Below are 72,089 nucleotides of genomic sequence, written 5' to 3'. Positions count from 1 at the left end.
CAGAAGGGACTTATGCAACTCAAAAGCAAAAAACAATCTGATTTAAAATGGGTAGAGGACTTGAGTTGACATGTTTCCCAAAGAAGATATAGAAATAGGTACATGAAAAAGTATTTGACATCACTAGTCATCAGGGAAATGCAAATCAAAACCTCATACCTATTAGAATGCTTATTATAGAAAGATGAGATAACAAGTATTGGTGAGGATATGGAGAAAAGGGGAACCTTTGCTCATTATTGGTAGCAATGTAAATTGTCATAGCTACTATGGAAAACACTAAAGCCACTAAAGAAAATGTGACACACACCCACACACACATACACACAGGACTATCATTTAGGCTAAAAATAAAGGAACTCCTGCCATCTGCAACAACTTTTATGGATCTTGAAGACATTATGCTAAATGAAATAAGCCAGACAGAGAAAGATAAATACCATATGATCTCACTTATATGTGAAATCTAAAACAAAAGAAAACCTAAGCTCATGCATAAAAAGAACACATTAGTGGTTACTTGGAGAGGGGATTGGGCAAACTGGGTGAGGGGGGGTCAAAAGGTACAAATAAAGGGGACTGAGTGTCTCAGTTGGTTAAGTGTCTGCCTTCTACTCAGGTCATGATCTCAGGGTCCTGCAATGGAGCCCCACATCAGGCTCCCTGCTCAGTGGGGAGTCTGCTTCTCCCTCTTCCTTCCTCTGCCCCTCTCCCTGCTTGTGTGCTCTTTCTTTCTCTCTCTCTTTCCCCCTCACTCTCTCCCTCTCTCAAATAAACAAAATCTTTTTTAAAAAAGGTACAAGTAAAAAGGTGTATTACTAGTTATAAAATGTGCAAAGGGGGTCAAAGGTACAAAAAATGTATATTTCCAGTTATAAAATGAATAAATCATGGAGATGTAATATACAGTATAGTGATTGTAATTAAGACCTCAATGTGAGACAGAAATCCATCAAAATCCTAGAGGAGAGCATAGGCAGCAATCTCTACGACATCTGCCACAGCAACCTTTTTCATAACACGTCTCCAAAGACAATAGAAACAAAAGATAAAATGAACTTGTGGGACTTCATCAAGATAAAAAGCTTCTGCACAGCCAAGGAAACAGTCAAAAAAACTAAGAGGCAGCCCACGGAATGGGAGAATATATTTGCAAATGATACTACAGATAAAAGACTGGTATCCAAGATCTACAAAGAACTTCTCAAACTCAATACATGAGAAACAAATAAATCATAAAATAGGCAGAAGATATAAACAGACACTTTTCCAATGATGATATACAAATGGCTAACAAACACATGAAAAAATGTTCAAAATCATTAGCCATCAGGGAAATTCAAATCAAAACCACACTAAGATACCACCTTATGCCAGTTAAAATGGCAAAAATTGACAAGGCAAGAAACAACAATTGTTGGAGAGGATGTGGAGAAAGGGGATCCCTCCTACATTGTTGGTGGGAATGCAAGTTAGTACAGCCACTCTGGAAAACAGTGTGGAGGTCCCTTAAAAAGTTAAAAATTGAGCTACCCTATGACCCAGCCATTGCGCTACTGGGTATTTACCCCAAAGATACAGACGTAGTGAAGAGAAGGGCCATATGCACCCCAATGTTCATGGCAGCATTGTCCACAATAGCTAAATCGTGGAAGGAGCCAAGATGCCCTTCAACAGATGACTGGATTAAGAAGATGTGGTCCATATATACAATGGAATATTACTCAGCTATCAAAAAGAACGAGTTCTCAACATTTGCTGCAACATGGACGGCACTGGAGGAGATAATTCTAAGTGAAATAAGTCAAGCAGAGAAAGACAATTATCATATGATTTCTCTCATCTATGGAACATAAGAACTAGGAAGATCAGTAGGAGAAGAAAGGAATAAAGAAAGGAGGGGTAATCAGAAGGGGGAATGAAGCATGAGAGACTGTGGACTCTGAGAAACAAACTGAGGGCTTCAGAGGGGAGGGGGATGGGGGAATGGGATAGGCTGGTGATGGGTAGTAAGGAGGGCACGTATTGCATGGTGCACTGGGTGTTATACGCAACTAATGAATCATTGAACTTTACATAAAAAAACCAGGGATGTACTGTATGGTGAATAATATAATAAAAATATTATTTTGAAAAAAATAATGCCATATTGCATATTTGAAAGTAGCTAGGAGAAGGAATCTTGAAAATTCTCATCCTGATCAAAAAAAATTTTCACTATGTATGGTGATGAATGTTAATGGGACTTATTGTAACATATACAAATATTGAGTCATTACAGTTCATACCTTTAACTTATATATATGTCAGCTATATATCGATAAAGCTGGGGTAAAAAAATATATATAGATTTGTCTAGTAATTGAACAAAATGCCATCTAAGTAAAAATAATGTCCCAACATTCTAGAAAGCCATGAGAGAAGCTATTCATTCACATTTGAAAAATGACTAGAATATTCAATATCTAAATGTAACAAAAGGTGCCACATGTTCAAGTACATCTGTTGTGATCATGTTCTTTGACCTGTAATAGTTGTATACATACAATTCCAAGACTTCAGTTTTGTCAAGACTATTATAATATCTAGCTAGCATTTGCTAGGTTCTTTCTATGTGGCAGATTCTGTATTAAATACAATAATTACTCTTAGAAATCTTCACAGCAAATCTCTACAGTCAATGATATTATTCTCCCCATCCCCCCCCCCCCCACTTACAAATGAGGAAACAGAGGCAAAGAGAGTTTGTGACTTCATCAGGGCCCTATGGATAGTAAGTGACAGTGCCAAACTTCAAAACCCAGGGTTCTAAATTTAGAGTTTATGCACTTCACCACTGCTTTGCCATCATTAATATTGAGTATACTGCTGCCCTGAATCAGGCCACTCTCCAATTTCTTATATATGAATAGTTCCTGGAGATTTGAGGGGGAATTGGAAATAGAGTTGATCCCTCAATAACATGGATTTTGAACTATGTGAGTCCACTTCTATGTGGATTTTTTAAATATAACTACAGTACAGTACTGTAAATGTATTTTCTTTCTCATGATTTTTAAAAAACATTTTATTTTGTCTAGCTTACTTTATTGATTTTATTGTAAGTATACAGTACATAAGACATACAACATATAAAATATATGTTAGTCAACTGTTTATGTTATCAGTAATGTTTTCAAAAGTCAACAGCAGGTTATTAGTAGTTACGTTTGGGGAATCAATTGTTAAATGTGGATTTTTCAACTGTGTGAGGTCTCAGTGCCCCTAATCTTCACATTTTTCAAGAGCCAATGTGCTAATGAACTCCTGATGCAGATTTCTGTTAATGTAACTGGGGTCAGCTTTTAATTCAGATTAGTAAAAAGAGACATCTCCTTTGGAGTAACTAGAACTCAGGACTACCAAATCTAAGGAATCCCCAGGAAGGTATGGAATGGAGAATGGAGTTAGATGTTAGAGGGAAAAAGAGTAAGTGCTGACAAGCAGAGAGGAGGGTTATAAGAAATTTCAGAAAGCAGTCATTACCATTAACATCTTGCTCTAACCTCAGCTTGATAACAGGTGAGGGGTAGGTGGATGTGCAGTCAGTTTGGCTTTAGGTCCAGAGCAAAGGAAAAAAAATCTCTGTCCTTAATGCCAAGATTGACTTTCGGGTTTTATCAATATTATGTAAACACATTGTACATATCAATATTAGATAAAATGAGGATTATGTTTTCTCATTTGGTGACAGCAATGTTACCTTCCCTAAGAAACCCCTATTGATTCCCTAATCATGTCCTCTGAGCATTGCACATAAATTACAGATACACATTTACAATTACAGAAGTTTCCCTAGTCCCAATCTCTAAGCATCAAACTTTTAATAGAGTCTCTAGAGAAGAGTCTCCGATTCACTAGTATATCTTTAATAGAGAATGTTAATTGTCTAAGTACGTCACCATGTAATAAGTGAATGAGATCATTAAGCAGAGTACTGTCCTCAATGGTCCTCAGTTGATGGATTATTTTCCAAAGACTAATGATAGTCTCAGAAAGGGAAATATGTTAGTCATTTACGTTCTGAGAAATAATTGAAGAAGCCCATCTGCACTCCTTCATAATAAAATGAGAGAAGAATCTCTGGGTCTTCTGTATAAGATTTGTTAAAGCTATTAACTTAGATTCATAAAACACAAAAAATCAGTATAAATATTGGAAACCAGTCTAGTAGTAAACTTTGAGATAATGAATAAAGAGGAATAAACTCCAGTTTCTTTTGGAAAGCCTTAATTTCATCCATTTTAGTAGCATGGATAATGGTAATGGGTCTAAAGCATTATGGAGTGACTTCTACATCTCTTTATTTCCCTTCTAAATCCTTTCTTCTTCCCCTTTACAAGCTCTAGCTCTACTTTTATCACTTACCCTGGCCTAATTATATCTCTTCTTTCCTCCATTTTCTCTCTTTCCATCTTTTTTTGTAGTTGCTTTTCATATAGTTCCTATTCTTATCCTTTATTCTCCTGACTTGTCTCCAGGTGTGAGAGTGTGTCTAGGAAGATTCTGCCTACAATCCTCATGTCTGTTCAACTCTTCAATCTATATATTGAGGTCTATGCTGGGTGTTTTATTATTTTTTTTCAAGGGTAGAGTTAGCTCTCTGGATTTGTCTTGGGTCAAATCAGATCATCTCCAGAGGGAAGTTGGTCTAGCTTAAGAGGGAGAAATAGAAAATTCATTTTCTTTTCAAAACAAAGATTTGTATCAAGGAATGCTAAAGCTAGTTCTTCACTTATAAACTGTCAAATTCATCATGTTGTATACCCATCTGCCTGCTTGACATCTCTATGTAAATGTGTAACAAGCATTTCAAATTTGTGATGGCCAAGCCGGAGCTTCTTTACTACTATCAATGCCCAATCCTATTTCTTGTGTGTCATCTCTTTTTTAGAAAATAGTGACCCTATTTTTTCAGCTACTCAGGCAAAAAATATGATCCAGTCATCAAATAAATGTCAGCATTGCTATCAAAATGTATTCAAAATCCAATCACTTTTACCATCATAATGCAAACCACCATTTCTTACCTGTTCATGCAAAAGGCATCTAATGAATTTCCCAGCTCCTACCCATGCATCTTATGGTCTTATCCTAATAGAGCAGCCAGAGTTCTAAATTATGTAATGTCACTGTTCAAAACACTTCAGTGGATCCCCATTTGATTTAGTGTAAAGGCCAATTGACTGCCCATTTTTCATGAAAGAATTTTTTTTCTAATTGTACTATAGTAGCTTTTTTTTAATATAATAATTATTTTGTTATGTTAGTCACCATACAGTATATCCTTAGTTTTTGATGTAATGTTCCATGATTCATTATTTGCATATAATACCCAGTGCACCGTGCAATATGTGCCCTCCTTAATACCCATCACCAGCCTATCCAAATCCCCCACTTCCCTCTCCTCTGAAGCCCTCAGTTTGTTCCCCAGACTGTGGACTCTGGGAAACAAACTGTAGTAGCTTTTTATATTTATTTTATTTTATTGTCTGTTGTCAGATACAGTTTTACAAATATTCCCTCCCAGTTTTTTCCTACCTATTCATTTCTTAATGGTATCTTTTGATGAACAGAAAATTTCATTTTGATGGTCTAATTTATCATTTTTAAGATGTTATTGCTCTCTATGTCTTGCTTAAGCACTGTTTGTCTACCCACAATGCTTAGAGATAATTTTATTTTCTTGTAGAAGCTTTATGGTTTAGCTTTTAGTTTTAGGTCTATGATTAATCTTGAATTAGTTATTGTGTATAATAAGAGGTAATGGTCAAGGTTTATTTTATTCTATAACAGTCAGCTAGTTTTTCATGCAAAATAGGTTGAAAAGACTTTCTTCCTTCACTGGAATGCTTTCAAGTCTTTGATAAAAAAAGTTTCTTCATATATGTGAGCCTATCTGCGCTCTGTCTTCCATGTATCTACTTTCGAACCTTATTGCCATATCACACTGTGTTATCTATGATAGCTTTATAGTTAGCATTGAAATCAATCTGTAAGTCCATTTTTTGTCAAAATTTGCTTTGGATATTCTAAATTTTTTACATTTTCATTTAAATTTTGGAATTAGTTTTTTAATTTCTATACAGGATTATAGTTTTTAAAAAAAATTTTGTTAATTAACATGCAGTGCAATGTTGGTTTCTGGATTGGAATTCAGTGATTTATCACTTACATACAGCACCCAGTGCTCATCACAACAAGCGCCCTCTTGGGACATAATACCTATCACCCATCTAGCCCATCCTCCACCTACTTTCCTCCATTAACCCTCAGTTTGTTCTCTACCATTAAGAGTCACTTATGGCTTCTTTCCCTCCCTCCTTTTTTTTTTCTTTTCCTCATTCCTATATGTTCATCTGTTTTCTTTCTTAAATTCCATATATGAGTGTGATCATATGGTTATTTGTCTTTCGTTGACTGACTTATTTCACTAAGTGTAATACACACTAGCTCCATCCATGTTGTTGCAAATGGCAAGATTTCATTCTTTCTGATAACTGAGTAATATTCATTGTGTATACATATCCCACTTCTTTATCTCTTCATCAGTTGATGGGCATTTGGGCTCTTCCCACAGTTTGGCTATTGTTGATAATGCTGCTATAAACATTGGGTGCATGTACCACTTTGAATCTGTATTTTTGTATCCTTTGGGTACATACCTAGTAATGCCATTGCTGGATCATAGGGTAGCTCTATTTTTAACTTTTTGAGGAACCTTTAATCTATTTTCCAGAGGGGCTGCACCACTTTGCATTCCCACCAACAGTGCAAGAGGGTTCCCCTTTCTACACATCCTCACTAACACCTTTGTTTCTTGTGTTGTTAATTTTAGCCATTCTGACAGATGTGAGGTGGTATCTCATCATGGTTTTTATTTGTATTCCCCTGATGATGAGTGATGTTGAGTATCTTTTCATGTGTCTGTTAGCCATTAGCCATCTGGATGTCTTCTTTCGAAAAGTGTCTATTCAAATCTTCTGCCCATTTCTTAATTGGATTATTTGTTTTCAGGTGTTGAGTTTGAGAAGTTCTTTATATGTTTTGGGTACTAACCCTTTATCTGATATGTCATTTGAAAATATCTTCTCCCATGCTGTAGGCTTCCTTTAAGCTTTGTTGACTGTTTCCTTTGCTGTGCAGAAGATTTTCTCTTGATGAGGTCCCAATAGTTCATTTTTTTCTTTTGGTTTCCCTTGTCTCAGGCAATGTGTCTAATAAGAAATTACTGCAGCCAAGGTCAAAGAGGTTTCTGCTTGCTTTGTCCTCTAGGATTTTGATGGTTTTTCTATCTCACATTTAGGTGTTTCATCCATTTTGAATCTGTTTTTGTGTATGGTGTAAGAAAGTGGTCCAGTTTCATTCTTCTGCATGTTGCTGTCCAGTTTTCCCAACACTATTTGTTGAAGGAATTGTGTTCCATTGGATATTCTTTCCTGCTTTGAAGATAATTAGTTGACCCCATTTACTGATATTTTTTGGGGAGATTTTTATTCATTTATTTGAGAGTGACAGAGAGAGAGAGAGCATGAGTTGGGGGAGGGAGAGAAGGGGAGGAGAAGCAGAATCTCTGCTGAGCAGGGAGACCAACGTAGGGCTCACTCCCAGGACCCTGAGATAATGACCTGAGCCAAAGACAGACACTTAACAGACTGAGCCACCCTGGTGCCCCAGATTTGCTGATATTTTCATAAGTGTTTTGTCTCTATGTTTAGAGGGATATTGAACTTTTCTTAAAAAAAATCATTTGTGTTGATATCAAGATTATGCTAGACTCATAAAGTGAGATGGGAAGATTTCCCTGCTCTTCTATTTATTGAAAGAGATTTGTAGATTAGTATTATTTATTCCCTAAATGTTTGATTACATTTACCAGTGATTTCATATGGTTTCATTTGAGCCAAAATTTTCTTGGTAAGAAAAATTAAGATATTATTATTTCTTTGGCAGCTGTTATTATTTTTTAAATTTTTAAAAAGTTTTTATTTAAATTTCATTTAGTTAACATGCAGTGTAATATTAGTTTCAGGTGTACAATATGTGATTCAACCCTTCCATACAACAGCTGGTGCTCATCACAAGTGCACTTCTTAATCCGCATTATATATTTTACCAATCCCTTACCAATCTCACCTCTGGTAACCATCAGTTTGTTCCCTATAGTTAAGAGTCTGTTTCTTGGTTTGCCTCCCTCTTTCTTTTTTCCCTTGTTTGTTTTATTTCTTAAATTCTACATGTGAGTGAAATCATTTGGTAATTATCTTTCTCTGCCTGATTTATTTTGCTTACCATAATATTCTCTAGCTCCATCCATTTCATTGAGAATGGCAAGATTTCATTCTTTTGCTGGCTGAGTAATAATCCATTGTGTACATATTGATAGGGTTGGACTTAGGTCTAACATTTTACTATTTGTTTTATGTTTCCAATATCTGCTTTTTTTTTATACCTCTCTGTTTTGTTTGTATGCATGTATGGTTGCTTTCAGGATTACAATATATATTGTTAGTTTTTTCAAAGTTTGCTTTAAGTTAATACTTTACCATTTCACACGAAACTGAACAATGTGTGTTCATATAAATCCATTTATATAGCTCCTGGCCTTTAAGGCATAGTTGTCATGCATATTACATCTACACATATATAGCCCCAATATAAATCATACTTTTTGCTTTAAACGCTTGTATATAATTTAAAGAGATTAATAGAAAAAAATACTCATTTCTCTTTATCTACAGAATTATTATCTTCAGAGTTAATTTCTTCCTGAAATGACTTTCCATATGCACTCATTTCCCTTCATTCTTAAGAAATTCCTTTATTACAGTGATACCAATGGTAGATTTCCTTAGTTTTTATTATCAAAAATATCTTTACTGTGCTTTTATTCTTGAAGTATATTTTCACCAGGTATGGAATTCTTAATTGACATATTTTCTTTTCTTTTATCACTTTATAGATGTTGTTCCTACTGTCTTTGTGGTTCTGAGAGTGAGTGATCTTTTTTTGTTGTTGTTACTGATCATTTGTGTCTTGGTTCCCTCATAGGTTCCATTGTCATCAAGTTTACTACATCTTCCAGAATCAACATACTTAAATTATCTAGTTATATATATATATATTTTTGGTAAATTTTGTTAATAGTTGATTAACATGTCTAATATTATAATAAACTTACCTAAATGTTTTAATACTACAAGCAATATAATACAGCAGATATTATAGTAAATACCACAGAAGAAATAATGTAAGCCATTAATGTCAAGGTGAAGAAAATTTATTTATAAAATATTCTTTATGTGTGTGATTAAAATGAAAGAAGTTTCTATTAAATGTGTTTCTATTATCATGAAATTTACTTGGGTATAATGAAACATACAGAATGTTTTTCTTTTGCTCATTTTGGTATATATTATTATGCAGTATTCTTTGGTGCAAAAAATAAGAGGGAGGAATTTATCCAAGTTTAGTATCTCACAAGAAGGTTCATACTTATATGCAACAGCTATCATCTTCCACTGATTGGCTATGCCAAACTCAGAATGAATGAACAGAAAAGAGCCATGGACTAAAGAGACCAGAACAGATCACTACACAGGAATTGTGAAATTGTGGGTTTAAAAAATATTGCTGAAGAATGACTAGAGGTAAAATGTAAAAGTGTAGACTATTTTTCCGTTTAAAAAGCACTTTCTCATATATTATCTCCTTTAAGCCTCACAGATGTTCTTGAAGGATACTGTTGTTTTCCCCATTAGCAGATGGGATAGATTGTTTAGATTTTCCCCAAATCATACAAATAATTCTTTCTAGGTATTGAGATTCTAAATCTATCATTTTATAATCTTTTAAAAAACTTAGAAGATACAAACCAATTTTAAGCTGCTATAATTTGTTGATTGGCTGACTGCTCTCTGGAGCCTGTGGTACTTATGTGATGGGGTTAGTTTCAATTCACCAGGGGTTCTAATGACTGCCTTCTTCAACAGCATAAATTATAAACTAATCCATTTGTGCTCTAATTTGTGCTTGCGCAATAGGAAGCTTGTTCTTCCACCACAAGTTTTTTATCACTATGAGTTACTCTGTTCTTTTTCATATATTTCTCTATTTTGTTGAATCAAGAAATGAATGAATTTGGGCAGGATCCAAAACTGGAGTCCAAAACAGTGATTCTATAAATAAAGGGGCCTAAACCAATCAACAGCATAAACATTGCTGAATCAAAAACTGTTGGTAGAGTCTGTCAATCCATGTTTTAATAAGCTTTCTATTCTAGTTGATTCTAAGCCCACATTTGAGAACTTCTTTTTTAAAAGAACTAAAAAGAAGCCTGGAACAGAGATTTTAATGCATACGTAAATGCACTCAGTGAGATTGTGCCATAGTCAGTCAATAAACCAAACTTTAGAAATACTGTTCTAGTTTTGATTGGTGTTTCTTTGTTTTAATCTAAATCTAAGTTTTTTTGTTTCTTTGAATACAATGTTGGATAACTTTGTCAGAAATATTCTGAACAGTAGAAGGTATTAGAAAATAAGAATAAGAAAAAAAAGATATGTATATCCATGTATATAAAAAGAGAGGAATTATGAGTTCTTTTGAATCTCCAGGTTAGGAAAGTAATACACCTACATAATAAAGACAATTTCATGTACATTGTTCGTAGTTTTCTGGGATGGTTTAGTTAAGCACCATCAATGTTCCAGAGAACCGAGTGAACTTAGCAATGTGATATTATCCTTTATATTTAAATAACCATTAAATAATACATATGTAATTTTGTAGTTTCTTTTTAAAGGAGTCAGCAGAATATCTTGTCCAAACTGTGTTTTTTTGCACAGATGTATATTTTACCTTTTTCCCACATGCCACTGAAGCAACAAAAATGAAGTACAAAAATAGAAATATCTATAAAAAAGAATGGGATCACATCAATGGACGAGGGATTTTGGTGAATTTCTGGAAGGCATAAAGTAGTTGGTATTGTACTGAAGGTCAGACTAGAGCCGAGGAATCTATAGATGATATGCACAAGAGGAGGCTGCAGAGAGGTCTGAGCTTCTCAGAGGCCCCCAATTTTCTGAACTATACTCATAAAACCTAAAGTAAGACTTGACAGGTAACATACCACACTCGTATACTCAGCTTGATGTGAACCTTCTCATTCAAGGAAAATACCAGTTAGGGAACCAGACTGTTATGATGGCAGTAGATACTAATTGTTACATTATCAACATAGTCCTTAGGTTGTGATAATGAGTGAACAAGTAAAAATCAAGACAATTAAAGGAAGCTGTCAGTACAGTGAGAATATTATACAGCAAAAAAAAAAAAATTGAAACTATAGACAGCAATAATATGGATTTTCTGGGAGGGGGAAGCATAAAAACAGCTTGACTGTGATCCACTACTCCCTTTCCTAGGGCTTGTGGATATCCCTTGGGAGCACATGACCTGGTCTAATCTTGTGACATGGACCTCCAGATTATAGAATAGTTAAATTTTTTGAAAGCTTATCTATTTTAAAACATCTTTTAAACAAATAGATGTTTAAACCAAACAACTAATTGAATAGCTTCTCCCTGATATTTTGTCATAGTCCAACCCAGAAGCCAATGCTAGCAATAAGAACAAAAATAATTCACTCTAGGTGTATGATAGTTGCAATTATCAGTAAAGAAGCAGGAAGGTTAGGTAGCCTGCAGCAGCCATCCCGGGGCTGGTAATCTCTCGTGGCTCACTGCAAGATTGAAAATGAGTGATGCACTCTCACTGCATTCTGTGTATTTGTGCTCTCAGATTCAATTCACTTTTACAAATATTTTACAAATACTTATTTAGGATCTCATGTGTGTAAGCCATTGTGCCAAACACTGCAAAAGATAGAAAGAGACCAGGATATTTAATTCATAATAATAATTTTAAAAAGCTTGTAGCTCAGAATTAAGTTTTATACAAAATCAAGTGTGACCTAACAAGAATAAACTGCTAAAGTTTTCAAATGCATGAACTAAACGTTTCAAGTAAGCATTACTATCCTCTTCAGAAGTGAATCGTAAAAGCTGTAATATTGGAGATAGACCTTGAAGAAAGGTCCTTTCTCAGTAGAGAGTCCTGTATTAGCAAAAGCATGTATGTGAAAGAGTAGAGAGTATTCAGAAAGCTTTCTGCAACTCATTTTGGGTATAACACAAGGAGAATTAGGAGAATTTTGGAGGAACAGACTTCAGAGTTAACTAAGGTTTTATTTGAGAAGACCTCAAATAATGCTAGGGTGGCAAACCACAGTGATGAAGATAGAAATAGAGAGAAGGAATGAATAGATATAAATATATATGGAAAAAATATGTAATATATATAAAATATATAATATATAAATAAATATATATAAAATATACAATAAATATCAAATCTAGACATACACATGACAGATAAATATATACATGTGTATGTATGCAGATCTAGATATATAATGTATTTGTCCATAATGTGGTATCAATGACAACCCATTAAAATTATTGAAAAGGGATATGATTTAGTCAGAGTTGTTTATAAAGAATGACCTGATGGCTATGTAATGGAAGGAATAGTACCAGGATGTAAAAGATAAGTAACTAAAGTTTTGAAAAACCCAGAAGCAGGAAGTGTATGGAGTTTCAGTGTTGAGAAAGGAAGGGCAGGGATGGACTTGAAGATGGGTCACTCATTATACTTAGACTGTGGGGTAGAAGAAAGCTAACATTTAAAAATTCTTAGGAGAGAAAACATTCAAAATCTTGTTCATTTTCATGTCTTTCCCAACCACCAACTTCGTGCTCTGACATCATATTATCTTAACATTATTTGAATTTTAGAAACATGCTTTTGAAGCCCACATGTCAACAACACATTTAAAAATTACATATTACTGATGTATCTTGCTAGCTTCATTCTTTAAAAAGAAATCTAGGAAGATTGACCATTTCCTTCCTGTCCTGCTACTTCTCTTTTCTTCTCCATGACCATCCTACTTAAATCCTTCAGTCTCTTTTCTTAGATTTCTGAATTAGTGAAGCTTTACAGGATTACCCTACAACACACAAACAGAGGTAGAAAGGGCATCATGGACAATGAGAAGCAAACTTTCTCGCCCCCCCCTTCCTGGCTCCATCTCATTTCTTATAAACACACACTGGGCTAAGAACATCTCTTAGAATTTGGCTTGACCCTCACTGTTTTAACTCCCTTCTTATATTTTCCTCATTGCTCCCCCATTTCTTTTTATTTCCCTCAGTGCTATGAGAGTTGAATCCCCACATGAAGTGAAATTCACCACGCCCCAAATAAAGTAGAATGAGAGACCTTTTAATGGCTAGCAGAATTCTTGGGATTTGTCTCTGTTTATTCAAACATAAAAACCTGCCTCCCTGTGGAGATAAATGTGTATGAGCCTCCAGGCTATATGGCTATATAAGTATCAAAGGCATCATAATTTATTCCTGTTCAGAGGAACTACACTCTATAGTACTCAATGATTTTATAAAACTACAGTGAAGAATATGTAAGCATATAAAAATGTTTTTGTTTTATTATTCAATTATTCTAATATGATATAAACATGTCCAAAAAATCATTAAATGCTAGAGCAATTACAATTGCAAAATCTTTACACACTTACAAAATGGATGCACGTATAATCTGCATAATTTGTGATGCTTTTAATAAAAAAGAGGACAGATAATATTATGGGAACTAAACATTTCTCTTTAACATTTTTCTCAGTGAATCTTTGACTTTTTTATTTCTCAGGCTATAGATCATTGGATTTAACAAAGGAATTATGACAGTGTAAAATAGAGAGTCCATCATATCTTGATCATCTGATTGTGCAGATCCAGGACACACATACCTGAAGAGAAGAGGACCATAGTATAGAGACACAGATAAAAGATGGGCTCCACAGGTGGAGAAAGCTTTTCTAATGCCTTGCAGAGACTTCTTTCTTAAGATTGTAAAGAGAACAAGTGTATAAGAGAACAGAACAATCAGAATGGTAAATACCTGTATTGACCCAGAGAAAATAAAAACCATCAGAACATTAATTGAAGGGTCAGTACAGGAAATCTTAAACAATGTCATGATGTCACAGTAAAAGTGATATATGATGTTAGAATTACAAAAGGTTAATCTGAATAAAAAACCTATATGAATTATAGAATGAATTAAGCCACCTACAAATGATGAGACTAACAGCCAGGTGCAAAGTCTATAGGTCATAATCACTGGATAAAGTAATGGTTTGCAGATGGCTACGTAGCGATCATATGCCATTATTGCCAAGAGGAAACATTCTGTCGTTCCACCAAATGCAAAGGAAAAAAACTGTATCTTGCATTCAGAGAGAGAGATCATCTTACTCTTGGCTAGGAAGTTGGCCAGCATCTTTGGGATTACTGTGGATGATATCCAAGCATCAACAAAGGCTAAACTCCCAAGGAGTAAGTACATGGGAATATGAAGGTGAGGGTCATTGCAGATGAGAGCAGTTAGTCCAAGGTTTCCCACGATGGTGATGAGGTATATCATCAGGAACACCAGGAACAGAGGGATTTGCCACTGTGGTTGATATGTGAATCCTGTGAGAACAAACTTTGTCACCAATGTTCCATTTTTAGTATCCATCTTGTTACTGGATGACCCCTGAAATGAAAAGCAGTAAATGTAAAAAGAACATTCATTAGGATTGTATAAAAAGAAAAGAGGAAGAAAGTAATTGAAATAAAGCCATAGACTAATCAGAATGCTCTTAATTTTAATTACTATAATATATGAAAACTATTTGGGGAATTGAGGTAATGGAAAATGAAATTATTTCAGTTCAAAAAATGTACAGGAATTAACAGACTTAGAAAAAAGGAAAGACATTCTAAACATGATTGTTAAATTACTAAATTTATGGGGAAACCTGAGTGTGTTAGGCAATTCTATGTCTGAAACATGGTTGAGGGGAAAAGAAGTCTGAATTGTGATAAAAGGAATTGAATGCCATGTGAAGGACCTTGAACTTTATTCCTCAGGACATAGGCATCCACCCAAAACTTTTAAGACAAGGAGTAGCATCATAAGGTAATTTTTTAAAAAGATTTTACTTGTTTTTTTTTTAAGATTTTATTTATTTATTTGACAGAGATAGAGACAGCCAGTGAGAGAGGGAACACAAGTAGGGGGAGTGGGAGAGGAAGAAGCAGGCTCATAGCGGAGGAGCCTGGTGTGGGGCTCGATCCCATAATGCCAGGATCATGCCCTGAGCTGAAGGCAGACACTTAACCGCTGTGCCACCCAGGCGCCCCTACTTATTTATTTTTTTTAGAGAGAAAGAGAGTATGTGAGCAGTGAGAGGGACAGAGGGAGAGGGAGAGAATCCCAAGCAGAGTCTGCGTTGAGCATGCAGATGGATGTGGGGCTCAATCTTACAACTCTAAGATTATGACCTGAGCAGAAACCGGGAGTCGGACACTTAACTGACTTAGCCACCCAGGTGCCCCAAGATAATTTTTAAATTAAATATTTTGTAGTGCAGAGGATATGCTGTGGGGAAGGGAAACTAGAGTCAGGAATACTAATTAATAAGCTCTTACTATTGTTCAGTGATTCTCAATCTGGATTACACATCAGAATTGTCTGGGGAGCTTTTTGTGCAAAATGCAGATTGTGAGGTATTACTGTAGTCATTGATTTAGTGGGTAAAGAATGAAGTCTAATAATATGCATTTTATTTTATTTTTTTAAAGATTTTATTTATTTGACAGAGAGAGAGAGACAGCCAGCGAGAGAGGGAACACAGGCAGGTGGAGTGGGAGAGGAAGAAGCAGGCTCCCACCGGAGGAGACTGATGTGGGGCTCGAATCCAGTACTCTGGGATCACACCCTGAGCCGAAGGCAGGTGCTTAACAACTGAGCCACCCAGGCGCCCCTAATAATCTGCATTTAAAAAATCTCTTCTACTTGATTCAAAAGTATGTAAAGTTCTTAGTTTATGTGTAATGTAATATTGGAAGTGAAGAGGAAGACAAAGACTTGATGCCCTACTAGATGTGAAGGAGAGAAGAGACAAATAGGGGAGTGGGTAGATGGTCATCATAACTTAAGTTTGAGAAGTCAGTTGACATAGTTGTGGAGGAAGTGCCCTCTGAACATCCAGGTAAGAGAGCTTAGTAGTATGAGTCTACTGAAGCTTAGTCGAAACAATGACTGGGAGTCATTTGGGTAGCTGAAGGCCTACTGAGGGGTGACCTATTCACTAGAGAGTGGATAAGGTAAAAAGAAGAAAAACATGGAAAGAAAATTGAGAAAAGACGTTATAAAGAGGTTATAAAATAGATATACGTCTTTTTCAGATAGCTAAAAACTGATCCTCTTTACCACACAAGCCTTGGTATCAGCCAAAGGGTACCACTCTAGAAGTCAAAAGAGCCAGAAACTTAGTTTCCCATCCCCATCATATCTAGTGTGACAGGGCTTGATCTAGGTTTGAGCAGTCAGTCACCTGCTGCTTTCTTTAGAAATACTGCTGGTTTTACTTGGAGTACTATTTCTCCACCAGATTTTTCAGAATAATAAAATTGAGCCAAAATCTGGGACCTAGTGCAGGTGACATAACCAATACCAAAATTCCAGTTGTTAGGTGTATTTTTATTTAGAATGGATTCTATTAAATGCAGTCCAAAATCTCAAATTGAAAATTCTCTAATATAGGTGTTGTACCAATTAAGCCATAAGGTGGAAAGAGCAGTGGAGGGGCATTTTCTATAAATTTCCTCCTAATATGTTTTTAAAATAATGAAATTGCTGCCAGAAGTAGGAGAAAGGTTAGAGGAGTTAATATGTATATGACTTACCTTAAAACTTAAATCATAGAATGTGATTACTTAAAAAGAATAGATCATCTAATCAGGATAGCCAGAAAGATTTATTAGGTAGGAAACATGACCTGATATTAAAATTCAGTTTAAATAGTTTAACTTTCTACTTCACCAAAATTTATAAAGTCATTATGGTTATGTCAGAAAGATAATAAATTATGTTAAGGTGAAAATTTCAGATTTACAGGTATTTTGCTTATCCAAATATAGTCACAAAAATAAGAGATACAGACAATTAAGTGTTTTACATTTTTTTGCATGCCATTTTGGCATCTATTAAATTGATCTAAAATTATTATAAATTATACAGTATTTTGAATTTTTATACAAAGAATGAATGTTATAGAAACTCTTTCTCTCTTACCCATAACTTGTATGAAATTGTGGAGATCCTTTCAAGAGTTACACTTTGTGAAGTAGAAAAAATATATTAGCACTGGAATGACAAAACATAAGTAACAACACTGATTCATTTTGGAGTCTTCATTTTACCAAGGTCAGGAAAATGTTGTTTATATCAGTTTGCTTCAAACAAAGAGTCAACCAATCATGCAACTGTGTGATTTTGCCAGAAGAGGAAGGCCTGAAGAACTAAAATTCCCCTAATAGCACGCAAGGATTCCCTTTAGGACAAAAGTAAGCTGTTCTTCTGAGCATTGTAGATTTGAACATGTGTGAGAAGTCCAGGTGTCCCATAGGGCATTACAACTTCTGAAATCATAAACTTCAAGCCATTGTATACAGTTCTAATGTTAACAGTTGAAACTGCACTTTATGCTATTTTCCAGCTCAGATGATACTTCTGACAGGTTTGTATAAACCTCAATTTATCTAAAAATTGTGATGTTCTGAGGGCTTTGATTACTATGATCTTATCTGAGCTAATCAACCATACATGATTTTATTGAGCTTAAAGTCGTGGATTCCCTTCAGGAGCTAAATTTTAAATACAGTTGTCAACCCTCATGCAAACTGCAGGTCACATTCCAGACCTACACTGAACTTCCCACTTTAATCTGAAAACACATGAAAAACTTTGTTAGGCAGAGGTCAGAGAAGAAGCAAAAGGAAAACAAAACAAAGGACCACAGGGGGCAGGTGGCATATATCAGTGCTTCTCAAAATGTAATAAGGTGAATATTCTGGATTTTTTTTTTCCTGAAAATACAGATTTCACTTCAATATGTCAGGGGTGAGGCTAAGAGACTTCATGTTTAATGAGGGAATGCCTGTGGACATTTGGCATCCTAGGGCCTTCCATCATTGGAGGCTCTATATTATCTCAGAACTAGAAAACTGAAGAAACAAAAAAGTGGTCAATGCAGCGGACATCCAAAGAGAGAAGCAAGAGGAGCCAGATGGGACAAAAAAGACCAGCATTGGTAGGATCACATGGGGTCTGGAGTCTAAGTCAGGCTCTTCGTTCTTTACCCCAATTTTAAGGACAATTAATGAGATATTTTGAGCATGATGGTAAGGTGTTCATATTTGCCTTTCATCATTAGCAGAGAAATGACAATGAATGTTCATTCAGAAAATAACGATATTATTTATGTCAGAATATTATAATGTAACATTCGATATCTGAAGAATAGGAAAAATGTTTAACTTCCAAATAGGACTTGATTGTCAGCTAGGGAGGAAAGCAAAATGCCTATATTTTGGTAGTCATTAATCATTTATCTTGTATCCTTAGAATTTGTTCATGAAAATGAAAAAGTGGAGAAATAAACAGCATAGATAAAAGAGAAGTCACTGTGAAAACCGAGCAGAAGCGTGGACAGAGAAATAAGATGTGCCGGGGATAGCTTCAACGTAATCCAAATTTGACTTTAATTTACTGACTCTTCACTTTTGTGCAGTTATCTCTCAACTCATTTTGGTGGCTATCTGTGAATACAAAGGTCTGCATTGCTGCTTCCAGGATGAGTAGTCATCTCATTTTTAGTCATATTAATAGTGGGTCATGGTATCTCACTGGGGTCTTCATTGCATTTCCCCATTGGTCAATTATATTGAAAATATTTTTGTGTCCTATTAGACATTTGTATATATTGTTTCCTTTAGTAACTACTCAAGTATTTCCATTTTTTAAATGGAATTATTTGTTTATTATTCAGGTTAAGAATTCTTCATAAATTCTGGATATAAAGCTCTCATTAGGTATATAATTTGCAAATATTTTCTCAAGGATCTTGATCTTCTTTTCCTCCCATAAGACACCTAATGAGCAAGAAGTAACAATTACTGTAGGCTTTCTGGTAGACATTTGCATACTAGAAGTTCAGAAGTAAATCCAAAAAAATTCAGGGCTCATTCATCTCAGTGATATTTCTAGACATCCAGTTGATGGGTCACGTGGAGATATTTCTTCTAAGTAAAGGATAAATTCTTTCATCTAATCCTTCTGTGGCCACCAAAAGAGGTACAACACCTAGTGGGACTATGGATTTTAGAGGCAACATCATCTTTATTTGAGTGTATTATTCCAACCCATTTACCAGATGTCCAGAAAACCTGCTAGTTTTGAGTGTGATTTAGAAAATTAGGATTTGCAGAAGCTGTGGGCTTCTATGCAAGCTGTCCTGGCACTTGGGTCACCTGATCCATCAAAAACAATGGTGGTTGAATTGGCAGTAGCACACAGGGAAGCTGTTAGTAGTCTTAGGCTGGTATCTATGGGTAAATCACAGCACAGATCCTTAAATTTGGAGTTAAGCTCTGCCATCACTACGGACAGCTACTTTCCATTTGACAAACAGCTACTGCTCTGCTACTAGGCTTTAGTAGAGACTCAAACATGGGCCAGGAATTTCCATTGAACCAGAGCTGCCTTTCATGAACTGGGTATTGTATGATCCACCAAGACATAAAGTTCGGAGTACATGGCCACAACATCATCAAACGGATGTGATATATACATGATATATACATGATGCAGCCTGAGTGATCTCTGAAGGTATCAGTAAGTTACATGAAGAAGTGTTCCAAATGCCCAATTCCCCAGGCCTGATAGACTGGCTTCTCTATTCTAGCTATAAATATGGCCTCATAAACGGTTCTCTGTAATCAGTAGACAGAGGGAGAGATGCCCTGGGCCTAGCTTAGTGATAATTCTGCAAGATATGCAGATACCTATTGAAAGTAGACAATTGTAGCACTACTGCCATGCATTGGGACATCCCTGAAGGGCAATAGGGAAGGAAAATCCTCCCAGTGAGCAGAATTTTGAGTAGTGCACTTGGTTGTTCACCTGCCTAGAAGGAGTAACACCCATCTATCTGCTTATATAATGATTCAAGTGCTTTGAGAAATGGTTTGGCTGGATGGTCAGGGAATTTGAAGGTTTATGACAAGAAAATGATGACAAGGAAATTTGTAGAAGAGATAATAAACGTGAAGATATTTGTGTCCCATGTGAATGATCAGCAAAGGGAAACCTCAAAAGTGGAGGATTTTGATAACCAAGTGGGCAGGAATCACCAAATGGGCTCATGAAAAAAGGGGCTACGGTGGCAGGAATGGAGGTTATGCATGGGCTCCTCAACATGGTCGTCTGCTAACTGTAGCCAACCTGACTACAGCCACTGTTGAATGTCCAGTCTGCCAGTAGCAGAGATCAATACTAGGTCCCTGATAAGGCACCATTCACTGGAGTGATCAGCCACCTATCTCATGGCAGATTGATGATATTGGCCAGATTCCAAAGTCATGAAAGAGAAAGTGTTTTGTTCTCATAAGAATAGGCACGTATTCTGGATATAGATTTTCAGTACTGCATGCAGTGGTCCTGCCAAAACTTTATCTGTTTTATTACAGAATTCCTTATCCACTGTCTTGGTATACCATGCCCATTGCTTCTAATTGAGCTATTTACTTCACAGTAAATAAAGTGTGGCAATGGCCCCATGATAACAAATTGCCTTTTCTTACCATTTTCCCCACCATCCTGACATGGGTAGTTCTCTAGAATGATGGAATCGTCTTTAGAAACTCAGTTACTGCACCTTTGAGGGCATTATCATGCATGGTTCAGCAAGGCTCTCCAGAAGCCTGTATATTTTCTCAATCAATGTCCAACATATTTTCTTCCATAGCTAGGATTCTCCAGCCCAGGAATCAAGTAGTGAATGTCTGAGTGGTACCATTCGCTATTACCACTCATTAGTGATACACTAGCATAATTTTTGCAGGTCTTCCTGTGCCTTTATGCTCTGCTGGTCTAAAGGTCTTAGAGCCAGAGGGAGGAATGTTTCCACCAGCACACACAACAATGATTCTGTTCAGCAGGAAGTTAAAACTGGCCCTGGGCCACTTTGTGTTCCTCCTTCCTCTGTATCATTATGCAAAGAAAGGAGTTACTCTGTTAGCTGGTGAGACTACCAAGGAGAAATTGAACTACTTCTCCACAACGGAGACGTGGCCAAGTATATCTGAGATTCAAATCACTTAATTTTTTCTTTAGTAGTACCATTCCCTGTAGTTAAGGTCAATAGAAAACTCAAACAAACCAATTCAGGCAGGATTTCTCATAGCCAGACACTTAAAGAAAGAAGGTAGAGAAATCTGATCATGAGTTGTTTGCTGTAGAATACGCGATTGTGGAATGGGTATTGGAAGAGGTAATTGTGAATAACAGCTATGACCACATGACTAGTTTCAGAAATGAGGATGCAATTGCCATAAATATTTAATCCTCAGTTTGGTAAGAATACATTTACGTGCTCTGTGTGTGTGTGTGTATGCATAGGCACATATTGGTATATTTGTATATGAATACATGTATACGTAACAAATGTCTCTGCTTTCTTTCCACTTGTATTCTCTTATCATGTAAAATAAAGTGTAGTGAGTTTATGTCATGGTAACTAATTACTGTTAATTTGACATCATAGTGTTTACCAGATATCAAGGAGAAGAGTAAACATCACCCAAGAATTTTAACTCATTTTCTGGGGAAGGGGTTAGTGCATTTTCAGCTTTACACAGTATAACATTGTATCATGTTAGGTGGAATTACGATCTTGCTCTTGTCCTTCCTTGGAGCTTACGTATGGTTTAAGGAATTGTGTATGGGTGTCAAGTTTACAGTGGGTGGACTTGTGATGGTTCGTGGTATATGCCAACTTGACTAGTCCACAGGATGTCCAGATAACTGGTTAAATATCATTTCTGGTTGTATGTGTGAGGATGTGTCCAGAAGAGATTGGTATTACATTAGTGGACTGAGTAAAATAGATGTCCCTCCGTGATGCTGGTGGGCATCATCTAATCCATTGAGAGCCTGAATGTGTCAAAAAAGGGAAAAGAAGGTTGAATTCACTCTGCCTGACTAGTTGATCTGTGACATTGATACTCTCCTGCCCTTGGTGCTCTTGATCCTCAGGCTTTCAGACATGATGGATGGAATTTATACCACTCATTGGCTCTCCTAGTCTCACATTTTAGAACTACTGCATCATCTTTCCTGAGTCTCAAACGCTGCAGTTCATGGGACTTCTCAGCCTCCATGTTCATATGAGCTAATATCTTGTAATAAATGTCTTTACATACATATATCTCACTTATAGATTGGTATATCTTATTGGTTCTGTATTCTGGATAACCCTGAGTAATACAAACACCACCTGTACATTTAGTGACTTTTTCTTAATCTGAGAAAGAGAGGGAAATATGATGCAATTGTTAGCTACTGATGTGAAATAACTTTGTCTTGGAAGGTAACTTTTATAAAGGGGTATCATTACATGTTATATCTTGTGTCTTATCTTGTATATAAAGTTAATTTGAGAAAGATGGTTCAAAAGTTGACCCAGCATGACATTAAATTTTCCAGTGAACAAATATCCTTGCCATAACCTTTGAGGCAGTGGGCTTTTAATTGGCTATCATCATTGTTAATCATGTTTTCAAGAAAAAATTATAGAATCATCCACAGTACTTCATTTTTTGGAGCATATGCCCCATTGAAATCTGCAGTCAGCTGCCCAAACAGAGAAGAAAGTACAAAAGTGACAGAGGACAGGAGCAGCCATTGCCCTCACCCCCTCTCATCTCTGTAAGCCCCTGCCCCACCCTTCCAGGGATCTGTGAGACTTCCCCTTGATGGTCCTTGCTCTCCTCCTTCCGCATGTCCCACTACTATCTGCTGCCCCTCCCTGGGGAGTTTGGTCTTTTTCTTTTTCTTTTTTTTTCCCAGGGAGAGGAAATCAAAGATTCTGTCCCCGAGAGAAGAAAAGATAAGATTGGAGAAGGGGCAGAAGCAGGGAAGGCAATGGTAGTACCTTCATAAGGTGATGTTTGGGGTCAGGCCCTAAACATTGTCCTACTTGAGAATCTATCAGGGCACAAGTCAAGGGGAGCAAAAGAACGAACCACTAGGACCAGAGGCAGGACAAGAGATGGAATTCCAAGGTTCTAGTGTAAACAGAAGGGGATCCAGGGATTAGAGGTGCTTCCTGGGGATGAGGGAATGCAGTGACAGTGTCCCCCATCCTTCTTCCACCCCAGCTCTAGCCCTGGCCTTTTCTTTTCATCCCTCTTCATGTCAGAAGCTATGGCCCTAGCCATGCCCTCACGTTCCTGTATTCCCTACCTGTTCTCCACCTTCACTCCTTCCTTTTGCATGGATCCCATTACAATAAATTTTGAATAAAAACCTGTCTCTGAAAAAAAAGTGACAGTGGAAATCTTTAGAATACTTCTGTAGTGCTATTTAAGTAGGGAATAGAGGATATGTAGAAATTGCATTTTGACAGGTCTCTAGTACTTTGATTTTAAAATTTTACTTCACTGTTTTATTTAAAAGAGTAGTTATCTGTTATGGTCCCAACCAAACAATGTAAACTACTAAAGAAGAAACTCTAGTGATGGAGCCCATCAATCTTTGTTTCCACAAACACTCCAGGTGATTCTGAGGCCAACTAAAGTTTAAGAACTATTATTTTAAAAAGGAAAACAGTAACAGAAGAAGGCCTAGACAAGAGAGCTGTTCACACATACTTAATATATATACTAATAAAATTGTATGGTACACCTAGGTAGTCCACCACCCAAACTGTGAAAAGCCGTTCTAGGTTTCATTGGTATTTTTTTTAATTTTAAAAATAAGCTCCTTTATCTTATTTTATTTTATTATTTTAGGGATTTTTTAAAATTTTTTGTGGGGGGTTGTTTTGTTTTTTATTTTATTTAGGGTTTTCTGCAAAGTTTTGATTTAAAATCCATTTAAATGTTAGTTTCAGGTGTAGTATTTAGTTTCCAGTGTAGTATTTAGTGATTCATCACTTACATACAACCCCCAGTGCTCATCACAAGGGCTCTCCTTAATATCCATCACCCATTTAGCCCATCCCCTGCCCATCTCCCCTCCAGCAAGCCACAGTTTGTTCTCTATAGTTAGGAGTCTCTTTTATGGTTTGCCTCTCTTTTTTCCCCCCACCATGTTCATCTGTTTTGTTTCTTAAATTCTACGTATGAGTGAAATCATATGGTGTTTGTCTTTCTATGACTTATTTTGCTTAGCATAATACTCTCTAGTTCTTCCGCACTGCAAATGGCAAGATTCTTTTTTATGGCTGAGTAATATATAATTTAATAATAATTCCATTCCATATTCCATATATAATGGAATAATAATATTCCATATAATCATTCCATATATTAGTATATTCCATATAATATTCCATGTAATATTATTCCATATATATTCCATATATATATATATATATTCCATATATGTAAATATATATGTGTCTGTGTGTAAATATCTCACCTCTTCTTTATCCATTCATCATTCAATGGACATTTTGGGCCCTTTCCATAATTTGGCTATTATTGATGATGCTGCTATTAATATCAGGGTACATGTATCCCTTAGAATTGGTATATTGTATCCTTTGGATAAATACCAAAGTGCATTGCTGGATCATACGGTAGTTCTATTTTTAAATTTTTGAGGAACTGCCATACTGTTTCCAGAGTGGCTGCAGCAGTTTGCATTCCCATCAACCACATCCTCACCAACAGTTTTTGTTTCTTTTATTGTTAATTTTATCCATTCTGACAGGCGTGAGGTGATATCTCATTGTAGTTTTGATTTGTATTTCCCTGATGGTGAATAATGTTGAATACTTTCCATTTTTTGTTTAGCCATCTGTATGTCTTCTTTGGAGAAATGTCTATTCTTCTGCCCATTTCTTAACTGGGTTATTTGCTTTTTGGTTGTTGAGTTTGATAAGTTCTTTATAGACTTTGGATACTAACCCTTTATCAGATATGTCATTTGCAAATATCGTTTACCATTCCAAAAGTTGCCTTTTAGTTTTATTTCCTTTGCTGTGCACAAGCTTTTCTCTTGATGAAGTCCCAGTAGTTCATTTTTTCTTTTGTTCCCTTGCCTCCAGAGATGTGTTTAGTAAGAAGTTGCAACAGTCAACACTGAACCTAGGTGGCTTAGTCAGTTAAGTGGCCAACTCTTGATTTTGGCTCAGGTCATGATCTCACAGCCCTGGGATTGAGCCCCACATCAGGTTCTACACTCAGCAAGGATTCTATTTGAGGATTCTCTCTCTCCCACTGTCCCTCCCCCCACTGGTATGCTCTCACTCTCACTCTCTCTCTCTCTCTCTGAAAGAAATAAATAAATGTTAAAAAAAAAAAAAGTTGCTACAGCTGATGTCAAAGGAGTTACTGCCTGTGTTCTCCTGTAGGATTTTGGTGGTTTCCTGTCTCATATTTAGGACTTTCATCCCTTTTGAATTTATTTTTGTGTATGGTATAAGAAAGTGGTCCAGTTTCATTCTTCTGCATGTTGCTGTCCAGGTTTCCCATCACCGTATTTTGAAGAGATATCTTGTTTCCATTGGATATTCTTTCTTGCTTTGTTGAAGATTAGTTAACCATATAGTTGTGGGTCCATTTCTGGGTTCTCTGTTCTGTTCCATTGATCTATGTGTCTGTTTTTGGGCCAGTACCATACTGTCTCGATGACTACAGCTTTGTAATGGAGTTTGAAGTCTGGAATTGTGATGCCACCAGCTTTGGTTTTCTTTTTCAACATTCCTTTGGCTATTTGGGTTTTTTTCTTGTTCCATACAAATTTTAGGATCATTTGTTCCAGCTCTGTGAAAAAAGTTGATGTTATTTTGATAGGGATTACATTGAATATATAGAGATTGCTCTAAGTAGCATGGATATTTTAACAATATTTGTTTTTCCAATCCATGAGCATGGAATGTTTTTTCATTTCTTTGTGTTATCTTCAATTTCTTTCATAAGTGTTCTATAGTTTTCAGAGTACAGATCTTTTACTTCTTTGACTAGGTTTATTCCTCAGTAACTTATGGGTTTTGATGCAATTATAAATGGCATTGATTCTTTGTCTTACTTTTTTGCTGTTTCATTATTGGTTTATAGAAATGCAACAGATTTCTGTATGTTGATTTTGTATTCTGTGACTTTGCTGAATGCCTGTATCAGTTCTAGCAATTTTTTAGTGGAGTCTTAATGGGTTTTCTACACAGAATATCATGTCTGCAGAGAGTACTATGTTAAATAACAGTGGTGAGAGTGGACATTCCTGTCTTGTTCCTGACCTTAGAGGAAAAGTTCTCAGTTTTTCCCCTTTAAGGATGGTATTACCTTGGGTATTTCATAAATGCCCTTTATGATGTTGAGGTATATTCCCTCTGGCCCTACTTTATTGAAGGTTTTTGTCAAGAAAGGATGCTGTACTTTGTCAAATGCTTTTTCTGCATCTATGGAGAAATCATATGGTTCTTTTCCTTTCTTGTATTAATGTGGTGTATCATGTTGATTGATTCATAAATATTGAACCACCCTTGCAACCCAGGAGTAAATCCCATTTGATCATGGTGAATAGTTCTTTTAATGTACGATTGAATTATATTTGCTATTATATTGTCGAGAATTTTTTGTATCCATGTTCATTAGGCCTATTGACCTGTAGTTTCCTTTTTTAGTGGAGTCTTTGTCTTGTTTTGGAATCAGGGTAATACTGGCCTTATAGAATGATAAGGAGAGGTTTAGGATCATTATGTTTTCATTTTCCTTTGTTTCCATGTATTTTTTATTTCTTATTTAATATCCTGGTTGACTTATAGAATGAGTTTGGAAGTTTGCCTTCCATTTCTATTTTTTGGAATAGCATGAGGGGAATAGGTATTAACTCTTCTTTAAATGTTTGGTAGAATTCCCCTGTAAAGCCATCTTCCCCTGGACTTTTATGTGTTCAGAGATTTGTGATTACTGATTCAGTTTCTTTGCTGGTTATCGGTCTGTTCAAGTTTTCTATTTCTTCCTGTTTCGGTTTTGATATTTATGTTTCTAGAGATTTATCCATTTCTTCCAGATTTCCCAATTTGTTGGCATATAACTTTTCATAATATTCTCTTATAATTGTTTGCATTTCTGTAGTATTGGTTGTGATTTCTCCTCTTTCATTAGTGATTTTATTTGTTTGGTTCCTTTCTCTTTTCTTTTTGATAAGTCTGGCTAGAACTTATCAAAATTAAAACAAAATTAATTTTATTAATTTTTTCAAAGAACTAGCTCCTAGTTTCATTGATCTGTTCTACTAGGTGGTTTTGTTTTTATATCATTTATTTCTGCTCAAATCTTTATTATTTCCTTCTTCTGCTGGCTTTAGGCTTCATTGGTTGTTCTTTTTCTAGCTCCTTTAGATGTAAGAATAGGTTGTGTATCTGAGATTTTTCTTGCTTCTTGATGTAGGCCTGTATTGCTATATACTTCCCTCTTATGATAACTTTTGCTGCTTCCCAGAGGTTTAGGATCATTATGTTTTCATTTTCCTTTGTTTCCATGTATTTTTTATTTCTTATTCAATATCCTGGTTGACCCACTCATTCTTTAGTAGGATGTTCTTTGATGTCCACATATTAGTGGTCTTTCCAGATTTTTTCTTCTTTAATTCGACTTCAAGTTTCATAGCATTGTGGTCTGAAAATAGGCAAAGTATGTTCATAATCTTTTTGTACTTGTTGAAGTCTGATTTGGGACCTAATATGTGACCTATTTTGGAGAAAGTACCATGTGCACTTGAAAAGAATGTGTATTCTGCTGTTTTAGGATGAAATGTTCTGAATATATCTGTTAAGTCCATCTGGACCAGTGTATCATTCAATGTCATTATTTCCTTCTTGATTTTCTGCTTAGATGACATGTCCATTGCTGTAAATGGGATGTTAAAGTCCCCTAGTATTATTAGTACCAATGAGTTCCTTTATGTTTGTTATTAATTGTTTTCTATACTCAGGTGCTTCCAGGTTTGGGGCATAAATATTTACATTTGTTAGATCTTCTCGTTGGATAGATTCCTTTATTATGATGTAGTAGTGTTCTTCATCCTTTGTTTTAAAATCTAGTTTGCCTGATATGAGTATGGCTACTCTAGATTTCTTTTGATATCCATTTGCATTGTAAATATTTCTCCATCCCTTCACTGTCAATCTGCAGGTGTCTTTAGGTCTAAAATGAATCTCTTGTAGGCAGCACATAGATGGGTCTTTTTTAAATCCATTCTGATACCTTATATCTACTTTTTTGTTTAAATTCAAGTTAGTTAACATATCATGTATTATTAATTTGGGGGTAAAATTTAGTGATTCATCAGTTGCATATAACACCCAGTGCTCATTACATCAAGTACGCTCCTTAATGCCTATCACTTATTACCACACTCATCCACCTACTCCCCCTCCAGCAACCTTCAGTTAGTTCTCTGTAGCTAAGAGTCTCTTATGCTCGCTCTCCATCTCTATTTTTATCTTATTTTATTTTTCCTTCCCTTTTCCTATGTTGGAATTAGAGGGTATTATGCTGAGCAAAATAAATCAGTCAGAGAAAGACAAAATATGATTTCACTCATGTGGAATTTTTTTTATTAATATGTAATATATTCTTTGTTTCAGGGGTACAGGTCTGTGATTCATCAGTCTCACACAACTGACAGTGCTCACCATAGCACATACCCAGTGTTCATCACCCAGCTACCCCATCCCTCCCACCCGCCTCCACTCCAGCAACCATGTGGAATTTAAGAAACAAAAATATGTCTTTTGATTGGAACATTTAGTCCATTTACATTCAGAGTATTATTGATAGATATAAATTTTGTGCCTTTTTATTACTTTTTTGTCATTGTTTCTGAAGATTTTCTCTTTTTCTTACTAGTCCTTGTTGCTTTTGGTTTTTCTGTTCCACTCAGAGTCCCCTTTAATATTTCTTGCAGGGCTGGTTTAGTTTTCACAAGAGCCTTTAATTTTTGTTTGTCTCCTTCAGTTCTGAATGATAGCCTTGCTAGATAGAGTATTCTTGGCTGCATATTTTTCCCATTCAATACGTTGAGTATATCATAGCACTCTCTTCTGACTTGTCAAGTTTCTGTGGAGAGGTCTGCTGCTAAATTTATTTGTCTTCCCTTGTGAGTTAGAGACTTCTTTTGTCCTGCTGCTTTTAGGATTTTTTCTTTATCTCTGTATTTTACAAATTTAATATGTGTTGGTATTGACCTGCTTTTGTTGATTTTGATGGGAGTTCTCTGTGCCTCCTGGATTTGAACATCTGTCTCCTTCCCCAGATTTGGTAAGTTTTCAGGTATAATTTCTCAAATACTCTTTGCCCCCTTTTCCCTGTCTTTTCTTCTGGAACTCCTGTAATAATGTTATTATGTTCTATGGAGTCACTGAATTCCCTAAATTTACTTTTGTGATCCAAGATTTTTCTTTCCCCCCTTTGCGAAGCTCCATTATTTTCCACAATTTTATTTTCTATATTACTTATTCTTCCTCTGCTTCTCTCATTCTTGTGGTCATTACATCCAGTCAGTTTCAAAACTCAGTTATTCTATTTTTCATTTTGGCCTGATTAGTTTTTAGCTCTTTTATCCCTGTGATAAGGGATATGTCTTCTTTTTTAAATTTTAAATTATTCTTTTATTTTTTTATTTAAATTCAGTTACCCAACATACAGTGTATCATTAGTTTTTGGTGTAGTGTTCAATGATTCATTAGTTGTATATAACACCCAGTGCTCATCACATCCTATGACCATCACCCAGTTACCCCATCCCCCCACCCACCTTCCTTTCTGCAGCCCTCAGTTTGTTTCCTGGAGTCAAGAGTCTCTGATGGTTTTTCATCTCTGATTTCCTCCCATTCAGTTTTCCCTCCCTTCCCCTATGACCCCTGTGCTATTCCTTATATTCCACATATGAGTGAAACCTTATGATAATTTTCTTTCTCTGATTGTCTTAGTTCACTTAGCATAATCCACTCCAGTTCCAACCATGTTGATGTAAATGGTAGGTATTCATCTTTTCTGATGACTAATATTCTATTGTATGTATGAACCACATCTTCCTTATCCATTCATCTGTTGAAGACAGCACGGGTCCTTCCACAGATTGTCTTTTGTGGATATTGCTGCTATGAACATTGGGGTTCTTGTGCCCCTTCTTTTCATTACATCTGTATCTTTGGGGTAAACACCCAGTAGTGCAATTGCTGGGTCATAGGGTAGCTCTATTTTTAACTTCTTGAGGAACCTCATACTGTTTTCCAGAGCAGCTGTACCAGCTTGCATTCCTACCAACAGTGTAAGAGGGTTACCCTTTCTCCATATCCTTGCCAACATTTGTTGTTTCCTGCCTTGTTAATTTTAGCCTTCTAACTGGTGTAAGGTGGTATCTCATTGTGGTTTTGATTTGTATTTCCCTGATATCAAGTGATGTGGAACATTTTTTCATGTGTCTGTTGGCCATTTATGTCTTCTTTGGAGAAGTGTCTGTTCATGTCTTCTACCCATTTCTTGAATGGATTATTTGTTTTTTGGGTGCTGAGTTTGAGAAGTTCTTTATAGATCTTGGATACCAGCCCTTTATTTGTTATGTCATTTGCAAATATTTTTTCCCACTCCATAGATTGCTTTTTAGTTTTGTTGACTGTTTCTTTTGCCGTACTGAAGCTTTTTATCTTGTTGAAGTCCCAGTAGTTCATTTTTGTTTTTGTTTCCCTTGCCTTTGGAAACGTGTCTTGCAAGAAGTTGTTGTGGCCAAGGTCAAAGAGGTTGCTGCCTGTATTCTCCTCTAGGATTTTGATGGATTCCTCTTGCAAATTGAGGTCTTTCATCCATTTAGAGTTTATTTTTGTGTATGGTGCAAGAAAGTGGTCCAGTTTAATTCTTGGGCATGTGGTTGTCCAATTTTCCCAACATCATTTGTTGACGAGACTGTCTTTTTTCCATTGGATTGTCTTTCTTGCAGTGTTGAAGTTCAGTTGACCATAGCATTAAGGGTCCATTTCTGGGCTCTCTATTCTGTTCCATTGATCTATGTGTCTGTTTTTGTGCCAATACTATGCTGTCTTGATGATCACAGCTTTGTAATATAGCTTAAAGTCAGGCATTGTGATGCCCCCAGCTTTGGTTTTCTTTTTCAACAATCCCCTGGCAATTTGGGCTCTTTTCTGGTTCCATACAAATTTTAGGATTGTTTGTTCCAGCTCTGTGAAAAATGTCAATTGTATTTTGATAGGGATTGCACTGAATGTGTAGATTGCTCTGATCAGCATAGACATTTTAACAATGTTTATTCTTCCAATCCATGAGCATGGGATGTCTTTCCATCCCTTTGTGTCTTCCTCAATTTCTTTCATAAGTGTCTGTGATTTCTAGAGCATAGATTCTTTATTTATCTCTTTGGTTAGGTTTATTCCTAGGTATCTTATGGTTTTTGGTACAATTGTAAATAGGCTTGATTCCTTAATTTCTCTTTCTTCAATCACATTGTTAGTATATAGATACAACTGATTTCTGTGCCTTGATTTAGTATCCTGCCACGTTGCTGAATCACTGTATGAGTTCTAGTAATTTCGGGGTGGAGTCTTTTGGGTTTTTTGCATAGACTATCATGATATATGAGAAGAGAGAGTTTGACTTCTTCTTTGCCAGTTTGAATGCCTTTTATTTATTTTTGTTGTCTGATTGCTGAGGCTAGGACTTCTAGTACTGTGGTGAACAATAGTGGTGAGAGTAGGCATCCCTGTCATATTCCTGACCTTAAGGGAAAAGCTTTCAGTTTTTCCCCATTGAAAATGATATTTGCTGTGGGCTTTTCATAGATGGGCTTTATGATATTGAGGTATGTTCCCTTTATCCCTATACTTTGAAGAGTTTTAATCAAGAAAGGATACTGTATTTTGTCAAATGCTTTTTTTTTTTTTCATAAGTTGAGAGGATCATATGGTTCTTGTCTTTTCTTTTACTGATGTGCTCTATCAATTTGACTGATTCACAAATGTTGAACCACCCTTGCATCCCAGGAATAAATCACCTGGTCGAGGTGAATAATCCTTTTAAAGTACTGTTGAACCCTATTGGCTATTGTTTTGGTGATTAGCTAGTATTTTGTCATCCAGGTTCATCAGGGATATTGGTCTGTAATTCTCCTTTTTGATGAGGTCTTTTTCTGGTTTGGGGATCAAGGTAATGCTGGCCTCAGAGAACAAGTTTGGAAGTTTTCTTTTCATTTCTATTTTTTTTTTCCATTTCTATTTTTTTGAAACAGCTTCAGTAGAATAGGTATTTCTTCTTTAAATGTTTGGTAGAATTCCACTGGGAAGCCATCAGGCTCTGGACTCTTGTTTTTGGGGAGGTTTTTGATATCTGCTTCAATTGCCTTGCTGGTTATTGGTCTGTTCAGATTGTCTGTTTCTTCCTATTTCACTCTTGGTAGTTTATAAGTTTCCAGGAATATGTCCATTTCTTCCAGATTGCCTAATTTGTTGGCATTAGTTGCTCATAACATGTTCTTAAAATTCTTTTTCCTTGATATTGGTTGTGATCTCTCCATTTCATTCATGATTTTATTAATTTGGGTCCTTTCTCTTTTCTTTTGGATAAGTCTGGCCAGAGGTTTATTGATCTTATTTTTTCAAAGGACCAGCTTCTAGTTTCATTGATCCATTCTACTATTTTTCTGGTTTCTATTTCATTGATTTCGGCTCTAATCTTTATTATTTCTCTTCTGCTTGGTTTAGGCTTTATTTGCTGTTCTTTCACCAGGCCCTTTAAGTGTAAGGTTAGCTTGTGTATTTGGGATTTTTCTAATTTTTTGAGAGAGGCTTGGATTGCTATGTACTTCCCTCTTAGGAGCACCTTTGCTTTATCCCATTAGTTTTGAACTGATGTGATTTCATTCTCATTAGTTTCCATGAATTTTTTAAGTTCTTCTTTAATTTCCTCACTGACTCATTCATTCTTCAGCAGGATGGACTTTAACCTCCAAGTGTTTGAGTTCCTTCCAAATTTCTTCTTGTGATTGAGTTCCAGTTTCAAAGCACTGTGGTCAGAAAATATCCAGAGAATAATCTCAATCTTTTGGCATTGGTTGAGACCTGATTTATGACCCAGTGTGTGATCTGTTCTAGAGAAAGTTCCAGGCGCACTCAAGAAGAATGAGTATTCCGTTGTTTTAGGATGGAATGTTCTGTATATATCTGTGAAATCTATATGGTCCAGTGTGTCATTCAAAGCGCTTGTTTCTTTGTTGATCTTCTGCTTAGATTATCTGTCAATTGCTGTGAGTGGGGTGTTGAAGTCCCCAACTGTTAATGTATTATTATCTATATGTTTCTTTACTTTGGTTATTAATTGGTTTATATAATTGGTTGCTCCCACATTGGGGGTATAAATATTTACAATTGTTAGATCTTCTTGTTGGATAGATCCTTTAAGTATGATATAGTGTCCATCTACATCTTTTACTACAATCTTTGGTTTAAAATATTATTTGTCTGATATAAGAATTGCTACCCCAGCTTTCTTTTGAGGTCCATTAGCATGGTAAATTTTTCTCCACCCCTTCACTTTTAGTCTGGAGGTGTCTTTAGGTCTAAAATGAGTCTCTTGTAGACAGCATATGGATGGTTCTTGCTCTTTTATCCAATCGGATATCCTTTGTTTTTTGTTTGGAGCATTTAGGCTCAGTCAGTAGAGCATGCAACTCTTGATCTTGGGGTTCTAAGTTCCCTGATGTCTTCTATGTTTTTCTCAAGCCCAGCTAGTATCCTTATTTTGATAGCTTTAAATTTTGGACAAGGCATATTATATCTGTTTTGATTAGATCCCTGACTGTGACCTTTCCTTATTACTTCTTTTGGGATGAATTTGTCCATCTTGGCATTTCGTCTAGGTCTCTGTCTTCATCTGTATGTTAGGAAAGCCTGTTATGTTTCCTACTCCTGAGAGTAATGGCTTTATGAAAAAGAAGTCATATGATGTCCAGAGCCTAGCACTTCAGGAAATGTCTCTGGAGTATGCTGTGTGCACTCTGCTGCTGTGTTTTGGCATCAGTCTTCTTCAGTTTCTCCTTGCCTGTAGTGAAGAGTGTCTGGACCTTGGCCAAAGTATGGAGGGTTTTAACTAGGTGTGCTCTGGTTTGCTTGTTCAAAGAGACCTGATGCTATTTTCACTAGAGCTGAAGCTTTGCAGAACTCTGTGGTCTGTAGATGTGGAATGTGCAGGGGTTTGTGCTGGTCTTTTGGGGAGGATTCTTTTGCTCTGGGTCTCAGGCATGTATGCCCAAGAAAAGCAGTACCAGCAGAACACAGTGGGGTGGGGGGTGTGGTTTGGTGTAAGCAGTTTAGGCCACCAATGTTGGCACTGTACTACTTACTGGAGTTAGTATATGCTGAGCAGTGGAGAAGAGAAATGGCATCAGCCAGCTTCCTTGTCACCAGAGAGGGGTGTTCACACCCACTTCTGTCTGAGGAACTCACAGAGAAAAGCAATCAGTCTCCCCTTATGTATTTCAGGTGTCCGTCAAATCACTGCCTTCACGCTGTTTGTGTCTGAGCTATCTGCCTGCCTGGCAGTGCAATACACCTTGGGCTCTTTCCCAGGCAGGTCCACTGACTTTTAAGACTCCAAACATTAGGGACCTGGCATGGCATGGACCCCCAACTTGTTCTCTTGGGGAGGGTCTTGCTATGCTGAGGCTGCTGCAGTTTGACCCAGAGGCGCAATCACATCAAGGTGCAGGAGCATGAGGTTTGGGGTAAAGTACAACAAAGAGACAGTGTCCAGGTTAACTACCATCAGCAGGTATCTCTGCACCTGTGCTGAGGTGTGGGGGTTTGGAAATATTACCCAGGATCTTTTGTCCATGAAGAGGCAATGCCACTTTCCCCAGATTACTCCAAGAAGGAGGAATCATCTCTCTGAGGGTGTCCCAGGTGATCCTCAGATCATGCCATCTGCACCCTGGGCTATCTGCCCACCTTCTCCAGAGGAGCACTGCAGTGTCCCCAGGCCTCCACACCAGTCACACCATGGACCTCTAAAACTCCAGTCTTTGAGCCCCACTGGTTGTAAAAACTCACACAAAGCAACCTTTTTCTTTTGTCCAGTCAATGGCTTTGGAAAAGTGTTTTCTTTGTGCGATACCGTGTGTGTTCCTCTCTCTTTCTCTCATTCTCTCTCTCTCTCTCCCTCTATCTCTTTCTCTCGTTCTCTCACCTTTCCCTGTGACCAGGGCTCCCTCCCCTCCACAGCACCTGCGATCCATTTCTCCCTCAAACCCCAGATTTACACCTCCTACCTTCCATGATATGGCCTCTTTTCTCCCTCTAGTTGTGTTCAGTATGTTCTGTCAATCCTCAGATCGATTTCTTGGGTATTCACGATGATTTGATATTTATCTAGTTGTGTTTCAGGGTCAAAGCAAACCTAGGGTCTTCCTACTACTCCACCATCTTAGTTGTTCCCCATTTACCCTTAGGTAAAAACAAACACGTAAGTCCTAAGTGTGTTGATTCTTTGAGCACAGTCTAAGATAATGTTGTCAGCAACTTCTCAACAGGTATTATAAAATGATGAGGAAAAAATGTATATATATGTATACAGATAGAGGAACTATAAATTCTTTTAAATCTCCAGGTGAGAAAATCAGTATGTTCCTAAGAAAGGGTGTTTATAATATATTATTATTATTTTAACAGGGTGGTTTAATCCACATTAAGCATTACTCCAGACAACTGGATGAACTTAGCATTGTGATATAATCCTTTATGTTTAAATATTCATCTAGTAATACATATGTAAGTTCATAGTTTATTTTTTAAAAACTGCAGAATATCTTGTCTAAAATGTGGATTTGCAGAGACGTATATTTTAGGTCTTTCCCAACATGACACTGAATTGACAAAAATGATGTACAAAGATGAAAAATTCTGTAACAGAAAAAAACAATGGGAGCACATCAGTGAACAGAAGATTTTAGTGAATTTCTTGAAGGATTAAAGTTGTTGGAAGTTTAACAAAAGACACACAAGGCAGTGGAATCTATAGATGAGACATGTACAAGAGAAGTCTACACAGGAAGTCTGAGTTTCTGAGACCCCCAAAGTCTATTCCATGCCCACCCAACCTAAAGTAGGACCAGTCGTTTTATAACCACACTCAAACACTCATAGATTGATGTCAGCCTTTTTTATTCAAAGAAAAAGCCAGTTAGGGAAAGAGATATTTATGGTTACAAAAGAAATACACACCAGTTGCTTTTATTACCAATACAGTCTTCAGGTCATCATGTTACATGAGCAAGCAAAAATGTAGATAATGTACAGAAAAAATCAGCACAATGGGAATATCATATAGCAACAAGAATTAAATTACAGAGCTATGCTATAACATGGACTCTTTAGTGAAAATAATAACATTGTCTGGACTCTGACGTATTCACTCGGTTTCCTTGGACTTGGGGGTATCCTTCAGGGAAACAAAAACATGGCAGTTGACCTGGTCTAATCTTGTGATCCGAAACTCCAGAAATACATGGTAATGTTTGTTTTAAATATTTTCTGTTTTGTATCTTTAAACAAACACCTAATAAAGAACATCTTCCTAATGTGCTGTACTCTGTCCCAGGAGCTAATCCTCATGATAAGAAGAATAAGAATAAGAATAATTCACTTTAGCTGTGTGATACTCGTGAGTGTCTTGAAAGAAATTTAAGAAGGTGAGCTGGCCTGCAGCAGACACTCCAGGCCTAGTAATCACCCAGGACTCATTACAATATGAAAATGAGTGACACATTCTCACTTCATTTGAAGTATTTGTGCTGTCAGGTTCATTTTAAATTTGTGTATGTTTTATAAATACTTTTTAGTAACTCATGGGTTTGAGCCACTGTGCTAAACACTGCAAAAATTTGAAGAGTACTAGGACTTCTATATTGTAATCTAAAGAAGCTTATAAGCTAAAAATAAGTATTACACAAGGCCATTTGTGGCATAATTATCATATGGTTTCACTCATTTATGGAACATAAGAAATAGGAAGATCGGTAGGAGAAGGAAGGAAAGAATGAAGGAGGGGTAAGAAGAAGGGGGAATGAACCATGAGAAACTGTGGACTCTGGGGAACAAACTGAGGGCTCCAGAGGGGAGGGGGGTGGGGGATCAGGATAGGCCGGTGATGGGTATTAAGGAGGGCACATATTGCATGGTGCACTGGGTGTTATACGCAAAAAATGCATCATGGAACATTGCATCAAAAACTAAGGATATACTGTATGGTGACTAATATAACATAAAAATTATTTAAAAAATAAAATTAAAATATTTTTAAAAATTAAAAATTAAAAAAAATTAAAAAAAATAAACAAAACGTAAAGTGCCTCAAACAAGTGAGCATTCCTAACCTTTTTGAGATAATCTGGAAATACATCAAGGAAACTGTAACATTTATGATAGATCTTAAAGAAATGACCCATTTCAATTGTAAGTGAAGGTGGGTGCAATTGGGGAAGCATTCTCTGTAGAAGGACCTGTGTGAAGAAAAGTGTGTATCTAAGAAGAAAGAGTCCAGAAGGATTTCAGTAACTCATTTCTGCAGTAACACAGAATCCATTAGGAGAATTTTAGGAGACTTCAGAGTTAAATCAAGGTTTTGGGGGATGAACCTCAAATAATGCCAGGGAGAACAAGTGTATGTGTGTACACACTTACACACATATTAAAGATGTGTATTTGTACTCCCACCTGAAGTCATTAACACTAGGGCAATTATAACTGCAAAAAATGTTTAATCAACAGAGGGGCGCCTGGGTGGCTCAGTCATTTGGGTGTCTGACTCTTGATCTCAGCTGGGGTCTTGATCTTAGGGTTGTGACATCAGGCCCTGTGTTGGGCCCCACACTAGGCATGCAGACTACTTTAAAAAACAACAACAACAACAACAACAACAGGGGCACCTGGCTGGCTCTGTTGGTTAAGCATTTGCCATTGGCTCAAGTTGTGATCCCAGAGTCCTGGAATGTAGCCCTGTGTTGGGCTCCCTGCTCAGTGAGGAGTCTGCATCTCCCTCTGCCCCTCTCCCCATCTCTTGAACTCTCTCAATCTCAAATAAATAAATAAAATCTTCAAAAATATATTTAAAAGCAACAACAGCAACAAACTAATCAACACATAGCAAACATATAATCTGCCAAGGAAATATACAATCTATATAATATGTATGTAGATATCTTTGTATATTATTTATTTTGTACATATACATATATAAATAACCATATGCATATACATATATAGAGTTCTAGATATGTTTACCATATATAATAATCTGGTAGATATGAAAATCCATGAAAACTTGCTAAAGTGGGATATTATTTAGTCAATATTTTGGAAGTGAGAGAGTATCGACAGGATGTAGAAAAAGTAACAATATTACAGCAAATGATAGAAGTGAGCAATTTCAGTGTGAGAACCTCAGTGATAACAGTAGAATGGTGTAGGTAATCAATGGTGAGAGAGGAAGGGCAGAGGTGAACCTGAAATCTGATTACTCATTATACTTTTTAGTTTCTGTTCACTCAAATACAACCCTGACTCCCATATGGAATAAATGCAATGAGTCTTCAGGCTGCATAGCTGTATGGCTGTCAAATATATAATATTTAAGTTCTTTTTAGAGAAATTACCCTATTACAATGCTTAATGCATTTATGAAGCCACACTGAAACATGCAAACAGGTAAAAATATTTTGTTTCCTTTTAAATTATTTTTATGTCATGAACACTTGATTAAAATTCCCTCTATGTTTTGACTTTATTTATTTATTTATTTATTTATTTATTTATTTATTTATACTCTCACCTTAAGCCATTTAAACACTAGGACAATTATAACTGCAAAAACTGAACAGTAATCAACACATAGCAAATATGTAATCTATACAGTTTTTGTCATTTTAATAAAAGGAGAACAGATATTAATGTGAGTTCTAAGAATTTCTCTTTAATATTTTTCTCAATGAATCTACGACTTTCTTATTTCTCAAGCTGTAGATAATTGGATTTAACAAAGGAATTATGATAGTGTAAAATAGAGAGTCCATCATATCTTGATCTTCTGATTGTGTAGATACGGGGCGCACATACATGAAGACAAGAGCACCATAGTATAAAGAGACAGATAAGAGATGGGCTCCACAGGTGGAAAAGGCTTTCTTTATGCCTTGTAGAGACTTCTTTTTTAAGATTGTAAAGAGAACTAGTGTGTAGGAGACAAGAACTATCAGAATGGTGAACATCTGTATTGACCCAGCAAAAATAAACACTATCAGATAATTGATAGAAGGGTCAGTACAAGAAATCTTAAGCAATGGTATAATGTCACAGTAAAAGTGATGTACTATGATGGAATTGCAGAAGGTTAATCTGAATAAGAAAGCATTATGAATTGTGGCATGAAGAAGGCCACCTAAAAGTGACAAAACTAACAGACGGTTGCACAATGTATTGGACATAATGACTGGATAAAGTAATGGTTTGCATATGGCCACATAGCGATCATAAGCCATTGTTGCCAGCAGAAAACATTCTGTGGTTATACTGATTACAAAGGAAAAAAATTGTATCATGCATTCTGAAAGAGATATCATTTTGGTCTTGGCAAAGAAATTGACCAGCATCTTGGGGGATACTGTGGATGATATCCAAGCATCCACAAATGCCAAACTCCCAAGGAAAAAGTACATGGGGATGTGAAGCTGAGGGTCATTCCATATGAGAGCAATTAGACCAAGGTTCCCCACCATGGTGAGAAGATAGATAACCAAGAACACCAGGAACAGGGGGATTTGCCACTGTGGCTCATATGTGAGTCCTGTGAGAATCAAATCTGTCAGCAATGTTGCATTTCCATGTCCTTTTCCATGTTCCTTTTCCATATCCTCACTGGGTGTTGCCTGAAATGAAATTTAGTAAATGGGGAAAAGAATGCACTCAGTTTATAACATGAAAATATGGGGAGGAGAGTTGAAATAAAATTATATACATCAGAATACCCTTTCGATCTTGTGTATTTCCTCTATATTGATTGGAATCCTTTGAGGGCTTGGAAATAAGTGCAGTTATTTCAATTTTTTAAATGTGCAGCAATGAACAGAATTGGGAAAATGAAAGACATTGTAATATGTCCTAAATTTATGGGATAAGAAGGGTGCGATATGGAAATTTTGTTTGGGATTTGGATGTAGGGTGAGGGGAAAAGGAGCTTGAAGGGCCTCAGTAATAAAATGAGGTAAATAGCATGTGAATGATCATGAACATTATTCATCAGGGAATAAGCATGCACTGAAACTTAAGGGAGCAGTACTGGTAGATTCTTTTTTAAATGAATATATGGCAGTGTAGAAAATAGGCTGCAGAAGGGGAAATTAAGGTCAGGAATACTAGTCAAGAAGAAGTGACTACTATACAGTGTTCTCAAACCAGAACCTATAGTAAAACCTCAAACGTTTTATGCAAAATATAGATTTGAGCTTTTGCTATAGACATTGATTTAGTGAATCAATTACTAAGGCTAATAATCTGTATTCTACTTGGTCTCTAAGTGACTCAACACATGTGACATGGCTAATTCATGTGTGAAATGACATTGAGATTGATGGGAAAATGAAGAGATAGATGGAAAAGAGTTCAGAAGGTAGATGCAGTACCTCTGTGACACGTCGCAGGTGAAGAGTTAGCGAAGAATCGAGGAGTCACTTGGCAACTGGGTAGATTCTCCTCAAAAATGGAAATCTCAGAAGCAGTGGCCAGTTTGTGGACATCCAGTGCATATGTACTTTGTAGAGTGAGTCTACTACAAATAGTGAATTGGAAACCATTGGGGTAGACTGAAGGCATACTTATGTATGACCTATCTATTGGAGAATACACAAAGTGAAGAGAATGATAAATAACTAAACTGACAAAGTATATTAAAGTGGAGGGAAGATACATGTCATTTTTTGATAACCAACCTGATCTTTTCTACCACATAATCTTGGTGCCAGGCAAAATCTTCCACCAACTCTAGGAGCCCAAAGAGCTACAATTGACTTTCCTATCCACCTAACAACTAGAGTGAGGGTACTTGCAATGTAAGTTTGGCAAATCTACATCACTCACACTAGATTTGGAATTTGAAGTGAAGGAAGAAGAGCAACAAGGACAAAAGAGAATTTGAGTTGGTAGGGCAGCCAAGGCACAATATGAAGCTTCCAGCAAATGCACCCTGCACCCACACCAGTAACTCTGTCAGTGTGAACAGTGGTATTCCCACACAGCTGCAGTGACAGCAGCCCTCATGGAGTCAATGTTGGAATATAATTTTTGCTATTGACAGACTGCCATCCTTCTTTCGGTTGCTGCCCATTTTTTCCCCCAGCTGATCCCTTGAATCTGCCATCACCTCTATGTTAGATTCTATTCCAAAAAATAATTTCTTGTTGAAACTAACAGTTCTTTTTTTATATAATAATTTTTTATTATGTTATATTAGTCACCATACAGTACATCCTTAGTTTTTGATGTAGTGTTCCATGGATTCATTGTTTGCGTATAACACCCAGTGCAGCGAATAAAAACAGGGAGAGACCAGGAAATGATACAGAGCAGAATGATCGAGAAGAGAAGGAAAACAGGACAGGTGAGTGCCATGAACACAAAGAGGAAGGTACTCAAGAAAGACAAAGAAAGTTATGGTGCCAATCCCTAAAATAAATGCTCTAGTAGGACAAGGAGTGTCAGGTGTGATTGAGCATGGAAACTAAGAGTGGCTTTAGTGAGAGCAATTTCTGTTATGTGGTGCAGTGGAAGCCAGAGAATAATGAACAGTGAATGGGAACAAGTTGCACCACAGTGAGCAGGGAAGCGACATTGAATTCTCCAAGAATGTGGACAACAGTTGTTATATGTCTACTGTGGGTGGACAAATAGAACATTTTTCCTTGATATTGTTTTAATAAAAGTACTCAAAAGAGACAAACTGAGAGGAAACCATGAAAAGGAGAAAGAAGACAGCAGAAGGAGAAGTTTGGGTTGAAGATCACAAGATGCATGAACAGAAACAGGCAGAGAATAACAGACACATGGATGGATAAGTGTGGGAAAGACAAGCAAAGAAGAAGGATTAAGAGTATATCAAGGGTGCCTGGGTGGCTCAGTGGGTTAAGAGACCGACTCTTGATTTTGACTCAGGTCATCTCAGTCCTGGGATTGAGCCACACATTGGACTATGCAGTCAGCAGGGAGTCTGCTTGAGGATTCTCTCTTTCTCCCTCTGCACTTCCCCCCACTTGCACACTCTCCCTCTCTCTAAGATAAATAAATGTCTTTAAAAGAAAAAAGAATGTATCAGAGAAAGACTATGAACAACAAAAAAAGAAAGGCCCAGAGTTTGGGGATAAATGTTTATTTTAACCCTGGTTGATGTTGAAAATTGTCAACATTGGGAATTTTTTTTTAAATTCAAATATCCAAATTTATTTTTCTATGGAATATGTGTATGCAAGAGATTTTCAGGTTAAATTTTACTTCACAAGCTTTGATCTTAAATATATTAGCACTGCCTGAAAGTTTTTTCATATTTAAAAGTTGCTTTACATTTGTTATTACAGTGATTAGAACTGACTTGTTCTAGAAATCCTTATGGTTTTACTTAAGAGCACCTTTTCTCTACCAGTGTTGTAGCAAAATAAAATTGATCCAGAAAGGAGTGGAATAGAGGTGATATTAATAACAAAGCCAGGAATTTCAAGTGGTTAATGTATTTCTATTTGGAAAAGTCTCCTTTCTAGGCAATTCCAAATCACTAATTAATTAAAAAATCTCAAATTCAGTTTGTGTGGGTACTTTTTAAGCTATAATTGCTGGAAAGAGCAGTGAAGGAGCACTTACTGCCTATTTCCTGCTACATGTATAGAAATAGTCAATGAAATTCTCATCTGAGTGGGAGATAGGATAGAGTTAATACACGTGACTTACCTTAAAAGGTTGAATCAGAAAATGTGATCAATTAAACGTAATGGAGCTTTTAATCAGAATAAGTAGAAAGATTTCTTACATAGGAATGAAATGATTTATATGTAGTTTAAATTGTTTAACATTCTAGTTCATGAATACTTATAAAGTCATTATAGATACATTAAGAAATAATAAAACAGTGTTAAAGGGAGTAAGTCAGTGTTACCGCTACTTTGCTTTACTAGATGATAGTTATTAAAATTTAATATGTAAATTATTCACTATTTGTTTTCTATCACTCACCTGGCTTTTTGGCTCTTGTAAACCCAATGTAAAATTATAATAAATGTAATAGTATATAAACTTTATATATAAAGAATAATGATTTTAATAGTGATCATTTCTTTCTTACCCATATCTTATAAGAAATTGAGGGAATTCGTTCGACGTGTTAGGCTTTCTAAAGTAAATAAGAAATACAGTAGCACTGAAATGACCATAACATGCATAGCAACTCCTTGCACACTGATTCACTTTGGAAGCTTCATTTAACAAGCTCAGGAAAATGTTATTTATATCAATTTATTTCAAGCACAAGAGTCAACCAGTTGTACAACTGTGGGCTTTTTGCCAAAAGAGAAATGTATGAAGAACTAAAATTCTCCCAGTAGCACCCAAGGCTTCCCTTTAGGACAAAACTAAATTGTTCTTCTGGGCATTGTAGATTTGAACATGTATGAGAAGTCCAGGTATCTCATAGGGCATTACAGACTCTGAAATCATAAACATCAAGTCATCATAGATATTGTATTTTATGCCCCTATTTTCCACAATTAATGACACCTCTGACATATTTATGCAAATTTCAATGTATAAATTTTGATGTTCTGAGTGGTTTGAGTATTAATATGATCTTATCTGAGCTAATCATGCATGATTTTAATGAGGCCAAACTTCTGCATTCCCTTCAGGAGCCAACTCCAAATAGAGGTGTCCTCCTGATGCAAAGTGCAGCTCACATTCCAGACCTACACTGCACTTCCCACTTTAATTTGTAAACAGGTGAGAAATCTTATTTGGCAGAGGTCAAGGGAAGATGAAAGGGAAAACAAAACAAAGGACCATAGTGGGAGTGGTATATAACAGTGCTTCTCAAACATTAATGCCTGTCAATTTCCTGGTGATTTTCCTAAAAAGCACACTCTCCTTTGATAGGTCAGGGAGGATGTCTGAGAGTCCTCGTGTCTAACAAGGTGATACCCTGGATATTTGCCACCTTTAGGGCCTTCCATCCTTGGAGGGTCTAGATGATCTCAGAGCTAGATCATCAGAGAAACAAACAAAGAAAAGTGGTAAATGTAGCGGCATGCAAAGAGAAGCAAGATGGAGCCAGATGGGACAAGAAAGTCCAGCATGTTTGGGCTCACATGGGGTCATGGAGGCTAGGTCAGGTACTTTGTTCTTTCCCCCACTTTTAAGGACAACTAGTGAGATTTTTTGAACATGGTGGTAAGGTGTTCATATTTACCTTTCAGCATGAAGAGAGAAGTGACATGAGTGTTCATTCAGAAAATAATGACATTATTTATATCAAAATAGAACAATGTAGAAATAGTAACATTTTGATCTCGTATCTGAAGAGTAAGAAAAATGCTTAACCTCCACATGGGACTTGATGGCAGCTAAGGGGAAAGCAAAGGTTCTATATTTTGATGGAGTCATTAATCAGTTATTCTGTGTCCTTAGACTTTGTCTGTGAAAGCCAAAGAAGAGGGGGAGATAAACTGCATAGATAAAAGAGAAGCCCTGTGAAAACTCAGCAGAAGGGTGGGTAAGTAATACGTACACTGGTAATTTCAACATAATCTAAACTTGAGTTAAATTTAATTCTCCCTTCAATTTTGTGTGTTTGTATCTCACCTCATTTTGTGGCCCATCTCTGGGTACAAAAGTCTGCATCCCAGCTTCTAATATGAGTAGTCTTCTCAATTTTAGTCATTTTAAATTGTGAGTCAGTGTATCTCAATATGGTCATCATTTGCATTTTCCTAATGATGAATTGTATTGAACATATTTTTGTGTCTCTATTTGACATCTGTATATCTTGTTTACCTAAGCGTCTATTCAAATATTTTCTGTTTTTTAAATTGAGTTAAATATTTCTTATTTTTCAGCTTTGAGATTCTTCTTATATTCTGGATATAATTTCACTTATATGTGGCATTTAAGAAACAAAACAAATGAGCAAAGAAAAAAGAGACAAACAAAAGACCAGACTTAAACATAGAGAACAAACGGGTGGTTACCAGAGGGGAGGTGGGTGGAGCGATGGGTGAAATAGGTGAAGGGGATTAAGAGTACACTTGTAATGAGCACTGAATAATATACAGAATTGTTGAATCACAATATTATACACCTTAAATTATATGATACTATGTTAATTATATCAGAATTGAAATTTTTAAAAAGTAATGGAGCCTGATGCCACCCAATGTTAAAGAAATGCCATCACCAGTAATTTACAGTCTGAGTCTGAGAGCCACCTGTTGAAAAAGCTGAAGAATAATAACAGTTATTCAGTCAATAAATGTCAGGAGAAACTCAATTTCCCCAAAAGCCCTTTTCAATTCCACTACTAGGTTTCATGAACAAATTGTCATTTATATTGTAATTTTTACTGTAAAAGTTACAATAGTTTTCTTTTGTGAGATACTATAAAAATATTCAATAACAACATATGAATAAAAACAAAATAAATCAGAACTCAACACTATCGCAGAAGTTTGATGGATTCAACGTGTCCTTATCTATATTTAAACTATGAAGTAGAGTTCTACAATGAAATCAGGGCATTGTTTGATAGTTATAAGTTTAATAGGTAAATCGAGAGGAATATGAGTACTATAATGGATATGAAAATGAAGATGTCTCATTTCAAAGGCATATTCATAAAGAGGTACTTTTCATCAAGAGGAAATTTTATCATATATTTCCAGTCAGGATCTGTCCTCAAAGAACTCTGTCCAATATTATGCCATTCTCTCTTGATTATTAAAATAGTATTCACCTTGATTAATAGATATTTAATAAACAATAATTTATTTCCTTCAAAGGAAATTAGTCAGATATTTTGGTTCAATAAATAATTATTATGATTTCCTAAATTGCCCTTGATAATTATTTATTAACAATCTTTTCATTTTGTCCCATTATTCTTACAATACCTTCTAAGCTCCTAAAATGGCCTTACACTCTCACCAGCAATTTTCATTCTTCAAACTAAGTTTTGAATTTTTTCAATGGGCTGTGCCTACAGTAGTTTAAAAACATGACCATATAATTCTTTGATCACCCTCCCATTGAGAGGTGTGTTTTCTGTCCCCTTCCCATGAATCTGGGCTGACCTGTGTTGCTTTGACCAATAGAGTTTGATTTAAATAATACAGTGAGGTCATAAAGGTTATGTGGCTTTAGATTGGTTCCCTTGAAACACTTGGATTTAGAATACTTATATGTGGAGCATTCCCTCTCAGAACCCACCTGCCATGCTGTGAAGCCTAGGCCACATGGAAAGACCTTTTGTAGGTGATCCAGTCAAATTCCCAAGCTAAGCTCCCAGCTGACAGCTAAGATCATCTTTCAACCGTTTGCTCAGTCAACTTGGATGTCTAGTCCTGCTAAACCTTCAGATGACTCTGGCCCCACCACTACCTTACTGTACGCCTACAAGCCTCCAATCAAGAACCACTCAACTAAGCCCAATCAATCTACGAAACTGTAAGAGATAATAATAATTTGTTGTTTTTTGCTGCTGCATTTTGGGGTTGTTTGTTATGCAGTCATAGTATCTAGAATAATCTCCTTTCCCACCACAGGCTTTCAGAATGTCTTTTTCTCTTCCTGAATGGCTTTCTCTGACCCCCCACCATATGCTCTCCCACTTTTTTGCATGGCTAACTCCTACTGATTTTTCTAATCAAGCTTAATATTTGCTTATTCAACAAATTTTCCCTGACCATCTTCCTTGGGCTCATTCTCATTATTATTTCACATGCTCTGAAGTTATTGACTGTGGTAGTAAAGTCCAAGTTGGGGAGTGATTCTACGTGTCATCACTCCTCTTCAACTCCATGGATCCAATCATCCCATACCTTAATATAATATCAGGGAAGTTCTGAGGTTCCTAAATACTAATGAAGTCCTTTTGCGAAGGACATGAAAAAAGTTCAGTCCATTCTGATATTCCAGGTCAGTTAGTGAAATATTAAAACTAAAATGCCATTCAAAGTTGAAATTGTCTCTTCTCTTAGCTTAGGCTTGTCTCTGGCTGGGAGGCCTACAATAGGGGAGGGGACTTAGTCGGCTTCTCTCTGCCCTCAGTCACTTTCTCCTACATGGACAGAAACTTTCTGGTCAAACCATGGGAAGAGTAGGTTAAGGAGAAGGACAGTTTAATAAGGCTGGTACAGTTGTCATTTGATGTTGGAGCATGTAGCCCATGCACAATTGCTGGTTCTTTTTCTTTTAAAATCCACTTTGGGGAGTTTCTCAGAGACCCCCCTCTGCAGACCTTCAGACTGTATCTCTTTTAACAAGTGAAATCAGGGGCGCCTGGGTGGCTCAGTCCTTAAGCGTCTGCCTTGGGCTCAGGGCGTGATCCTGGAGTTCTGGGATCGAGCCTCACATCAGGCTCCTCCACTGGGAACCTGCTTCTTCCTCTCCCACTCCCCCTGCCTGTGTTCCCTCTCTCTCTGGCTGTCTCTATCTCTGTCAAATAAATAAATAAAATCTTAAAAAAAAAAAAAAGTGAAATCAATGTCTCTCCTTTAGCTGTGTGCTTACCACCCCCCTCTCTGTCCCTGGTTCCTGGTGGGGAGATTTCTCTCTGTTGGGGTCATATTGCTCTCAGGTTGTTCAGGAGTTCTCTCTCTCTCTCTCTTTTCTCTTTTACCAGGATTCCAAGTCAGCTCTGGTTGTGAGGGAGACATTTAGCTCCCAGGTAACAAGAACAGCTAAGTCTCTCTCAATTCAATTTGGGGTCTCACTGCTTCATGTTTCAGAGTCATCTGGCTGGCCCATTTTATTGCCAGACTTTTCAAGTGTGAGTCAAATATTCTTTCACAGATTTCTCAAACACCAGGGGGCATATGGCAAGCTCCCTCAGTAAAACCCTTCTTCACTAGCAAGCTCCCTCCTCACACAGTGCATAGGACTTGGGGAAAGCCTGTAAGCCTGCAACATCTCTCCCCAGAGATGTCTCTCTCCTAGTTTCCCAAACTCTGATTAATCTCAAAGCATTTATATATCTTTGTGGGCAGTAAGACCCTGACAGTCTCAAGATAGGTTTTTATTTTTTTTATTTTTTATTTTTTTTTTTTTAAAGATTTTATTTATTTATTTGACAGAGATAGAGACAGCCAGCGAGAGCAGGAACACAAGCAGGGGGAGTGGAAGAGGAAGAAGCAGGCTCACAGCGGAGGAGCCTGATGTGGGGCTCGATCCCAGAACGCCGGGATCACGCCCTGAGCCGAAGGCAGACGCTTAACCGCTGTGCCACCCAGGCGCCCCTCAAGATAGGTTTTTAGACCCACTTTCTGCAAATCCTGCACAGGGGTCTCTCATCTCAATTTGGAATATGGAGGTTCTGATAAAACTAAACTCAGATGACAGGGTAAGTTACATTTCTGCACTAACAGGAGCTTAGTACATGCTTTCCTGGGGATGGCAGGGAGATAGATGACATACTGTACAGGAGGGGTTGAAGAGGTCACTGGAGAGCCATAAAAGGAGGACAACCTTCAGGTTACTGGGAAAATTATGTCAAAGATTTCATCTCTTTGGTGGTCGTAGCTTGCTTCTCTAAGAATTCTTGTCATAATAAATTTCAGTGTTACGTTTGTTTCTTGTGATAAGATGAAGAGAATGCTCAGGTGATGTGTCCTTTTGAGAGTCACACTTCCAGTATAGCCAACACAAAACTAAGAAGATAATTTGTTTCAGGGACCCCATCCCTCCCACTTTTAGTTCTGCTTCTTCCTGTCCAGCCTGATGTCTTCAGGCTGCGCATGAGGACTACACGTTTGGTGCATTATCTGGCTTTTGGTGTGTGAGAATAATGGCTTCCTAGGTTTGTGCCTCATTCCTCTAGGCTGTTTCCTTCTGAATCACTGTCAAAATACCGATTGAATTGATTTGTGCTGTTGGCATAATAAGTCCCTTCTTCCAGGTAAGTTATTTCCATTTTAACACCTGAACTTCCAAGACCTTATTCTCAATTTTTTTTTGTTTCTTATCCTTTTCGCTTATTGCCTGCCTGCCTCCCTCCCTCCTTCTTACTTTTCCCCTCCTTCCTTCCTTCTTTCCTTCTTTCTTTTCCTCTCCTCTCCTCCCCTACCCTCCCCTCCTCTTTTTCTTTCTTTCTTTCTTTCTTTCTTTCTTTCTTTCTTTCTTTCTTTCTTTCTTTCTTTCTTTCTTTCTTTTCTTCCTTCCTTCCTTCCTTCCTTCCTTCCTTCCTTCCTTCCTTCCTTCCTTCCCTCTCTCTCTCTCTCTCTCTCTCTAGTCTTTGAATACCTCAGCTGGTGCTAGGCATTGCAATAAGCCGTGGGAATGCACACCACACCCCGGCCCTCTTGGAAGTTGTGTGGAACATGAGCTGCTACTAAAAACATAACACAAATCATTTTCTCTAATGTGGAAACATAATATATTTCATTTTTTAGTCCATAAACAATACTCCTCATTAATTAATTGTGCTATTGCTTGTTCATTTGACAGGAAATATAAAATGTATTCACCATATTTGTCTCAATATTCTAATGGTAGAATATGTCATTTCTATAAAGATGGAGAGAGATTTTGACTAGGGCCCCAGGTGAAACACTCACAAGAAAAACGTAGAATTGATAGGTTTTTTGACAGCTAGAAAATTTTGCATCTGAATTAGTGATAAAAAAATTCAAAGAAAAAAACCAAGGTGATTATTAACCCTAAAGAAAGGAAAATTTTGTGGAAGACAGGAAACACCGTCGTAGTCCCTATGTGTTTTTCCTATGAATAAAGTTTATACAGTCATAATAAAGTTAACCCTGAATATTGATAAACATTCTAACATAGCTGTATTAAAAGGGTGAGGATATGAAGAATTAAGTGTGGAAATTCTAATTCGGTGTGTGAATTTAATAATTTTTAAAACTAAAAAATCAACATGTAGCAGGGCACCTGGATGTTTCAGTTTGTTAAGCATCTGCCTTTGGCTCAGGTCAGGACCTCAAGGTCCTGGGATCAAGCCCAGCATCCAGCTCCCTGCTCAGCAAAGAGTCTGCTTCTCCCTCTCCTTCTGTCCCTGCCCCCTACTCGTGCTCACTCTCTCTGTCTCTTTCTCTATCAAATAAATAAAATCTTTTTAAAAAAATCAACAAATAGCAACGTAAGCATATGATTTAAAAAATACAGACATGTATAACTATAGGACAAATAAAAGATTTGAAAGTGGTGTAGGAATTGATATTTCTTCATTAAAATCTTTGAAGTTTTAGGGGGATAAAGAGATCTTGAATAGTATATGAAATATGTAATGAATACTTAAAATTAAGAGCAAGGATTAGATGCTCAATATGCCACAGTTAATAAGTGACAAAACCTGGATTGAGACACAGGGAAAGGTTGAGAGAACTAGAGCAGAGTAAAAACCAGTCAGTAACTTCGGGCTAGAAGGGGAACTTCTTCAACTTGATGAAGAACATTTCTGAAAAAGCTATAGCTAAGATCCACTTCAGAATGGCAGCATGAGAAGTTCCATGGCCCAGTTCCCCAAAGAACAGCATAAATGGTGAACATTATATGTTAAAAAACATGATTTAAAAATCTCTGGGAAGTGGGGGTGGCTGTGCTAGTGCTCTGGCAGTGTCAGGACACGGAGGTGGTGCTGCCACTCTACCATGTGGCAGGGGTGACTGGGCTGCAGGGCGGTGAATAGGACTGGCTCTGGGTCCCGCGCAGGCCTGGGGCTCCTCTGGATGAGCTGGTAGGCATGTACCCCAAATACAAGGAGGAGGAAGAGCGCAGCTACTACAGCTGCAAGTGCCCTGGTGTGCTCAAGAACGTACTTGCAGTCAGTGTGGGCAGCATGCTCACCTCTGGCTTTCTACCTGGGCGCCCTGAGCCAGCACTATGACGAGTCCTACCATAAGATGAAATATGGTAACATGGGCTGCCTGACATTGACAGCAGGATGCTAATGGGCATTAACATGGTGCCCATTGCTGCTTTGCTCTACACACCTGTGTTCATCAGTGGCCATGAAAAGCTTGTGGTTTGGGCTCTCTGCCCACATTAAGCTGTGAAAACTGAAGTGTGTGAGCACAGGGCTCACTTGAGACCACCAGAAAGTCTATATCTCTGCTACTCTTAGGACCACTGGCTCCAAGGTCAGGGATTGCTGCCCACCTCACACCTCATGAGCTGGGACCTAGAGCTATGGCCACTCTGGTTTTCAGGCCATAGGAGTCTAGGTAGGCTCATGGTGACAACATCCCTCCCACTGCCCACAGGTTTTATGGCAAGAAGAGGATGATGTTCCTGGCTGTGGGCATTTATGCCCTCTAAAAAAAAAAAAAAGAAAGAAAAAACATCTCTGGAAATTTGCTGAGGGTATGTAGCAAATGAAACATTCATTCAAGAAAATATATTAAAATTTGGTAATAATAGAATCTACAGCATTTGAATCATAACCTACTCTCTGTCTGTGCCTTCCCAGCTCAGAGTGTCTAAAAGTCCACTCTATTCAGGTGCAGCCAAGAACATAAAATTCCCTTCCCACATCCCCTCTACCTCCTAGTAGTTGACTGCGTTACCTCCCAAGAGGGCCAAGCCTACAGTTTTTCTCACCTCCTTCCAGCTATGTGTTGTGGAAGTTAAATTCTGGGTGAGTGTAGTCAAGAGTCTGGGGATTCCTTCTACCCAGTCCACACTCATAAGGTAGAGACTCTATCTTAGGCATGGCACAACAAAAATACCAGGACCTGATCATTCTTGTGCCCAGCTCATTTGTAACACAGTTGTTCCAGACTGGAAGGGGCAAGCTGAGATCAGAGGCTGCTTGCTGTACCTATCCAGTGATACCCAGGGGTATCACATGGAGAGACATGGGTCACTATCACACTCCCATGTCTGAGAGTTGAGTCTTAAAGATTTTACCTAAAAGGAAAGAAAGGCCTTAAGAACAGAGACCTACAAAGTGTCCCTCAAAGAAAGTGACTTTATTGGCAAAAGATGATTAAGAGGAGATTGGTGGAACCAGTGGTGAAACATCCAGCTGGTTTGCCTGGAAAAATGCAGGATAGGAGAAAATAGGGAGGAGTTTGCCTCAAATTAGAAGGAGTCTCAAACGTTATCCTCAAAAACCATGCTTCAGAGCAGCCCAAATTTAATTATTTATGAATGTGGAAACATTTATTCCCCAAGGCATTGAAAAGAGAGAGCAGCAGTAGGGGGGAGGGGAGGGAGTGCTCATGCTATTGCCTGGACAGAATGGGGCCTAACAGCTGGGTATGAACAAAGTGAGAGATAAGAGGACCTCTGATAAAAGTATGGTCATCCCAAGTGACTGTGTGCATGCTGCATCCTCTGGAGAGCAGCGTCAGAAGCTTTACACTGCAGAGGAAATGGACTTCACACACACACACACACACACACACACACACACACACACACAATATCCACCCAGTCACTAACAAGATATAACAAGAACCAAGGATGAATGAGAGTTCTACAATATATTATCTTCAATGCCCAGTTCTCAACAACAGCAACAAAGTCATGAGATAGGCAAAAAGTAGAACCCAAACAACAGAAAATCAGCAGACAACACAAACTGCCTGTGGAGCAATCATATATTGGATTTAACAGAAAATACTTAAAAATAATCATGATAAATGTGTTCACAAACTAAAGGAAACAAGGATTAAATAAGTAAAGGAAGGTACGAATGCAATGTTATGAAATAGAGACTATCAATGAAGAGAAAGTATGAAGAAACAAACGAAATTCTGTAATTGAAAATTACAACTGAAATAAAAAAATCACTGCAGAAGCTCAACTGTAGATTTAAACTGACAGAAGGAAGATTAGTGAATTTCAAGTTATATCAACAGAGAGTATGCAATCCAAAGAATGAAGAAAAAAAAAGAATGAGGAGAAATGCACAGATCCTCAGAGAAATAAAGACAGCACTAAGTGCATCAGCATGTGCATATGGGAGTACCAGGAAAACACCTTTCGGATAAAAGACTTGTATAAAAAAGATCCAAATTGTTTGTTGCTAAAAAATGAACAAAGAGCACACAAACAACCCAATAAAAATTGGGCAAAAGGTCTGAACAACCATTTTACCAAAGGAGAAATACAGATAGTAAATAAGCATATGAAAAACGCTCCACATTATTTGCAATAGAGAATTGCAAATTAAAACAATAATGACATATGTAAAAGAATGGCTAAAATTAAAAAAAAAATACCTGTTGCTGGCAGGAATATGGAATGATAGGAACACAGGCACATACCCTCACTCTGGCAGCTGTCAGGGCCTAGAAGCAATGACATTGCAGAAACAACACACCTGTGGCCCAGATCTTGGTTCTTAATACCATTTTCAAGTCAAAGGAATTAGATCTACTTGCAGAAATAGCAGTTTCAGTGACTAGGGCAAGAAATAAATATGCAAGATGAGCCTGGAGCATCTTGTAATGCCAGAAAGTTAAAAAAAATAATAATAGTGAAACAACAAACAAACACAACCCCACCCTGCATACACAATGATGGATGTATGTCAAAGGGACACAGGAGCCAATGGAAACAGCTCCCAGTGGCCAAAGCCAGAATGATTTGAGCAGCAAAATTAATAGTGTTTAATTATATCAAAGTAAAGAATAAATATCTGTGATTCTATACCGATGTAAATAGAGGATTGAATATATAAAAAGTAAGGTAAATGGACAAATCTTCCATGCAAGAGAATTCCAATTTGTATAGATACTTTGCCCCAGGGAGATGGTCCATTTCTTTCCTCTCTGTAAGTGTGGGCTGTGGATAGTGACTTCCTTAGGAGAACACAGTAAGAAAAGGTGGAGACAGAGCAACTACGCTATGGAGAAACCTGGCCAACACTATGTCAGCCACATGGTCAAGGTCAACATCAAGAGTTACAAGTTATGAGGACAGTATTTGCCACTCATAGGATGTGATGAAAATGGTGATTTACCTTGGTGGCCTTTCTCCTCAAAAGCTGTCCCTCCAGTCTAATGATGAAAAAAAAAATCAGAAGAATCCCAATTGAGGACATTCCACAAAATACCTGATTAACATTCCTCAAAACTTACCATCGACATCAAAAACAAGGATTATCTGAAAAACTATCACAGAAACCTGATGACTAGAGGGACGTGATGACTAAATAAGAATTGATATGCTGAACGTGATTCTGGATGGAAGGACACTAGGTTAAACTATGGATATGAGTCAAGTATGAATATCACTTCATCGTCATGTATCAATATTGGCTCCTTACTTATAACAAAGGTACCATACTAATGTAGGATATTAATGACATGGGAAAATGGGTGTGCCATATATGGGAATGCTCAGTACTATCTTTATTATTTTCTATAAATCCATAACTGTTTGAAAAATTTTTAGAAAATCTGAGAACTCTGAGATAAATTTCTTGTTTCTCAAAATGAAGCCAGAAAACACTTGGGAAAAACAATCACCAGTTTTCTGCTTCCAATGATATTAATTGGTTCAAATACTTATTGTCATCGGATGCTAAAACTGTTGATGAAAAATTATTAGGGAACAAGAAATTCACATGGTGTCAATGTACCACCTTACAGATTAGATTTTAATAGCAAGGAAACAAGTTATCTTTTTAGTAGGAAGAGCTGATGGTACCACCTTAATGAAGTGATCAGCGAACAGCATCACTTAACAAGACAAACTAGTGTGCTAGGCCTCATGATGGGTAAAGAAAAACAAGCACACCTGTGATTGCTGAATTATTTAATTTCAATCTTCTCACGAGGAAACATCACAAAAATAGAGATGGTGGGATATTTTACATGCTGTCTGACACAAATATTTAAAAACTTTAAATGTCATGAAGAAAAAAAAGCAAGAAGTTTCTTCTAGATTACAGGAGACTAAAGAATGATAATAAAGTAAACAGTGGCCTTTAATTGAATTCTTGGTGAAAAAATAAATTGCTAAGAAGGACAATTTGGGGAAAATTGGGAAAAATTTTAATGTGAACATTATATTAGGTAATGTGAAATTTCCTGGGGATAATAATGATAAGACAGGAATGTCTGGGTGGCTCAGTCATTAAGTGTCTGCCTTCAGCTCAGATCATGATCCTGGGGTCCAGGGATCAAGCCCCAGGCACCTAGGGCTCCCTGCTCAGCAGGGACCCTGCATTTCCCTCTCCTTCTCTCTCTCTCCTCCACCCAACTCCTGCACTCTCTCTGTCACTCTCAAATAAATAAATACAACCTTGAAAATATGATATGACAATGTAGGAAATGTCTTTGTTCTTTTGAGATATATGTTGATGAATTTATGGGTAAACTCATAATTTCATATGTATGTATATACACAAGTACATACATATATTAAATATGTATATATACACATTTACAGATGGACTATTGGGCAAATGTGGTGAAATTTAACTATTAATAATCTTTTTTTCTAAAGATTTTATTTATTTATTTTGACAAAGAGAGACAGCCAGTGAGAGAGGGAACACAAGCAGGGGGAGTGGGAGAGGAAGAAGCAGGCTCCTAGCAGAGAAGCCTGATACGGGGCTCAATCCCAGAATGTCAGGATCACGCCCTGAGCCAAAGGCAGACGCTTAATGACTGTGCCACCCCAGTGCCCCTAACTATTAATAATTTTGATTTTTAAAAATTCATGGTTATTCTCTCAATATTTCTGTAGGCTTGAATTTTCTAAAATAAATCAGAATGAAAATGTAATTGGTTCACATTTTTCTTGACTCTCTGTCCTATATTTCTGCCCACTTAACAGCTTATATTCTTGAAAGTTTTCCTCTCTTGCTACATTCACTTCTCTATGTTGTGTGTAATATGCTTAGGTTAAGAACATGCATTTTGGATTTAATCCCTGAGTTCCACCTTAACATTTCTGTGGTCAAATTATAAAACTTGTTGTCCCCCATTTTTTCAGTGGCGTTATAGGAAATTAAAATATAGAAATAAGGGTAAAAAAGGCAATAGATATGCTGAGTAGTTAAATGGATACTGATGAAAAGTTTATGTAAGCTAAAAGGGTGTGTGAGAATTAATTTAAAAAAGAGCAGAAAATGAAAGATGAGGCAAGAGACATGAATGTATCAGTTAATATTTATTCAGTTGCAATGAAAGTATTTTTTTCCAAACAAGTTTAACAGTCAGAAGATCTACTGGATTTTAAAATGAGGAGGGATGATTAATTCCGGGGACACTGGGTCTGTTGTCAATTCCCTCAGCTATGCCCTCCTCTGTGTGTTGACTTCTACTCCAGGCTGGTTTCTCTTTTGATGGCAAAATGCTTGTAGACCGTGCCAGACTTCCTATCCACACAGCATGACATTCAGAGGAAGAAAGACTACCTTTGTTGTGGATCTCTTTTAAAATAAAGGAAACATATCCCAGAAACTTCCACAGATTTACCTCTTTTGTCTCATTGGCCCCAAATAAGTCACAGGCTCTTCCCTTAACAGACCTGTAGGCTTCAGTGTTGCTAAGGGTTGGAAGTGGGTGGTGCAGAAATACATAAACAGAATTTGTGGTACCCCCGGAAAAGGGAAAGGGATCAATGCATGTGAATCGGACAACTAAAAATATCCCCTAAAATAGAGAGTGGTACAAAGGAACAGCATTCATCTAATCCGGTATCTGGACTCCTTTACACTCTTAAAAAAAGTGTTTAGGACCCTGTAGAGCTTTGTGTATGTGGTTGTTATCTAACAGTATTTGCAATATTAGAAATTAAAACCAAGAAATTAAAAATATTCTTCATTTGTTTAAAAATAAAAGTAACAAACCTATTATATATTAACTTAAATGATTATATTAAAATATATTACAGGAAATGGTTAGTGAATGGCCAAATGTGTCAAATATGTTTTTAAGTATTAGTGATAGGAAATCGGTTATAACTAGGTTGTTACTCACAGGAAGAAGATAGGCCTTCATTTTATTATCCAGTAGTTACAGTTTACTATTTGTTCTTTAAAATGTTGCTTATATCTGTGCACTCCTCTCCTGTTATCCTCCAGTGTCAGCTCTCATCATCTAACATAGGAATTCTTGAGGTTAGCCTCATTGCTTCCAGCTTCATTCCTATCAATTGCCAGATGAGTTTTCTGAAAAATACAATCATATTACCTGGTTCTAGGAAGAATTCGGTGTCTGATGTCTCTGATATAAATTCAGATTCCTTAGGGTGTCATTTAAGATTCTCAGTAACTTGAACCCCTTTCACCCTTATTTTCCATATTTGGCAACAGCTCTTAACAACAGTTTTGTCAGCTTTCTGACTCTGTCCATGGTTCACCTCCTTCACCTCAGTTCCCAGTGTCACACTTATTTCCATACACATTGACTGTGGTCATACTCATTCCTTTTTTCCTCTGAACATCATTTTTAAAAATCATTTTTAGGGGCACCTGTGTGGCACAGTCGTTAAGTGTCTGCCTTTGGCTCAGGGCGTGATCTCGGCGTTCTGGGATCGAGCCCCACATCAGGCTCCTCTGCTAGGAGCCTGCTTCTTCCTCTCCCACTCCCCCTGCTTGTGTTCCCTCTCTCACTGACTGTCTCTCTGTCAAATAAATAAGTGATATCTTAAAAAAAATAAAAATCATTTTTAAGGCACAAATTACTTCTGAAGCTACATAAGGACTAAATACCCCAGGTGACAAGGCTCTCCGTTTTCTGAACTCCCAAGTAGCATTGATACAAATTCTAGCTCAATCTGAATCACCTGGATGAACATGAGCAAGCTCCTCAATGTTTCAAAGGATGAGTTCTTTACTGTGAAAATGCATGAAAAATCATGTCTGACTAGTTGGTAGGTAATATATATGAAATGTCTAGCTTTGTGCCTTGCAGATAACATGTTCTCAGTAAACTATTTTTTTCTTTCATTTTTGCATATGTAAGTGATCAATAAATATTTTTTGCTTAGGCATTTAGAATTTTCATTATTTTGTGCCTCATTTATGCTTACAGCATCTCCAACTTTTTGTTAATGCTGTGAATGTATCAGTAATTTACACTGGAGTCAGTACAGGTTGGTGGAATTCCTAGTAACAAGCAGGATAAGTAATATCAGAGAGAAAAACCCCTTCATTTAATGTATTCAAGATTGCACTTCATTTTTGACGGACACCTAATCAAACTATATGAAAATATTCAAATCCATTGATGTCAGTATAAATAACATCTCTTTCAACTACTGATTGATAAATCACCAGTAAACAGATACTCTATTTCAGAGAACGTGAGAGTAAAATTAACTAACACTGAAGGTGAAAAGTCTTATTAGTATTTTTCTAGTATTTTTTTCTTATTTTTAATATTTTTTAATTGTGGTAAAAGGCATATACCAAAATTTCCCCTTTTAAGGTTGAAAATATTCTTGATTTGAGAATAGATATTCTGTGTTAATTAATATTCCAATATATTCTCTTGAATAAACTCAAAGAAAATTAAGAATCAAATATATCCAGTTTACTCTGACAGATGATGTTGTTTAAGGATTAGTTCTTGAGAACCTGGAATGTGCCAGAGTTTGTAAGATTATGCTTTGGAATTCCAGCAAGTTGTCAACAATATTAAATGGAGGTGATTTTTATATATACTAACTTCTATTCCTAGTGTTTGTTGTATTTGTTGAAAATTATAACTCGTTACACTTTGAAACAATTAGTTAATAGTTTAGCTAATTTCTTTGCAACACAGTTTGTGACCTCAAGAAAAATTATATTGTTTCTTCTTGCTGGGAGCTAATAGCTTAGATTTTGGAATACATTGTAGCAGAATCTATCCTTGCTGAACTTATTTATTTGACTCCTATACTATCATGTTTCAGTAATTGAATATTTTATGTACAAAGTCTTCATTTTCTACATTCTCAATGTTTCATGATTTTGAAGAACATTTTATCAAATTAAATTTCCCCAGGGGATATTATTGCTTTTAGAATGTTATAAAATTTTCTTTATAATTTTTTTAATAGCACTTATTACTTCCTTATTTCTTAGAGTATAAATAAAAGGGTTTAATAAAGGGATTACTAGAGTATAAAAAACAGCAACAGCTATATCTTTATCCTCTTCTTTACCTGAATGTGGTCGAATGTACACAAAGAGAAGAGAACCATAGAATATTGAGACAGAGAGAAAGTGGGATGCACAAGTAGATAAGGCTTTGCCTCTTCCCTCTTTGGATTTCATTTTGAAAATAGTCAAGAGAATGTAGAAGTAAGATATTATGACACTTCCTATGGTAAAGACTTGAATTGAGCCTGAAAAGATAAATATTAACAGTTCATTGATATAAGGGTCAACACAGGAGAGTCTGTATAATGGAAGAACATCACAAAAGAAGTGATTAATTTGATTTGACCCACAGAAAGTTAACCTAAAGAGAAACCCTATATGAATCATGGAATGCAGGTTTCCTGCTATGTAGGCCCCTGTGGTCATCTGAATGCAGAGTTTCTTTGACATCATGGTGTGGTACTGCAGTGGGCTGCATATGGCCACATAGCGATCATAGGCCATTGCTGCCAAAAGAAAGCAGTCTGTAGTTTCAGCAAGGCAGAGAAAATAAAACTGTGCCATACATTCATAAAGGGAAATCCTTCTGTCCTTAGAAAAGAAGTTCTCTAATGTCTTGGGAGTAATGGCACAGGAACAACAGGAATCCATTAGAGCCAGGTTGCCCAGAAAGATGTACATTGGTGTGTGAAGACGACGCTCCATAAAAATCAGTGCCACCAGGCCAAGATTCCCCACCATGGTGATCACATAGATAGTAAGAAACACCACAAACAGAAGGCTCTTCAACTCTGGGTGATCTGTAAATCCCATGAGGATAAATTCAGTTGTCAAGGAGTAGTTACCCTCAGTCATATCCACTTTCTCTTTTGATATAGGAATTCTGGAGAGACAAGTTTCTAATTTAGAGTGTGTATAATTTTCCTTCCAAATTTTTCTTTTTACAACAAAGAGAGGATCTTCTTCAAACTTCCCTTACTATCTCTGGATACAGGCACACAAACCACTAGGGGATATTCATACCCCTAAAATGTGAGCTTTATAATCTCAAATCTGAAAATCAACATTCCCGTGAATATTTTTATAATTCCAAGAAGAATGCTTACAGTGGGAAAGGTTTGTCTTTATGAAGTCATTCATGAATAGTGCACAAATCTAGCATATCCATATTTGGTTCATTGTTCACAAAAAATTTCAGTGTCACTTTTTGTATTAAAGATCCTTAAAATAAATTTACAATCAGTTTTCCTTTATACACAATTTTTTAACTGAGCAAAAAGTTTTCATATACACTCTCAGTGGAGTGAATGTTTGAAAATAGCAAATAACAGGTATGTTTTGTCAATGTCATCACTCCTGTTGATTTTTGCCCAGATTTCTAAATCCTCTCCTTCTTTATGTAAAGCATAGTTTACATATAATGCTACTTGAAGAAAGTTTTAACTAAATGCCCCAGACCACAGTGATTTTCACTTCCTGCATCCTCAAGCATATCCTATATACCCAACACACTCTAGAGTTGCTTCTGTATAATCTATATGGCTTTTTTTCATATATGCATGTATAGTTTCTTTTTTAGAATTGAAGACATTTGAGATTAGGTATGACTTATACATCTTGTGTGAGTTATTTAATGTTAAGGAAAAAAGTTTTGATTCCAGTCCTAGCTTCAAAGACCTGAGATAGGTGGATTTGTCGTCAATATACTACCACTGATTCTTAGTGACCTCTTTGGTTTCTGCAAATTGAGACTGCTAATTTTGAAGACCAGCCTACAAAGGAAATTCTTCCCAATTTATCCTTAAAAAAATTATGTATCATTCTCTTATCTGAATTGACCCATCTACTATTTTCCTTTTTCCTACGTAACTTAAAAAGATTTTCTGAAGTATATCACAGTAGTTAAAAGCTAATAAAACTAAGCTTGCCTGTGTAGTTTAGTTTTATAATACTTAGTAAACAGGAAAAATCTTAAATCTTAATACGATTTATGAGATGGGTTACCTGGGAGGCTCAGCTGGTTAAGCATCTCCCTTTGACTCAGATCATGATTCTCCTGGTCCTGGGATTGAGCCCCATGTCTTGCTCCAGGCTCAGTGGTGAGTCTGCTTCTCCCTCTCCCTCTGCCTCTCCCCTGCTGTGTTCTCTCTGTCTCTCTCTCTCTGAAATGAATTTTTAAAATATCTTGAATAATATGGACAACAAATTTTTTTTTCCCTCAAAGGCTATCTTCTATCATTACTTAGTGATCCATTAGGATATATTACCAATGGGTCTAATTATGTAAATCCAAAGTCAAAATGGGTTTATTTTTCCATAATCAAAATGTCACAATAAAGGGGCGAATGAACTTTTTATTTTCTTGTTTTAAAATATTAAATATAACACATTTAATTATTCAGTTATGTTAGAAATAACTTTCAATGCACTTGCCTAATTATTTAACAGAATTAAGGTTCTGTTCTTACCTGTATATTTTGAAAATTTACCTGATCATCAGATAAGGTCAGGATGAACTGAGTTTACATCTCATGCTGATTTGCCATAGCCTTCAGCTGTGAGAAGAGCTAGAAAGGTGAGAAGTTGAAATCTGAGAACAATGAAAAAATGTTAAATAATTCAGATAAACAGATTTTTATGGATGCTTATAATAAAACTAAAAATAAATTTGAATACTTCCTTTAACTGAGTGCTCTGAAAAGAGTCTTATAACATCACTTTGCTTCCCCCTCCCCCCTTTGGTAGTGTTAATTCTCATAGAATTTCAGGATAAAAATATTGGTGTCAAAAATATTTGGGATTAAAAGAATGAAAGTCCAGGAGACTACTAATAGTTTTTAGTGTTAATGTTCCTGACAATGCAGAGTTAAAGTTTTCCATCAAATGCTTATGGGACTTCCCTACAATGACATCAGTATATTTCTATGGGGACAGTCAGTTCCCAAAACATATTAACTATGTGACATAATTAAAGATGACCTGTGAGACAATGAAGTTAAAGTAAATGACCTTCACTAAAGTCACTAAGGTTATTTGATGATCATCTTGCTGATTCATAGGTAACTGACATCATTTTTACAATTCTGTTCATTATCCTGTGCATGAAATGTAAAATGAGCAGAAGGAGTCTCAGGTTGGTTTGGACAGTTACTGGAGAGATTAATATGGTTTATGAAAGATGATTAGCACTTAGAGAAGAGACCAAAAGGTGTGGTAGGGTTAGCTAGGCTCATCAACTCCTTCACTCTGAATTGAATTTGTTCCCATGTATTGCAAAGCACTCATGGAAACTTTGTTGTTACCATTGAGCCCCACCTACGATTTACTGAGTTGTTCTCTGTTCTTTTCAGTTCACCCCAATTCCTTGATCTTTCTTACCCTGTTTTCTCCCTTCACTAACCATATAAATATACTGTATATTTAATAAAATGTAATTTAATAAAAATACTATATACAGAGTATGTCCATAATCAGTCACTTGATGCTCACTGCTACCATTAGCTATAGACATAAGAGGGAAGGGATTTCTCTGTGATGTTTATGCCTTCATTTCTAATGCCTTGAACAGTGGTACTTTGTAGTGCTTAACCCATATTTGTTGAATGATAAAAAAGAAATGATAGTCTGCTGCTTAGGAATTTGCAATGGTCTCTTATTAGTTTTCAAACTAAATTCATTTTCTTATTTTGGAATTCCAGATGCTCCACTATCAGCCTGTCTCTTATCTATCACTTTGCTTTCTTCCTCTTGCCTCAGGGCACTTGGCCTTGTGCATCCCTTCACTGCCCCTTTGTGCAGTTGCTTCAGCTAATTCAGTTATAATGTTTCCCTCATCTAAAACTCCTTCTCTCTTTCCTTCCATCTGCATACTACTTACCCTTGAGCTCAAATCACATCTCCTCCATAAGGACTTTCCTAGGTCCTTTAAATAGAATTGTTTTTTTCTTTTCCTGATTTACATGGTTCTTAACTGCTTTTATAATGCATTCACCACTGTATCAAGTGTGACTCATATGTGTTTTGACTGTAAAAGTCTTGACTAAATATTAAGTCACCAATCATATCATACATCTTTTGAGCACCTGACAACAAACTGAGCTAGATCCTCAATACATGCTGCATTAATTGCTAAAATTTTCATTCTGTTTAACTTTTATCAAGTACTTTCAATATGCAGGGTATTGGAAATGCAATGGGAAGTGTGTGCACAGGATGTGAAAATGGTGGGGATAAGTTCTTAGTTTTTATATATGGCTCCTGACAAAAAGCTCATCATCTAGTGGGGAGAAAGAAAGGCACTTACATTGATAACTAGTGTGCAATTTAGGCTGTAATATAAAAATGTATAAACATGTTATATAAAAATATAGTGAGGGAAGTGAATGGTGACCTGGAGGAGGAAAGAAATTATACTTCCCAGTGCAAGTATAATTTCAGATAACTTTACAGGGTAAGAAGGGTGAAGAACATGAGGAAAAGCAATAGACTGAGGAAAGCATACATAAAAGCCTGGACTCTTAAAAGAGCCAGACCTAATTTTCAAAAAAAGGAGTGTCAACTAGAGTGGCTGAAGCTCACTCATACATGATAGAAGGAGACACAACAGGTTATATAAAAAGAATGGGAAAATAGATTGGAAATTGCCCTATCTGATTCCTTCCCATCTATTTGCTCTGCTCTGCCAATTCACTAAAACCTCTGTCTCCAAAGCCACAATCAACTTTAAATGTCAACCCCAAAGAATATTTTATTGTTTTCCTAACCAAGTGTGGTGTTTGATACTATTAAAGTCTTCTCTGGCTTCTTATGTTAACTCTCTCTGCTTCTGGCTTCTTGATTGCTCCATCTCAGTCTTTATGCTGAATCATGTTTCCCTCATTGCCTTGAATGATGGCACTTTCTGATTATTTCCTTGACCTCCCTCTTCTTTCATACTAGAGTTTTCTCCATATTATGTCATCTACTCTTGTGTTTTCAACTATCTTTCATCTGCTGATGGCTTTGCTAGTGCAGATATTTCAAACCATTTTGGTGTACATTCATATTAATAAGATCATTTGTTGTATATTCTAAATATATACTTACCTACAAATTAGAGAGATATACCACTATACTAAAATATTATGTATTATAAAACATGAAAAGAGAAATTTAAAAAGAATTAAACTAAAGAAATGGTATTAAAATTTTTAATTTTATGTAATAATAGTATTAAAACATTGTTTACTCCCCACTAACACTATTATTACTTAAATAATAATCCTATTCAGAAAAATGTGACATATGGCTTATTATTTAAATTATAGCTTAGCAGTATGATACAGCAACTGAAGCACTTGTTTGATTTTATTTCCAAACATCTCTTAATATCCTACAAAGTTGAAAAGATACGACACACAGTTACATCTGCTCAAATGGGAGAAGAATGCAAGTTTTGAGTGGGTCTCAGAACAAGAAAGGGCTCTTCAGCAGGTCCACACTGACTCAATAGGCCAATAGTATTAGAAATATCCAAATTAGAGTTTATGGAAATAAATTGGATATAGAATATCCAGTAGTAGAGTTTATGGGAAACTCTGATAAGAGAATCATAACATACACCTTTCTGGTTTCAGAGCAAGTCTTTGTTCTCTGCAGGAGAATAAAGTATTCAAAAAGTCACTTCCCGCTGTGCTATAAACTCTGCTAGAAGAAGAGCTCCTATCTTTGGGACCATATGTGACCAAGAGGCCAGAATTGCCTTTGTGAGCTGAAATTTATCAGACTAAAAAGTATAAGATTGAGTGGGCCCAGGAGTAATTCACTAGAAGATGAAGCGGCACATCCCAGGATCTGGATGAGCAGAGTCTGTGAATACAATAGGACTGAGACCTCTGTGTCACCCTCCACCATTGCACTGACCTCTTGTCCCCATCTCACATGTCTGCCCTCAAAGGCCAGGTTGGTTCTCAGATAATCAGCTTGGTATGTTGAGGCAAGCCAAGATGTATTGCTGCTAAAGTCTAGCTCTGCCCAGGGTGACCATAAAAGGCAACAATAAGGGGAAACCCTCCCTTAGAGTAGTGGACTGGTTACCTATATCCATTGTACAGAAAGAGAAGTGGTCCAAGGTGAGAATATATAGATTCATAGTAGGGGTGAACAGCTTGGATGTTGGTTAGCAGCCTAGAGGGAGACAGATTAAAAGGACAGTGAGGGGGCGCCTGGGTGGCACAGCGGTTAAGCCTCTGCCTTTGGCTCAGGGCGTGATCCTGGAGTTCTGGGATCGGGCCCCGCATCAGGCTCTTCCTCTGGGGGCCTGCTTCTTCCTCTCCCACTCCCCCTGCTTGTGTTCCCTCTCTCGCTGGCTGTCTCTCTGTCAAATAAATAAATAAAATCTTTAAAAAAAAAAAATAAAAATAAAAAAAAAATAAAAGGACAGTGAGAAGAAAATCTGAGGAAGAGGCATACGAATGGATCTATTGGAATGGATATAAAGCATGGATTTCTTCATATTACATGTAAAGGTATACCAGAGAGCATCTATGATTGAAAAAATACTAAACAAGTACAGAGAATGACAGCCAGTTTGTGATGAAAATGGGGATTTACCTCTGTGGTCTTTCTCCTTAAAAGCTATCCCCCAGTCTAATAATCAGAAAACATCAGAAAAATCCCAATTGAGGGATATTCCACAAAATACCTGATTAACACTCCTCAAAACTTACCATGGACATCAAAAACAAGGAATGTCTGAAAAACCTATCACAGAAACCTGATGACTAGAGGGACGTGATGGCTAAATATGAATTGATATGCTGAAGGTGATTCTGGATGGAAGGACACTAAGTTAAACTATGGAAATCTGAGTCAAGTATGAATATCACTTCATCGTCATGTATCAATATTGGCTCCTTACTTATAACAAAGGTACCATACTAATGTAGGATATTAATGACATGGGAAAATGGGTGTGCCATATATGGGAATGCTCAGTACTATCTTTATTATTTTCTATAAATCCATAACTGTTTGAAAATTTTTAGAAAATCTACTGAGAACTCTGAGATAAAGTTCTTGTTTCTCAGAATGAAGCCAGAAAACACTTGGGAAAAACAATCACCAGTTTTCTGCTTCCAATGATATTAATTGGTTCAAATACTTATTGTCATCGGATGCTAAAACTGTTGATGAAAAATTATTAGGGAACAAGAAATTCACATGGTGTCAATGTACCACCTTACAGATGAGATTTTAATAGCAAGGAAACAAGGTATCTTTTTAGTAGGAAGAGCTGATGGTACCACCTTAATGAAGTGATCAGTGAACAGCATCACTTAACAAGACAAACTAGTGTGCTAGGCCTCATGATGGGAAAAGAAAAACAAGCACACCCATGATTGCTGAATTATTTAATTTCAATCTTCTCACGAGGAAACATCACAAAAATAGAGATGGTGGGATATTTCACATGATGTCTGACACAAATATTTAAAAACTCTAAATGTCATGAAGGAAAAAAAGCAAGAAGTTTCTTCTAGATTACAGGAGACTAAAGAATGATAATAAAGTAAACAGTGGCCTTTAATTGAATTCTTGGTGAAAAAATAAATTGCTAAGAAGGACAATTTGGGGAAAATTGGGAAAAATTTTAATGTGAACATTATATTAGGTAATGTGAAATTTCCTGGGGATAATAATGATAAGACAGGAATGTCTGGGTGGCTCAGTCATTAAGTGTCTGCCTTCAGCTCAGATCATGATCCTGGGGTCCAGGGATCAAGCCCCAGGCACCTAGGGCTCCCTGCTCAGCGGGGACCCTGCATTTCCCTCTCCCTCTCTCTCTCTCCTCCACCCAACTCCTGCACTCTCTCTGTCACTCTCAAATAAATAAATACAACCTTGAAAAAATGATGTGACAACATAGGAAATGTCTTTGTTCTTTTGAGATATATGTTGATGAATTTATGGGTAAACTCATAATTTCATATGTATGTATATACACAAGTACATACATATATTAAATATGTATATATACAATTTACAGATGGATTATTGGGCAAATGTGAAATTTAACTATTAATAATCTTGATTTTTAAAAATTCATGGGTATTCTCTCAACATTTCTGTAAGCTTGAATTTTTCAAAATAAATCAGAACGAAAATGTCATTGGTTCACATTTTTTGACTCTCTGTCCTATATTTCTCCCCACTTTACAGCTTAGATTCTTGAAAGTTTTCCTCTCTTGCTGCATCCATTTCTCTATGTTGTGTATAATATGACTTAGTGGTTAAGAACATGCATTTTGGATTTGATCCCTGAGTTCCACCTTAACATTTCTGTGGACAACTTATAAATCCTGTTTGTCCCCATTTTTTCAGTGGTTTTATAGAAAATTAAAATATAGAAATAAGGGTAAAAAAGGCAATAGATATGCTGAGTAGTTAAATGGATACTGATGAAAAGTTTATGTAAGCTAAAAGAGTGTGTGAGAATTGATTTAAAAAAGAGCAGAAAATGAAAGATGAGGCAAGAGACATGAATGTATCAGTTAATATTTATTCAGTTGCAATGAAAGTATTTTTTTCCAAACAAGTTTAACAGTCAGAAGATCTACTGGATTTAAAATGAGGAGGGATGATTAATTCCGGGGACACTGGGTCTGTTGTCAATTCCCTCAGCTATGCCCTCCTCTGTGTGTTGACTTCATCTCTAGGCTGGTTTCTCTTTTGATGGCAAAATGGTTGAAGACTGTGCCAGACATTCAGAGGAAGAAAGACTACCTTTGTTGTGGATCTCTTTTAAAATAAAGGAAACATATATCCCAGAAACTTCCACAGATTTATCTCTTTTGTCTCATTGGCCCCAAATAAGTCACAGACTCTTCCCTTAACAGACCTGTAGGCTTCAGTGTTGCTAAGGGTTGGAAGTGGGTGGTGCGGAAATACATAAACAGAATTTGTGGTACCCCCGGAAAAGGGAAAGGGATCAATGCATGTGAATCTGACAACTAAAAATATCCCCTAAAATAGAGAGTGGTACAAAGGAATAGCATTCGTCTAATCTGGTATCTGGACTCCTTTACACTCTTAAAAAAAGTGTTTAGGACCCTGTAGAGCTTTGTGTATGTGGTTGTTATCTAACAGTATTTGCAATATTAGAAATTAAAACCAAGAAATTAAAAATATTCTTGATTTGTTTAAAAATAACAAACGTTTATATATTAAGTTAATTACATAAAATATATTAAAGGAAATGGCTAGTGAATGGCCAAATGTGTCACATACCTTTTTCGGTATTTATCAAGGATAAATTTTTATTAGTGATAGGAAATCGGTTATAACTAGGTTGTTACTCACAGGAAGAAGATAGGCCTTCATTTTATTATCCAGTAGTTACAGTTTACTATTTGTTCTTTAAAATGTTGCTTATATCTGTGCACTCCTCTCCTGTTATCCTCCAGTGTCAGCTCTCATCATCTAACATAGGAATTCTTGAGGTTAGCCTCATTGCTTCCAGCTTCATTCCTATCAATTGCCAGATGAGTTTTCTGAAAAATACAATCATATTACCTGGTTCTAGGAAGAATTCGGTGTCTGATGTCTCTGATATAAATTCAGATTCCTTAGGGTGTCATTTAAGATTCTCAGTAACTTGAACCCCTTTCACCCTTATTTTCCATATTTGGCAACAGCTCTTAACAACAGTTTTGTCAGCTTTCTGACTCTGTCCATGGTTCACCTCCTTCACCTCAGTTCCCAGTGTCACACTTATTTCCATACACATTGACTGTGGTCATACTCATTCCTTTTTTCCTCTGAACATCAATTTTAAAAATCATATTTAAGGCACAGCTTACTTCTGAAGCTACATAAGGACTAAATATCCCAGGTGACAAGGCTCTCCATTTTCTGAACTCCCAAGTAGCATTGATACAAATACTAGCTCAATCTGAATCACCTGGATGAACCTGAGCAATCCTCTCAACGTTTCAAAGGATGATTTCTTTACTGTGAAAATGCATGAAAAATCATGTCTGACCAGTTGGTAGGTAATATATATGAAATGTCTAGCTTTGTGCCTTGCAGATAACATGTTCTCAGTAAACTATTTTTTTCTTTCATTTTTGCATATGTAAGTGATCAATAAATATTTTTTGTTTAGGCATTTAGAATTTTCATTATTTTGTGCCTCATTTATGCTTTACAGCATCTCCAACTTTTTGTTAATGCTGTGAACGTATCAGTAATTTACACTGGAGTCAGTACAGGTTGGTGGAATTCCTAGTAACAAACAAGATAAGTAATATCAGAGAGAAAGACCCCCCCATTTAGTTTAATGTATTCGGGTTTGCACTTCATTTTTGACGGACACCTAATCAAACTATATGAAAATATTCAAATCCATTGATGTCAGTATAAATAACATCTCTTTCAACTACTGATTGATAAATCACCAGTAAACAGATGCTCTATTTCAGAGAATGTGATAGTAAAATTGACTAACATTACAGGTGAAGATAGTCCTTTTTTATTACACATTTTTTATTTTATTCTTTTCTTGTTTTTAATATTTTTTAGATGTAGTAAAAGGTATATACCAAAATTTCCCCTTTTAAGGTTGAAAATATTTTTGATTTGAGAATACATATTCTCTGTTAATTAATGTTCAACTATACTATCTTGTATAAACTCAAAAAAAATTAAAAATCAAATATATACTGTTTACTCCTGGCAGATGATGTTGTTTAAGAAGGGATTAATTCTTCCTGGAATATGCCGGAGGTTGTAAGATTATGCTTTGGAATTCCAGAAATTTGTCAACAATATTAAATGGAGGTGATCTTTATATATACTGACTTCTATTCCTAGTGTTTGTTGTATTTGCTGAAAATAGTAACTCATTAAACTTTGAAACAATTAGTTAATAGTTTAGCTAATCTCTTTGTGACACAGTTTGTGACCTCAAGAAAAATTATTTAGTTCGTTCTTGCTGGGAGCTAGTAGCTTAGATTTGGGAATACTTTGTAGCAGAATGTATCCTTGCTGACCTTATTTATTTGACTCCTATACTATCATGTTTTAGTAATGGAATGTTTTATGTACAAAGTGGTCATTTTCTACTTTCTCAATATTCCATGATTTTGAAAAACAATTTATCAAATTTAAGTTAATATCCCACAGGGGATGATTTTTTTTTAGAATGTTATAAAATTTTCTTTATATTTTTTTTCATAGCATTTATTACTTCCTTATTTCTTAGACTATAAATTAAAGGGTTTAATAAAGGGATTACTAGAGTATAAAAAACAGCAACAGGTAAATCTTTACCGTCTTCTTTACCTGAATGTGGTCGAACGTACACAAAGAGAAGAGAACCATAGAATATTGAGACAGAGAGAAAGTGAGATGCACAAGTAGATAAGGCTTTGCCTCTTCCCTCTTTGGATTTCATTTCGAAAATCATGAAAAGGATGCAGAGATAAGAGATTAGGACTATGATAATAGAGAAGACTTGAACTGAACCTGAGAAGATAAATATCATCAATTCATTGATATAAGGGTCAACACAGGAGAGTCTGTATAATGGAAGAACATCACAAAAGAAGTGATTAATTTGATTTGACCCACAGAAAGTTAACCTAAAGAGAAACCCTATATGAATCATGGAATGCAGGTTTCCAGCTATGTAGGCCCCTGTGGTCATCTGAATGCAGAGTTTCTTTGACATCATGGTGTGGTACTGCAGTGGGCTGCATATGGCCACATAGCGATCATAGGCCATTGCTGCCAAAAGAAAGCAGTCTGCAGTTTCAGCAAGGCAGAGAAAATAAAACTGTGCCATACATTCATAAAGGGAAATCCTTCTGTCCTTAGAAAAGAAGTTCCCTAACATCTTTGGTGTAATGGCACAGGAACAACAAGAATCCATCAAAGCCAGGTTGCCCAGAAAGATGTACATTGGTGTGTGAAGACGACGCTCCATAAAAATCAGTGCCACCAGGCCAAGATTCCCCACCATGGTGGTCACATAGATAGTAAGAAACACCGCAAACAGAAGGCTCTTCAACTCTGGGTGATCTGTAAATCCTATGAGGATAAATTCAGTTGTCAAGGAGTAGTTACCCTCAGTCATATCCACTTTCTCTTTTGATATAGCAATTCTGGAGAGACAAGATTCTGATTTAGTGTGTATAATTTTCCTTCCAAATTTTTCTTTTTACAACAAAGAGAGGAACTTCTTCAAACTTCCCTTACTATCTCTGGATACAGGCACACAAACCTCTAGGAGATATTCATTCCTCTAAAATGTCAGCTTTATAACCTCAACTCTGAAAATCAGCATTCCCGTGAATATTTTTATAATTCCAAGAAGAATGCTTACAGTGGGAAAGGTTGGTCTTTATGAATTTATGCATGAATAGTGTACAAATCTAGCATAGCCATATTTGGTTCATTGTTGACAAAAAATTTCAGCATCAGTTTTTGGTTTAAAGA

At 36.6% G+C, this 72,089-nt stretch overlaps 4 protein-coding genes across 4 annotated transcripts; all 4 read right to left on the bottom strand.

Annotated features, from left to right (window-relative positions):
- Positions 1–13,776: 13,776 nt before the first annotated feature.
- On the bottom strand, positions 13,777–14,733 carry LOC113256281 (olfactory receptor 5H2-like). Its single transcript, XM_026500050.1, has one exon. It carries the CDS (start codon positions 14,704–14,706, stop codon positions 13,777–13,779), a length of 930 nt encoding a protein of 309 aa, XP_026355835.1. The 5' UTR covers positions 14,707–14,733.
- Positions 14,734–39,267: 24,534 nt separating this feature from the next.
- On the bottom strand, positions 39,268–45,235 carry LOC113240693 (olfactory receptor 5H2-like). The gene is made up of 2 exons (XM_057309926.1): positions 45,197–45,235; positions 39,268–40,233 (listed from the first exon to the last, which is right to left on the bottom strand). Exons 1-2 carry the CDS (start codon positions 45,233–45,235, stop codon positions 39,268–39,270), a joined length of 1,005 nt encoding a protein of 334 aa, XP_057165909.1.
- Positions 45,236–59,537: 14,302 nt separating this feature from the next.
- On the bottom strand, positions 59,538–60,467 carry LOC125281517 (olfactory receptor 5K1-like). The gene has a single exon (XM_048215226.1). The coding sequence runs from the start codon at positions 60,465–60,467 to the stop codon at positions 59,538–59,540; it is 930 nt and encodes a 309-aa protein (XP_048071183.1).
- A 10,330-nt stretch (positions 60,468–70,797) lies between these two features.
- Positions 70,798–71,727, bottom strand: LOC125281518 (olfactory receptor 5K1-like). Its single transcript, XM_048215227.1, has one exon. The coding sequence runs from the start codon at positions 71,725–71,727 to the stop codon at positions 70,798–70,800; it is 930 nt and encodes a 309-aa protein (XP_048071184.1).
- Between the last annotated feature and the right edge of the window lie 362 nt (positions 71,728–72,089).

This window comes from Ursus arctos, unplaced genomic scaffold, assembly GCF_023065955.2.
Source record: "Ursus arctos isolate Adak ecotype North America unplaced genomic scaffold, UrsArc2.0 scaffold_96, whole genome shotgun sequence".
Taxonomy (NCBI): domain Eukaryota; kingdom Metazoa; phylum Chordata; class Mammalia; order Carnivora; family Ursidae; genus Ursus; species Ursus arctos.
This window is presented reverse-complemented; position numbering and strand designations above follow the sequence as displayed.

What these genes read in the sequence shown, in the direction of transcription:
- LOC113256281 (XM_026500050.1), bottom strand. Translation starts at nt 14,706, where the DNA reads ATGGATACTAAAAATGGAACATTGGTGACAAAGTTTGTTCTCACAGGA.
- LOC113240693 (XM_057309926.1), bottom strand. Translation starts at nt 45,235, where the DNA reads ATGCAGACTTTTGTACCCAGAGATGGGCCACAAAATGAG. An exon ending in GAGATGGGCCACAAAATGAG is followed by an intron (nt 40,234 to 45,196) that starts GTGAGATACAAA and finishes ATTTCATTTCAG; the next exon opens with GCAACACCCAGTGAGGATAT.
- LOC125281517 (XM_048215226.1), bottom strand. Translation starts at nt 60,467, where the DNA reads ATGACTGAGGGTAACTACTCCTTGACAACTGAATTTATCCTCATGGGA.
- LOC125281518 (XM_048215227.1), bottom strand. Translation starts at nt 71,727, where the DNA reads ATGACTGAGGGTAACTACTCCTTGACAACTGAATTTATCCTCATAGGA.